Genomic DNA, 72,089 nt, shown 5'->3' with positions numbered 1-72,089 from the left:
TTAAAGTATAACATAATTATCATATTTATCATACTTAACTTTCATATTGTCATATTTGCCATGCTATAACTCAAATTACATTTATAATTACAATAGTTGTATATTATATTTGTAATATTTCTTTCTATGAATTATAATTATCATATTTATCGAACTGAGTTTTAATATTGACATATTTGTCATGCTATAACTCAAATTACTTTTATGACTACAATAGTTGTATATTGTATTTGTCATATTTCGTTCTATAAATTCTATTGCATTGCATTGATAAAATTACGTAATTATATCTTTTTTCTCATTTGTTTTTTCTTGTTTCAGAATGGGCTTGCCACACGTTCTCGCCCTGCCATACCCTGCCCAAGGCCATGTCATTCCCCTCATGGAGGTCTGCAACTGCTTGGTGGAACACGGCTTCAAAGTTACCTTCGTCAATACCGAGTTCGACCATAATCGTCTGCTCGCCGCGTTGTCCGCGGAGAGCACCATGGAGCATATCGCTCTGGTCTCTGTCCCTGACGGATTAGGGCCGGGGGAAGACCGGAACGATCTCGGGAGTCTCACGGAAGCATTAATGAACGTGATGCCGCGATGCTTGGAGGAACTAATCGAGAAGAGCAACGAAGCAGAGGATCCGATAACTTGCATGTTGGTGGATGATAGCATGGGATGGGCTCTCGAGGTTGGCCGGAAGAAGGGTCTCCGGTCAGCCGCGTTCTGGCCGGCCGCAGCCCAGATTCTGGCCACTTTTCTGAGCATTCCGGAGTTGATTTCGAGAGGCGTCATCGACGGCGATGGTAACTAATGATTCCAAACAGTTCTCATCCGGCAAAATTAACGGCGGTTTCTATTTTTACAGGCACACCAATCCCAGAACACGAGACGTTCCAGCTCGGTCCCGGCATGCCATTCATCAACGCGTCCCACTTGGTATGGAACCTACTTGGAGATGGCAGAACCAAACAGCTAATCTTCAACCACATCGTCAACAACAACAGGGCCATCGACGTCGCGGAGTTCATCATCTGCAACTCCTTCAAAGAGCTCGAAGAGCCAACCTTCCGTTACAATCCAAAGATTCTTCCCATCGGGCCGCTGGTAACCGGCCTCCGGCCGAACCGCGCCGTGGCGAATTTCTGGCCGGAGGACGCGGCCTGCTTGTCGTGGCTGGACGAGCAGCAGCCGGGTTCCGTCGTCTACGTGGCTTTCGGGAGCTTCACCATCTTCGACCGCCGCCAGTTCCAGGAGTTCGCGCTCGGGCTGGAGGCGACTGGCCGACCGTTCTTGTGGGTGGTCCGGCCCGACCTAACCGGTGACTCTGCCGATGCCTATCCGGATGGATTCAAAGAGCGTGTCGGAGACAGAGGGAGGGTTGTAGCTTGGGCACCTCAACAGAAGGTGCTGGCCCACCCTTCTGTGGCTTGCTTCGTGTCGCACTGCGGTTGGAACTCCACCATGGAAGGCGTCAGGAACGGGAAGCTCTTCCTCTGTTGGCCATATTTTGGGGACCAATTCCTGAACCAGAGCTACATTTGTGACGATTGGAAGGTGGGTCTGCGCATGACGCCTGACGAGAGTGGGATCGTTAAGCGGGAACAGGTGAAATCCAAGGTAGAAGAGTTGCTTTCGAACGAGGAGATGAGAGCAAGGGCATCGATGTTGAAGGAGAACGCTCAGCGTAACATTAACGAAGGAGGCGCTTCGTTCGAGAATCTGAAGACCTTTATGGATGCTTTCAAAGCATAGCGATTTAGTGATTCGAAGAACAAATAAAATGCTTGATTTCTTCTCCCAAATTTGATGTTTCTTATGGCTGATAGAAGTAATAAAAGCTACAAAACTCATGTGGTGGCCAAAGGTTAATGTTGACTTCAATAATATGTTTAGTCCTGTAACTAAAACTACGACGGCTAGATTATTATTATTTATAGTATTAACATTGACAGCTAGATGTTTGCTATCTAGGTATATGTTAAGAGGTTCTTTTATCCCTAAGATTATCTTGTCTCTATTTTACAAATGCAATAACAAATTTATAATATTTTTCTTATTATTTATATAATGACATTTTAAGAACTAGTAGTAAATTAATGAACTATCAATGTTATGGTCCGAGAACGTGGGTAGATTAATTCTCAAATAATTTGCCTAATAGGAATATGATAGTTGATGCTTTTTGGAATTTGAGTTAGAGGGATCGTCGGATGAGGTGGATGAAATATTGATCGAATCGTGATATCTCGAAGGGAGTATGGTGAGATGATTTTTATGTTGACCAAGTCATCAGAAGTCCTCTGGTCAATGCTATCTGCAGCCAGCGACCGGGTCGCTCCGGTCTCTGGTACTCCGGTGCTCGAGACAGATCCAACGAGTATATAAGTAATAGGCTAATATTAGAGTGGAGTGATGGGGAGGGCATGCCCCACAAAGGAACAAATCCTAGGTTGTTGATCAAACTAAAGAAGGCACTAACTTTGTTTTGCAGACTAAACTGAAATCCAGGTTGACCTAGGTTCGGTCGATCAAACTCATGGATTAGTCGACCGATCAAATAGATTTGGCAGAACAGATCAAATTTCACAAAAATGGTAGAACAGATGGATCAATCAACTGATAAATTTTATTCGTCGATCAAACCTAAAAAGGAAGACATAGATGATTAAATCAGATCTTCTAGGAAAAGGAAATTTAGAGGATCGGTTGATCGATTAGGGTGATTGATCGACTGATTAGGGTGATCAGTCAACCGATCAGGGTGATCAATCGACCGAACAATAAATGCTATTAATGGAGCGAAGATTGGATCTTGGCAAAGAAGGAAGGACACTTGATTAGTGGACTGATAGGGAGATCAGTTGACCGAAAGAATCAGTCGACTGAATGCTTTTTTGGTTGACTGAACACGGCTTATAAAAGAACACCTCGATCTCCGAGCCAGAAAGAACTTCGATGCAACTTCATTGATCCACTCTTTGCTCGTCATTTGTGCTACTGTTGCTCAACTACGCTTCGACCTTATGTGCAATCTACGACATGAAAAGTCTCTAACAATCTACATCTTATATTCTTTTGTCGGTATATTTATATTTTAGCTTGTATTAGTGTTATTATAAGAAGATAATAGTGTGTTACTATTGTTCTTCCTCATTGTAAGAATTACCTCTTTTCCGAAGATTTCGGAAAGAGAAATTTTAGTGGATTACCCAACAGTGCAATCAAAGATCGTGGGTTTTGGAGTAGGCGTTGACATAGGCTCTGAATCAAGTAAATAACTATGTCTCTTTTATATTCTATTTTATTATTTCCGTTACTTACTCTTGTTGGATCGAATGAGTGCGATAGGGGGGGGGGGGGGGGAATATCGCGCTTTTAAAACTTTTCTTTTACTCGTTTAAAACAAAGTCGTGCAGCGGAAAAAAATAAAGAACAGTTAGATTATTTGGTTCGAAGCCTAGGTCGACTCCTACTCCAAGGCCCGTGATCCTTGACCGCACTGATGGGCAATCCACTAAAACTCTTCTTTCCGAAAAGCTCAGAAAGAAGTAGTGTGTACAAATGAGATGAGTAAGATAGTAATAGCCAACTATCTTACTAGAATTAAGTACAAGACAAGCTAAATAAAATATACCGACACTAGATGTAGTACTGAGCTCGGTCGATATTTCTTGAGTGAAGCAGCAGCTTGCTTGGAGATGAGTAGTAGGCTTGTCACACGAATAGTAGCTTTGCACAGCAATGAACGCAGAACTGATCATCAACCTCGGATCTCAAGGTTCACTTTTATAAGAATCATCAACGTTTGTTCGACCGATCCCTAGGTTCGGTCGACCGAACCAACTCGCTTCCTTTCTGGCAGAGATCCGATGCTGATTCGATCTTCGACATTAAATGATCATTATAGGTTCGGTCGACTAATCCCTTTGTTCGGTCGACCGAACAGGCTCCTTCCCTGTTCGTCAAGATTTGCCGAGATTCACATTTACTGCATGTGCCTTTAATGTGTTGATCGTTCAGTCAACCGATCCTCTAGTTCGGTCGACCGATTAGTAAGCTTTCCTCCTTTTCTTCTTCTTGATTTAGACTATGCTGAGTCATCAAAGTTCGGTCGACCGATCCTCTGGTTCGGTCGGCCGATCATGTCGAACCTGCAACACAGAGTTAAACAGAGTATTCCTGCAACACAAAGGTTAGCACAGTAATATATAATGCATGAGTAATATTAGACAATAGAACTATCTTGATCTCAACTTGGAAACCTTCCTGGTTTCTTCAGTTGGATCAGCGACCTTAGGTTATTCCTTTAGGAACACGATCTCACTATCACTTCTCCAGTTGCATACCTTAACTTACCAGGAAAACATTGATCCTCCAGATCTTAGTTTGGACTTTTCCTGCTTAGTGTCTGATCGCATGATCCACTAAGATTTTTCCTGCAATACTACATTAGCCAACAATAATAATAGTAACACAGAATACTATGGTAAACACAAACCTAGATTTATCGAGATCCGCTGGTCGGGTCGACCGCGCGCAATCAACCAGAAACCATCCAATCAACCTTGCTTGGAGTTCACTACTCCAAGACTTCTCGTTACCTAAGGTTATCTCCCCCCTAGGATTTTCACCACTTGACTTCACTCACCAAGACTCAGTATTCGGCTACCCAAGGATCAGGTCCTCCAGACCTATCCACCTGGCTTCCACGATCTACCGAGATTTCCCTTGCCTAGCCTGCAACTAGGACTTTCCAAGACTCAGTATTCGACTACCCAGGGATCAGGTCCTCCAGACCTATCTACCTGGCTTCCATGATATACCGAGATTTCTCTTGCCTAGCCTACAACTAGGACTTTCCATGATCAAGCTCCATACTTAAACATATTTGTCAGACATTAAAATCTTGGAGGTTGATTGCATCAACAACTCTGATTCAATTTTATGCTAAAGAAATTTTTTTTAATGAGCGATATCCAACCCCTCAATCACTATTTTAATCCTTCAATTAATATCAGAGCCTAGTAGGGACTGACACATAGACCATATCCTAAATCATATGGGTATATGATAAGTGAAAGGAACAAGATGTACTAATAACTGTAATTGCTGAAGGGTTCAGAATCATTTTGAAATTAATTATGATTTTTTGTTAATAAGTAATCATGATGTACTACTAGGTGTCACTCGATCATGATCGATTTATAATTAATAGTTAATTATATATGACTAATAAAATAGGAAATTATTGGGTCATACACACTACGAGTATATCCGAGAAACTTAACACAAATTTGAGAATTAGAATAAAGGTTCATACTATGCACCATGACATACAACATTTATAATAAATCTATGACATAAATTTATTAGGATACTAAACATGATTTATGAGTCGCAACCTCACGACAGTTCTCTTTATAACCAAGACCACCAAGATGAATCCGAGACCACCCTTGTACTCATTGTACCGAGCCTCAACCTTGTTGTTCTAAACGTGATTTGCTTTCAACATTTAGAGCAAAAACAACATGAGTTGCTGTTCACAATTGTTTTCAGTGTTTCATCAGCAAAAATTATTGATTGGAGCAAAAGTAACGTCTAGCAGCAATCACAAGTTGCTAATCACATTTTGATTGCTAGACGTTAACTTGGTCCACGGATCAAGTTGTTGTTCCACGTCTCAATAAGCAACCGTTGCTTATTGGAGCAAAAAAACAACAGTCATTGTCCACGTTTACAGCAAAAACAAATGTCCAACGCTAACATAGTGCAAATCATAATAAACGCAGGTTCTACATCTATATTACATATAAAATAAAACTACAACGAAGTATACGTATACACAAATGGCTATGATATCACTGTAGAGATCTTATGCATAAAAAATACATAATGCAATGGAAAAGGATCTCTCTAGAGATCCTTACGAATACTGTATACTACATTCTTGCTAGTCTATCACATAAAATCATTACCTTTGTTGTGTGAACCAGTACTCCCGATAGCAACTTGGTTCGGATGCAGATCTCAGCATGATCAAGTGTTCACACCTTTACGGCATCCACATGAACACATTCTCCGGTTCATCTCAGGAACTCACGATTTGGAGAAGAAACAACCTCGGTTGTGCTAGCAACTACTCAAGGAAGTTTTGGCCAAGAGGAAGAAGAATCAAAATCATCTCAATGAAAATGAATTCCAAAAGCCTTTTGTACTCATCCAAGAAATACCAAAAGTTTTTGTCTCTTGGTATTCTTTTCATTAATGATGAATTAATCTCTATTCATATTCATTAATCTTAATGAGTTGAATTTAGTATATTGGATTAACCATTACTAATCTAATCTAAATTCATTTGAGTCTAACTCAATGTGTCTAATTTAGATTAGACTTAACCCTATAATCCATCTCCAAATCATTATATTCTATGTGTGTAACCCAATAGACTCTCGTAATATTGGCAATGTATTTAAAACCACTTTATATACATAAGTAATGAATGACATCTAACAATGCATCATTATTACAAAAGTGACGAGAATGTCGAGATCCAACCTAATCAGTTTGTGTCTATTATCTTGTATGACTCAGTCATTCTATCTTTGATATCTAGATTGATCAATGAGATATAGACCGTGCCATTATCTTATCAATCTTTATATTTCTTGATCCCTAAGTAGACACACTCAATCAAATAAGCTCAATATATCATATTGACTAATTTGAACATGGTTATGCATTCTTGTATCATACTTAATCAAGGGGCTCATAGATATCACTTCTGTCAAATAGAAGGGATATATTACATCTACATCACTCACATCCCTCTATATAACTTATTGCATATCTAATGATCGACTTTATAGTCCACATTGTTATAGGTGACATTTACCAATACCAAAGTACATAACTTTTTATGTAGGGAACTATAACGACTTTAGGTCTAAAGACTATTCATACCAATAGTCACTATCAGAATATTTATGATACTCATATAACGATCTATGTGTTAGGACCGAAAAGTAGCTAGAGGGGGGGGGGGTGAATAGCTCGTCTTGTTCGCTCGGTGCTCGTTCCTTCAAAGATGTGCAGCGGAAATACAAAGAAACAATCACACAACGCTAACACGGTTGGTTTACTTGGTATCCACCTCACAAGAGGTGACTAATCCAAGGATCCACACCAACACACACACCCTCCACTAGATAAACCTCTCCTTTATGGTAACTACCAAGGGCGGAGAAGTCCTACAAGACTCAATACAAGAAGAGAGGGAAGGGATACAAGAAATACAAGCTTACAAGCTTACAATGAGTACAAGAACCCTAACCCTAGTTTCTTCTTCTTGCTTTGATCCGCCTCTTGACTTGGAAGAGCCTCCAAGAACCTTCAAGAACTGGCGATCTCGAGCTTGAGAAAAGCTGTGGAGGAGCTGGTGAAGATCTGAGTTGAATTGGTGAAGAGATACCGAAGGAATCGCATGCCAACAGCTATAAACGACGCCAACGGTCGAATCCCAATCGATTGGATTGCTCCCAATCGATCGGGGAGGCTTTGGATCGATCCACGGATCGATCTAGGCGCTCTGCTGGAAACATGCCAGGATCGATCCACGGATCGATCCGGCGCTTATCGCGGACGGCGTCCCAATCGATCCAGCGATCGATTGGGACCTCGAATCGATCCACGGATCGATCGATCGATCCAGGACTCACGGATCGATCGGCTGATCGATCCAAATCGATCGGCTGGATCGATCGGCTGATCGATCCAGATCTGCTGGATCAATCCAGATCAATCCAACCTTGGTTTTGCCCAAAACCAAGTCCAAAGCCCCTAAACCAACATCTAGTCAACCATGACTTGTTGGTACATAAGACCTAGCATCCGGTCACCCTTGACCAGCTAGGACTCTCTCACCAAGTGTCCGGTCAATCCCTTTGACCCACTTGGACTTTCTCTTCTTGCCAAGTATCCGATCGGTCCCTCGACCTACTTGGACTTTTCTTTCTCGTGCCAAGTATCCGGTCAATCCCTTTGACCTACTTGGCTCTCACCAGATGTCCGATCAACCTTGACCCATCTGGATTTCTCTGCCTAGCTTCACTCACCGGGACTTTTCTACCTAGCTTCACTCACTAGGTCTTTCACCGGCTTCACTCACCAGGATTTTCCCCTAGCTTCACTCACTAGGACTTCCCAATTGTCTAGCTTCACTCACTAGGTCTTTCACCTGGCTTCACTCACCAGGATTTTCCTCCTGCCTAGCTTCACTCACTAGGACTTCTCAGTCAAGTATCCGGTCATCCTTGACCTACTTGACTCTTCTTCAATCAACCTTGCATTGTCAAACATCGAAACCCAAACCAAGACTCAAGCTTGGTCAACCAGGTCAACCTTGACCTGAGGGATGTTGCACCAACAATCTCCCCCTTTTTGATGTTTGACAATACCAACACTATCACTTACAATACCACATGTAAGTTAGGCTAATCTCATAGCCTAAACCTTCTTCATGCCACTAGGTAATGAATACATAAGTTAAGCCCTTCATTCTCCCCCTAAGAGGGCAAACTCCCTCTAGGTAATGAAAGCCTAACTTACTCCCATTCACAGGTCCTTTCATTCTCCCCCTATTGGCACACATCAACCCATCTTTGGGCACACATCAACCCATGCCCCAATTTTGGGTACACATCAACAAATCCATTTGTTGATGACTCTCCCCCTGAAGAGTTGCTCATCGTTGTTCACAACATCACTCGTTGTGATCAACACGATAATGAAGGTCCCATACCCTTCATTTATCCTTAACTTATCTCTCAATGTAGACAAATACCCAACCTTGAGCATTTTCTAACCACTTGAGTTCCCACTTGAAATAATGAGGATATCCACTCCCCATTTCAAGTTCAAAAGCTCATACATGAGCATTTTCTTTAAAGAAGGTTAACCACCTTCCAAGGTTCATGAAAAATAATTTTTCATGTCTTTAAAGAGTCCCTCCCCCTAAAGACATGGTGGTAACTTCTGTCATTGCACCAACAATGACTTGGAATCCCTAAACCTTTAGGAAACCCAAATTTAGAAGTTTTGAGGTTCAAATACTCAAAATTTGAAACAAACCTCAACCTAAACTTCAATGAAGCCTTCCTTAACCAATCCATCCTTGTTTTCCATGAAAACACCCTTTGTATGTATACAAATGTATTTTAAGGGTTTGGAATGGTTACCTAGACTCAAAGAGGTTCAAAGATGCTGCAATCGAGGCCTTCCGCCAAAATCGGCAACTTGGATCGATTAGAGTTGGGTTCCAATCGATTGAACTCGAATCGATCAACCGATCGATTCAGACTCCAATCGATCGATCGATCCAGCGAGCTTCTGCTCGTGGGAGACTTGCCTTGAATCGATCCACGGATCGATTCAGCACTCAATCGATCCATGGATCGATCGAGACTCGATAGTTGCTGAAATTCCATTTCGGTCAGAAACCCTAGAAAATTCTACAAAAATCCAAAAATCATGAAATTTCGTGTAGACATTATTTAGGGCATACTTAATCATGGAAAAATAGTTTTCTATGAAAATACATCATATTTTCAAAGATTGACACAAGCTTGAAAACTTGCTAAAACTTTAGCGCTTTCTTCAGGTTTGTGTCTAACTATTCAATGGTGATTACTATCAAAAGATAGCCTTCACCATGGTTTTCCAAAAGCATTGTTAAAAACATTTTCAAAACCAATATCCCATCATGTTCCTTGGGCATAATGCACATGATTTGTACATTAGCTTTCCCAATGATGGGAAAACACATAACTGTGTGTTTTGATGAACCTAAAAACTCAAAAGAATGCACTAAATCAACATCTTGAGCTTTGTTCATCATCCTAACATCTCACTTGTATCTAATGTGCAATAAAACACATACAAGTCACCTTATAGTCTTTGTGAGATGTAGATTTTCGTTTTGCCCTAATCTAGGGATCATGCATATCTATCTAGGCATTTTAGAGATATTAGACATCCACCTAGGATGTCACTTGTTAATAAGTGTTGTTAAATGCCATTTGTCCTTAATTACAAGGAATTAAACTAATGCATGATAATGTTATGGCATACATCAAAATAAAATAACTTTCAAAAGAAAGATTCCTATAACTACATGATGTATGAATGTCATGACATGGTATTTTTAGATTTTTCATAATAAAACATGAATGCAAAAATAGACATGATGTTATGGCATATGATGGGCAAACAATCATGGCAAGATTTAGCATAAATAAAATATACCTAGATTAACTATCTAAGTATCCTTAAAATCTTAGCTAAACTTACAACTTAAACCTAGATTGCCCTAAAGTGCTTCAAGAAAATGCCAAAACCTAAATTGGCATTTCTAATTCCCCTTAATTAATGTATGCCAATTGAAAATAAGCATATCCTCAAATGTTGGCATATTTCATTTTTCCACAAGAGTAGCACCTTTAAATTAAGGCCCGGATCGCCTTAAATTTCCTAAGAACATACCAAAATCCCAACTTGGTAGTTCTTATGAATTTCCCAATATGTGCCATTTAAGATTAAAATCAATTCTTCCACCATTAGGCACATTTTACTTTTTCAAGGAGTAAATAATAATTCCATTTCATTTTCAAAGGTTAACAAAACCTTGAAAATGCTCCTTGAGTGTCAATTTCCTCAAAGTTGGGTTAACTGCCCTTCTAATTGGAGTTGACACTCTCTAACCCATTTATGGGGTAGAGAAAATGCTCCTAGGAACCCAACACCTATTGGTGCTCCTTGGATGCTCTAGGTACTCACTAGGGATAACTTCCCTAGATACCTTCCTAGTGACCTTGTTGGGCTTCTTAGAAGCCTTGGTCACATTTTCTAGGTCAACTCTAGGGATAGCCTCCCTTGTGACCTTGTTAGTGACTTTCTTAGACTTCTTAGAAGTCTTAGTCACTTTGGTTGCAAAGATACTTCTAGGGATATCTTCCCTTGTATCTTTGACTTGACCTCTAGACTTAGGGTTTGTTCCATAGCTATATGGAACCCTATGATAACTAGGCACATCCTTTTTAGCTTTGGGTTTGTATCCCAAACCTCTATGGCCATTGGATGGCTTTTGTACCCCTAAACCTAGGTTATGCTCATTTTGCCCTTTTAGGATATTTTCCATCCTTTTTAGGGTCTTTTCCATTTTATCAAGTCTTGATCTCAAGACTTGATTTTCTATCATTAAATCCTTAGATTTTGATTTTTCATTACACCCATGAGCATTTTTGTTTTTGGGCTTGTATCTATTATCCTTAGTGTTCTTGCCCAAGTGTCCATCTACCTTCCTAACTTTAGGTTGGGTAGTTTTGGCATGTAGGGCCACATGCTTTTCCTTAAAGCCCTCATGCTTCCTATTCTTATGGTAAATCGCATTAAAATGATAAAAATTAGAACTATCATGCTTTTTACCATAATGTAAAGGAGTAGACTCAATAAATGTTACCTTCTTCTTTACCTTGGAGGCTCCCCCTTGACTAATGCCTCCTTGAGCCTTGACCATCTTCTTCCCCTTGAGGCATTGACTACGATAATGCCCTTTTTGTTGACACAAGAAGCACACAATGTGCTCTTTGCTCTTCTTTGTCCCGGGGGTGGTCTCCTTGGACTTCTCCTTGCCCTTTAATGTCACTTGGCCCTTCTTCTTGACCAATTTAGGGCATTTACTTTTGTAATGCCCTTTTTCCCTACATTCAAAGCATATAATATGATTTTTATTATCAATTGAAATATTTATACCTTTGCTTGTAGGGGTGGCATCTTCTCCTTTTGATCCGGAGGTAGAAGCTTCTCCTTCTTCTTGATCCGGCGTCGCCAAGGATTGCTCTCCCTCAATCCTAGAGGTGGAGGCTTCATCATCTTGAATATGAAACAAGGAGTATGCTCCCTCCTTGTTCCCTTCGGTGCATTCCCTCGAGGATGAAGCTTCTTGGATTTCCTCTTCTTCAGAGGTTGAGCATCTCTCAACCTCGGAGTCCTCCTCTTGGTCTTGCTCCAAAGAGTCACCCTCTCTGGATTCTTCTTTCTCTTGTACAGTGGAGGGGATCTCTTCATGAAGCTTGGCCAATTTGCTCCATAGTTCCTTTGCATCTTCAAAATCTCCAATTTTGCAAAGGATGGTGCTTGGCAATAAATTGACCAAGAGCTTGGTCACTTTGTCATTGGCCTCGCACCTTTGGGCTTGCTCTTGGCTCCACTTACTCCTCTTGAGAACTTTGCCCTTTGAATTTCTTGAAGCCTTGAAGCCTTCCATTAGAGCAAACCATTGCTCTATCTCCATCATAAGAAAATTTTCGATTCTTGATTTCCAAGAATCGAAACTCGTAGAAGTATATGGTGGAGCCACCCTTGTGTCAAATCCAAGTCCATCTTGGAATTGCATCTTGAAGTTGAGCTTGATAAAGTCTTGAACTTGAAGAATTTGCTCCAACTTCTTTACCCTCTAGCTTTTCTTGTTATGCTTGACCCTTTCGGCGATGATTCCGGTGAAGAGCGGCCTCGCTCTGATACCACTTGTTAGGACCGAAAAGTAGCTAGAGGGGGGGGGGGGTGAATAGCTCGTCTTGTTCGCTCGGTGCTCGTTCCTTCAAAGATGTGCAGCGGAAATACAAAGAAACAATCACACAACGCTAACACGGTTGGTTTACTTGGTATCCACCTCACAAGAGGTGACTAATCCAAGGATCCACACCAACACACACACCCTCCACTAGATAAACCTCTCCTTTATGGTAACTACCAAGGGCGGAGAAGCCCTACAAGACTCAATACAAGAAGAGAGGGAAGGGATACAAGAAATACAAGCTTACAAGCTTACAATGAGTACAAGAACCCTAACCCTAGTTTCTTCTTCTTGCTTTGATCCACCTCTTGACTTGGAAGAGCCTCCAAGAACCTTCAAGAACTGGCGATCTCGAGCTTGAGAAAAGCTGTGGAGGAGCTGGTGAAGATCTGAGTTGAATTGGTGAAGAGATACCGAAGGAATCGCACGCCAACAGCTATAAACGACGCCAACGGTCGAATCCCAATCGATTGGATTGCTCCCAATCGATCGGGGAGGCTTTGGATCGATCCACGGATCGATCCAGAGCGCCTCTGTGCTCTGGAAACATGCCTGGATCGATCCACGGATCGATCCAGCGCTTATCGCGCGAAGCAGCAGCGTCCCAATCGATCCACTGATCGATTGGGACCTCTGGATCGATCCACGGATCGATCCAGAGGGGTTCTGTTCGCGGGGACTCACCGGATCGATCGGCGGATCGATCCAGAGGGGTTCTGTTCGCGGGGACTCACCGGATCGATCGGCGGATCGATCCAAATCTTCTGGATCGATCCAGATCTGCTGGATCGATCCACGGATCGATCCAAACCTGCTGGATCAATCCACGGATCAATCCAAACCTGCTGGATCAATCCACGGATCAATCCAAACATGCTGGATCAATCCACGGATCAATCCAAACCTTGGTTTTTGCCCAAAACCAAGTCCAAAGCCCCCTAAACCAACATCTAGTCAACCATGACTTGTTGGTACATAAGACCTAGCATCCGGTCACCCTTGACCAGCTAGGACTCTCTCACCAAGTGTCTGGTCAATCCCTTTGACCCACTTGGACTTTTCTCTTCTTGCCAAGTATCCGATCAGTCCCTCTGACCTACTTGGACTTTTCTTTGTCGTGCTAAGTATCCGGTCAATCCCTTTGACCTACTTGGGCTCTTACCAGATGTCTGATCAACCTTGACCCATCTGGATTTCTCTTGCCTGGCTTCACTCACCAGGACTTTTCCAATTGCCTAGCTTCACTCACTAGGTCTTTCACCTGGCTTCACTCACCAGGATTTTCCTCCTGCCTAGCTTCACTCACTAGGACTTCCCAATTGCCTAGCTTCACTCACTAGGTCTTTCACCTGACTTCACTCACCAGGATTTTCCTCCTGCCTAGCTTCACTCACTAGGACCTCCCAGTCAAGTATCCGGTCATCCTTGACCTACTTGACTCTTCTTCAATCAACCTTGCATTGTCAAACATCGAAACCCAAACCAAGACTCAAGCTTGGTCAACCAGGTCAACCTTGACCTGAGGGATGTTGCACCAACACTATGAAACATTCTCATGGCGGGTCAATTCAGTACATATTCTCTAATATATATCAATGTACGTACCAACGTGATATCTTATATCCATAACTTATGGGATTAAGTCATCAATTAATCTATATGCTACTCTCAATGCATTAATATTGTCCTTGCATATTAATGCTTGATTAGGAATTATTAAAATAGTGTCTATATATATCTACAAGCTCTCACACTTCTCTTTCACTAGCTTTCAATATGTCATACAATTGTTGAACTTCTGGTGTTGATATTTCATTTATATTAGATTGATCAACTGTATTCATCATGAACCATTAATTATATTACATTATTTCATTTTTTATATCATTCCACCTATCTTATAAATAAGAAAGTTTAGTAGACATATAAATAAGGTGGTTAGTAGAAATAAAAGATAAGATAATTCTCTCCTTAATTCTTTACCTCTACTTATGAAAGTATACCAAAATCATCATATTTATCATACTTAATTTTCATATTGTCATATTTGCCATGCTATAACTCAAATTACTTTTATAATTACAATAGTTGTATATTATATTTGTAATATTTCTTTCTATGAATTATAATTATCATATTTATCGTACTTAATTTTAATATTGTCATATTTGTCATGCTATAACTCAAATTACTGTTATACTTTTATGATTACAATACTTGTATATTATATTTGTCCTATTTCGTTCTATAAATTCTATTGTATTGCATTGATAATATTAAGTAATTATCTTTTTTTCTCAATTTTTTTTTTCTTGTTCTCTTTGCTTCTCCCTCTCTACCTCTCTCTGTTGTTTCAGAATGGGCTTGCCACACGTTCTCGCCCTGCCATACCCTGCTCAAGGCCATGTCATTCCCCTCATGGAGGTCTGCAACTGCTTGGTGGATTACGGCTTCAAGGTCACCTTCGTCAATACCGAGTTCAACCACAAGCGTCTGCTTGCCGCGTTGTCCACGGAGAGCACCATGGAGCATATCGCTCTGGTCTCGGTGCCTGACGGATTAGGGCCGGAGGAAGACCGGAACGATCTTGGGAATCTCACGGAAGCATTAATGAACGTGATGCCGCGATGCTTGGAGGAAATAATCGAGAAGAGCAACGAAGCAGAGGATCCGATAACTTGCATGTTGGTGGATGATGGCATGAGATGGGCGCTCGAGCTTGGCCGGAAGAAGGGTCTCCGGTATGCCGCGTTCTGGCCGGCCGCAGCCCAGATGCTGGCCATTTTGCAGAGCTTTCCGGAGTTGGTTTCGAAAGGCGTCATCGACGGCGATGGTAACTAATGATTCCAAACACTTTTCATCCTGCAAAATTAACGGCGGTTTCTATTTTTACAGGCAACCTAATCTCAGAGACGTTCCAACTCGGTCCCGGCATGTCATTCATCAACGCGTCCCACTTGTTATGGAACCTACTTGGAGATGGCAGAACCAAAAAGCAAATCTTCAACCGCATGGTCAAAAACAGTGATAGCAGGGCTTTCGACGTCGTCCCGGAGTTCATCATTTGCAACTCCTTCAAAGAGCTCGAAGAGCCAACCTTCCGTTACAATCCAAAGATTCTTCCCATCGGGCCGCTGGTAACCGGCCTCCGGCCGAACCGCGCCGTGGGGAATTTCTGGCCGGAGGACGCGGCCTGCTTGTCGTGGCTGGACGAGCAGCAGCCGGGTTCCGTCGTCTACGTGGCTTTCGGGAGCTTCACCATCTTCGACCGCCGCCAGTTCCAGGAGTTCGCGCTCGGGCTGGAGGCGACTGGCCGACCGTTCTTGTGGGTGGTCCGGCCCGACCTAACCGGCGACTCTGCCGATGCTTATCCGGATGGATTCAAAGAGCGTGTCGGAGACAGAGGGAGGGTTGTGGCTTGGGCACCTCAACAGAAGGTGCTGGCCCACCCTTCTGTCGCTTGCTTCGTGTCTCACTGCGGTTGGAACTCCACCATGGAAGGCGTCAGGAACGGGAAGCTCTTCCTCTGTTGGCCATATTTTGCGGACCAATTCCTGAACCAGAACTACATTTGTGACGATTGGAAGGTGGGTCTGCGCATGACGCCTGACGAGAGTGGGATCGTTAAGCGGGAACAGGTGAAATCCAAGGTAGAAGAGTTGCTTTCAGACGAGGAGATGAGAGCAAGGGCATCGATGTTGAAAGAGAACGCTCAGCAAAACATTAACGATGGAGGCGCTTCGTTCGAGAATTTTAGGACGTTTATGGATGCTTTCAAAGCATAGGAATTTACTGATTCGAAGAACAAATAAAATGCTTGATATCTTCTCCCAAATTTGATGTTTTCTTATGGCTGATTGAAGTACTAAAAGCTAAAAAATTCATGTTAATGTTGACTTCAACAACATGTTTAGTCTTGCAATTAAAATTATGACGGCTAGATTATTATTATTTATAGTATTAACATTGACAGCTAGATGTTTTCAATATTTTTTTTATGAGATAACTATCTAATTAGCTATATGTTAAGAGGTTCTTTTATCCCTAAGACTATCTTGTCTCTATTTTACAAATGCAATAACAAATTTATAATATTTTTCTTATTTATATAATGACATTTTAAGAACTAGTAGTAAATTAAAGAACATCACTGTTATGGTCAAGAACGCGGGGTGGGTCAATTCTCAAATAATTGGGCTAATTGAAGCATGATAGTTCTGATATGTGACTATCATACTTATAACGACATGAGGATGAGTACAGATTCTATATTCAATTAGTTTACTGTCTTCATTCCAAAATATCATACAATTATTAATGTAACACTTAATCTTCTCTACAAGCAAACCTAAACTCCTCATCAATTTTCTCGTTGTAGAAACTATTAGTCATTGGATGATTAACATGGAGCAACTCTGATATCAATTGACAAATGTTATCATAACATTATTCTGAGAAATGATATTACCTTGATGTTCAATAAGCTTGCAGTAGTTGATAGTTAGGAATGATCATATGGAGTGTCTTCCCACACTTCACTATCACTTATCTTTAACATGTCATATAATTACTGAACTTCAGGTATTGGTATTTCATCTATATTAGAATAATCAACTGTATTCATCACATTGTGAACCATTGATTGCATTGCATTCTCATTAAATGATGATTTCCTAGAGTAGTTGTGTCAGATGAAGAAGCAACCGAAGTTCCAATCCGATGAGACAAATAAGGCTCTCTGTGATAGTACTAGTTATAGTAATTAGGAACAAATCCTTTCACATAGATGTACTTTCATAGTGTCCTCATAACGAAAAACTTCATTTCTACATTTGGAGTAATCACACGAACAATATAACTCGACACCATTTATACATTCCGAATGACTCTTTGTAAAGTTCACAAACTGTTCAACTCCAACAAAATATGTTAGTATTAGCCTTAGTACCAATTATGAGATGATTGTAAAGCGCTCATTTTGTATCATATTTCATTATTAATAAAGGTAAAGTTGGTTATTATATTTACTTCAATTCAATGCCGAATGAATAAGTATAATAATATCCTAGAGTAGGAGGTTCTAATCTACAACGTATCAATTGGTTGAATTGATAGTGCGATATTGTAGATATACATAGAACACTACACTTAACTATTCCTAGTCAAACATTAATATGCAAGGACAATATTAATGCATTGAGACTAGCATGTAGGTCAACGGATGACTTAATCTCACAAGTCATGGATATGAGATATTAGGTTGACACATGCGTATATATTAGAGAATATATACTGAATGACCCGCCATGAGAATGTTTTATGGATCGTTATATAAGTGTCATAAATATTCTCATGTGACTATTAGTATAAATAGTCCTTAGACCCGAAGTCACTGTGGTTCCCTACATAAGGAGTTGTATATATTAGTATCGACAAATGCCACCCGTAATTATAACAGGGTGAATCATAAAGTCGATCACTGGGTATGCAATAAGTTATGCAGAGGGATGTCAGTGATGTAGATGGGATCTATCCCTTCCATATAACGAAAGGGTTATCTATGGGACCCTTGATTAGTGGGACATAAGAATGCATGACCATGCTTAAATAAATCAATATGTGATATTGAGCTTATTTAATTGAGTGTGTCTACTTAGAGATCAAGAAATATAAAGATTGATAAGAGGATGACACAGTCTATGCCTCATTGATCAATCTAGATATCGATGATAGAAGGATTGAGTCATACAAGAAAATAGTCACGGAAAGGTTAAGTTGGATCTCGACATTCTCGTCACTTGGGTAGCAATGATGCCTTGCTAGATGTCACTCATTGTTTATGTATTTAAATGTTGATTTGGATACATTGCCAACGTTACGAGAACCTATTGGGTCATACACAAAGAACAAGTCAATAGAGATGGATTCATATGATGAATCATTGGATTAAGTCTAATTCAAATTGGACTCATTGAGTTACACTCAATTAAATCCAACTATTGGATTGAGTCCAATTCAAATTAGACTCATTGAGTCAATTGGATTGATGATTAATGAGTTGGACTCATTATATGATTTCATGAATTAATTGATGATTAATGAGTTGGACTCATTATATGATTTCATGAATTTGAATTCATGAAGAAAGAGGAGTGAACAATTTGAATTGCTCATGCATTGAATGCATTGGATGAAGAGTGAACAATTTGAATTGTTCACGCATTGCATGCATTGGATTCATTGGATGAAGAGTGAACCATTTGAATTGCTCATGCAAAGGATGCATTGGATTCGTTGGATGAAGATAAATATTAATGTCAATTAAGGCAATTGACATTAAGGCATGAGGCAATTTCATAAATCTATAAAAAAGGGTTTTTGGATTCATTTTCATGATGAATTTTTGGTGTTCTTGCTCTTCTTCCTCCTCCTCTCTTCCACTTGCCCAAAACTTCCAAGAAGGGTTGCTAGCACAACCTTTGGTTGTTTCATTCTCCACTTTGTGAGTTTGTGAGATAAACGAGGCTTGTTCGTGTGAATACCATAGAGGCACGACCACTTGATCGTGCTAAAATCCGCATCTAAAGAAACGTTGCTATCGGGATTGTGAAGGGCACGCAACAAAGGTATAACTTTCTCATGTAGAAAATTAGTACTTAGTATATGGTTTCCTTTTGCATGGATCTTCTGGAAAGGAACTAGATATTTTCCGCTGCGCTTGTGCGTGTTTAGCACCCTAGTTCTTTACAAAATATTCATCTTAGATAAATCTATTTTCTAATTTATTGTACATCCAATCTTTGCTCATGTACACTGGATTCTAATGAGTATAAAATTTACAACATTACGAACACAATATTGATTACTTAGTAATTATGCAATTAATACAAGAGCGGTACTACAACGTAATTCCATGTATAAGAGAGGTATGTAATACAAAATTTAGCATATTATTAAACATACATCCATCAATATAAGAGAGGTACTACACACATGATTCTATATATTAACTAAGCATGTCATGAATAAAAAAATAATAAGTATTCAAGAAGTTGCTCAATCAAAGCAATCAAACCAAGTTAAAATCCTACAACTTGCCAAACTAGGTTAAAATCTGAGAATCATATTTAGGCTTATATCCTAAACCTTACAACCAACTAGTTGGCCAAGGCCTTGTGGCCAAGGCTAACGTCGTGGCCATGACAGATCCGACCAACCAAGCTCACAGTGCACCAAGTTCCTGGCCATGAACTCAGGGCTAGCCAAGCTCACGATAGCAAGTTCAAGGCTGGCTAAAGCTCCACTACAACAAAAACATTAAAAGATAACGGTTAAAAATCGTTGTCGTAGGCCATTTAAAACCGTTGTAATTGGCAGTGTTGTTAAAAGTGGGGGGGGGGGGGCTACGACAACGGTTTTAAACCGTTGTCTTTGAATGAAAAGACAACGGTTTAAAACCGTTGTTGTTTAGAGCAATTTTACTGCAATTACAACCGTTTTTGGGGCTACGACAACAGTTTTTAACCGTTGTCTTTGAGGGTGATAGACAAAAATAACAGTTTTAAACCGTTGTCTTTTAAATTATTATCTTTTAATACCAATATATCAAATTTCAATTTAAATATATAATAAAGAATCATAATCAAGAAAGAATATTCCCCACATTAATATCATTCAAAATGTTAGTTATACAAGAATTACAATCACAAAAGAAGAAACATATCTCATGTTTAAATAAAATTTATCCCAATACAAATAAACAAATAAACTCCATTTACAACTAATGAACAATAGCTAAAATACTAGAAACTTGTGATGGTGGTTCATGCCATGTGATTACACTTAATTATTGTCAATCCAAGTCCCATCACAATCTTCAACTTGTAGGATTTCTTGATGGGCCTGAGCACAGACTAATCCAACATATTTTGTCACCTCGAGCTAGTCTTGAGACACAATAACCTGACAAACCAAATATAATCAAGATAGTAAGGATACATCAAGGCAACTATACATAGAGCAAGAAATGAAGATTGACAAAATTACTATTAATGGCAGAAAACCATTCATTTCGATACAAGAAAAATATTTCTTCTTTGGAGGGAATAGAGGAGCACCATTCATGCTTGAGGTGATCTCCATTCGCTCATCTCTTGCTAGAACAGTTAGTTGCCTGCAATAAAACACCATATCCGTTGAATTGGGTGGAATTAATGGCGTCAAAACAAAAATCATGAGTTTAGGCAGCACCTTTGGCCATGGCCATCACTATGTACGTCAAAACCAAGCAAACCATCTTCATCACTACTGCATGCCTGCAAATTACAATAAGGCAAACATAAGCTATTTCTTAAAGAATTTTGGTAGATGCGTTGAACATATCACAAATAATATATATGAATATGATATAATTTCAAACGAACTTTATTAGCATTGCTTTTAAATTGTTTTCTTTCGTCTCAATAGCACATCTACCACAGAGAGTTGAGATGGCCCCAGAATGCCAGTTGTTATTAGCCTAGAGACTCAGACTGATTCAGAATACAAATCAGCAACTAATTGTTGTAGCATAGTCAGAAGATATACCAGGAAACAAAGAAAGATGACATGAAACAATAGCTTGTCTTTATTTCTTTCAAAAAATTGTTCTCAAATCTGCATGCAAATCTACGTTAACTATTAAATTATGCATCAGGAAGCAATGTCTTATAGCATTTGATAATGAATGCAAAGTTGGATTAAGAATTATGCAAGAAACAGATAGAACTACTAAGGAGAGTTAGACTTGGGAGTACAATCTCATCTATTTGGAGGAGTTATTACTATCTGATAATAATATTTCTGGTCAAATACCAGAAAACATGGGTAATCTTCACAACTTAAGGTATTTTGATGCATCAATGAATAACTTGATGGGGCAAATACCATTGAGTTTGGGTGATCTATGCAACTTGGAAACTCTTGATTTGTCTTTGAATAATATTGGTGGAGAACTAACAAATCTACTTGATGGTTTGTCTAAATGTCCACAAGGATCTCAGTTATGGAACTTTAACATTCATGGCAATAAGTTAAGTGGGTCAATCCCTTTCAGTCTTGGGCAATTATCTCAACTGCAATTCTTGGATATCTCATGGAATTTATTACAGGGCAATATTCCAAGTTGTTTCTTGGATTTCATTTTCAATAATAGCTTTAGAGTGCAGCATCTGCATTTGCAAAGGGAGAAGTAACTCATCTTGCAACCCAGATAGAAACAATGCATGGACAAAATTAGTAGGATATTACTAATGCATGGACAAAATTAGTAGGATAAATACTTAAAATGTTTTTTCATTTACAATTTAATAAATTGAGAACTTTTACTAAAATTGTTCTAGCATTCAACTCACCTTGACAATTTGTGCACATTTAGTTGCTTCACCGAGACCAATCATGCTTTCTGCAGATATCTAATAATGAGAGGATTTAATCATTTAACATGATGGTACTGACGTAATTATTTTTCTTTCATTAATAATATCACAACTTACCATCTTGACATATGGGAAATCACTCTCTATACCAATTGTAGCTGTCATTGAAGTTTTGCCACTGACATAAAAGAATAAATAGCAGATTGAATCAGCAGAAAAGTCAGATTAATCAATTAGAAAGCTGGTTGTAAATTTACCTACCAGTTGGACCTTCCAGAAGGTATGTAACAAGTGAGCTCTAATTGTCTTTGATTTGCTCCACAAGAAGCAGGGCTCTCTCATGGATGTGTTTGTGCCTCTCACCACAATCGATAATCCCATTAAGCCTGAAAGCCATTTGCACATTAAAGATAATGCCACATTATGTAACATTAAGAAAATTCAGAGCACAAAAATCTGTAGGCCCTCCTGAACATCCCCAAGTAGAATTGCTTTCAAGGATGTGGAATCAACTTCAACCGAGACAATGTCAAACTTGAACATACCTTCCTCGTTCAAGATCATCCATTGATGCACCAAAAGTTGGTCCAACCTCATGAAGATCATTCAAAAAAAACATCCATAGTGACTTTTATGCTCTCCTCATCCAAGGGCTTGGTCAAATCATCGAAGCTTATCTGTCGATTCAAGGCATATGAGACAGCACTTCTAACAACACCTTCCAGTTTAGCGCCACTGTAATTTTTAGTTCGTGCAGCTGCAGTAAGTACATAAAAACATGTAAGGAAATATGCAGCTTAACAAGTCTGTCATTTAACCTCCAAATGATCTGAAAATGTATGCAACCAAAAATCAAACTGGAATACTTAGATGATGAACACAACAAGAACAAAAACTGCAATATCTGAGTATCCAAAACAAAAGAAAGCATGAAGAAAAGTTTGCCTCTAATTGAATATAAGTAACCCAATCAGAAGGCAACAACTACAAGAATAAAAGTTATTAAAAATTAAAACATCAATCAGCAACAAAATATAGCCTATGAAAGTCTCAAACTATTTGAACAATGAGATTTTAAAAACATTGGCAGGTTCTCTTATCCATTTGTAACAGTTTCACTCCTTCAGTAAGCAAAACACTCAAACTCTTCACAAGGATGTTGACATTCTCTAACAAATATCACATTTACGGCAACAACTGAACTCCAAAAGAAGAAAACAAAGAACAAAAAATATTCATCATTGTCCACCAAACAAGATTAAGTGTAAGACAACTCACCTTGAATTTGACAGTTCCCTTCCTCACAACAATGTTTTCGGTCTAAACCTCCAGATTTCACTTCTCCTTCCAGTAGAACTGGGAAGCAGTCTCTGACCAGAACCAGCTGGATCCTCTATCAATTTCTGTACATGTTTCGATACTGAAGATACATGATATTAATGTTGAGAAAAAAGGCAAAACAAGTTTATCCAAGAAACTAAACAACGTTCCATTTTAAAGTTTTCGCATTCTTCCGAATCGGGAAAAAAAGCACACAACTAGTTCTGTACAATAGCAAATATCACAATCTACAAGTTTCCACAAAAGAATAAAACTTACATAAACCTAAACAAAGCCAAAACTTACTTACAAAAACAACGGAATGCCCAACAAAGGAGGAACCTTCAAGCCTATAAAACGGAATTAGCCCAAGAAAGCTCGAACCGAAGAGTTCAAGTACAAGCAACACACACCTGTTCGGGAGAGGAGACGAGGGCCTGGCTGGAAAATTCTTGTGAGGGGAAGATGAGGTCATTCTCCTCATTCTAGGGACTCACCGAGGATGACGGCGTTAAGGTGTGAGATCCGACCAGCGCCCGAGGGGTGCAGGGACAAGGATTCCACGTGCCGGAGGCAGTTGGAGAACGCGATGCCCACCTTCAGAGATGCCGCCGCCTCACCTGTCGTCATCACACACCGATCACGACACCCTTCGGACGAGGAAGAAGACCAACGAGGAGGGAAGAGGTTTTGGCGAAGAGGGACCAAGCACAAGCAAGGAGACGAGTCACCGCTGAGATCTGAGACACCCTAAGCCCTTCACATCCTCTTCCAGGATGAAGAAGAGGAGAAAACAAAAGAAGCGTAGATTCATTCTGCCTTCCTCTTACAGGATGAAAAAGAGCTCGTCGGGGAAGTTGGGTGGATTTTGGTGGTAGCGAGGTGGGATCGAGAAGAGATCAAGAAAGAAAAATGTGAAGTAGATGAAGAGATCGTAGGTTGGATGGAAATGCTTAGGGATCGAGAAGGTAAAGGGGTGGAATCGGCGGCAAAAAATTTCGGGGAGAGGGAAAGAAAAACTCGGCGGTAAAAAATGACGAAGGGAAAAAAAATGGTGAGGGAAAAAATATGGTATTCAACAACACTTAATAGACAACGATTTTTAAAAACCGTTGTCATAACCCCCAAAAAAAGCGCACATAGACAACGGTTTTCAAAAACCGTTGTCGTAGCCTTTAAAAACCGTTGTCGTAGCCCCAAAAAAGCATAAATAGACAACGGTTTTTAAAAACCGTTGTTGTAGGTCAAAAAAAATTGCTAAAAGACAACAGTTTTTGTTAAAACCGTTGTTAAAAGGTAAAAAAACAACAGTTTGGTATAAAACCGTTGTCGTTTGAGTGTTGTTGAATGAGGATTTTCTTGTAGTGCTCGTAGCCATGAGCTTAAGGCTGACCAAGCTCATGGTCACGAGGTTGTGGCAGACCAAGCTCGCAGCCGTGAGCTTGTGGCTGCAAGCTTGGTTTGCCACGACCTCGCGTCCGACGAAGATCACTGTCATTAGGGTCAAAAACTAGAGGAGAGGAAAGGGAGAAGATTATATATACCTACATGGTCGTCGGAGGAGAGGATGCTAAAGATTGGAGGGCATGGTCCATGGAGATATTGCCGTAGACATTGAGAATCGTCGAAGCCGGAGAGATTGAAAATACGAGGACTTTAGGAGATCAGGGTCTAGCCCAAATTTTGATCCTGATAATAGCGACAAAAATTTATTTCTGTCGCTATTTAGAGATGGAATTTATTTCTGTTGCTATTTAGAGACGAAATTTATTTTCATTGCTATTTAGAGACGATATATTCCTTCGCAAATGTTTAACTATAGTAATGTTAATTAGTGATAGAATAAATTATCTGTCGCTATATGGAGATGGAATTTAAACTTCTTCTCTATTTAGAGATGGATTATTTTTCCATAGCTAATATTTAAATACAGTACTGATAATTGCAATAGATTAAATTATTACATTGCTATATAGAGATGGGATTTAAAATTTGTTTCTAAACTAGTGACAGATAATATATTTTGTCACTAATATTTGAATATAGTAATGATATTTAGCAACGGAATATATATTTGTCGCTATTTAGAGATAAAATTTAAATTATAGAGGATAATATGTTTTCATCACTATTTAGAGATGGAATTTAAATTCCGTCAATAATTAGACATAGATAATATGTTTTCGTCGGTATTAATTTCAGATTAAATTTGTTTTTTTATTATTAATGGTTGATGTAGAGATAGAAATATAGTTCTGTCTTTATTTTGAGACGGAACTTTAAGTCAATCTCAAATTAGAGATGGAATGTTAATTCCGTCTCTAATATTTTTGTCTCTAATTTCGTCTCTAGAGATTGTTTTTTTAGTGTTAGTAGAATCCAATGGGAACTTACATTGGGTGATGGGGGAGAGGAGGGAGAAGGAAGAAGATTAGATACATGGAGGGATGGAGAGGCTACTACAACATCCCTAATAGCAGGTGATCCTGTCTGAGAAGCTGGACAAGATGGAGATCCGGGAGAAAGAAACCCACCACTGATGAAGAATAATGCCTAGAGAATGCCGATCCGAGAAACCCAAAGCGGATCCAAGAAGAAGAAGCCCCCAAATATCCTCTCGAGGCAAGATGCAAATGGCGATGAGGAGATCCAATCGAAGAACACCGGCTTCGGAACTCCCAAGGCTCCCTGCGCACAGGAGACCAACCGACACTACCGTCAGTGACCTAAGATCGGGGTGGGAATCCCTGGCTAGGCCCTCCGACGCTCAAGTCAGTAATCTCCATTGATGTGGAAGAAGGAGGAAGAAGAATGAACAGTAGTTAAGCAATTAGGGTTATGAATGTGCGCAATGATGTGAACTTACCTAACCAACGGAGAGGATTCCCCTTTTTATACCACTTCATATAACCCCCGTAGTCATGAAGTGGACCATGGTTTGTTAGAGTTTGTTATGAGATGACGTAAGCTGTGTACTTGTGGTGAATGACTTTTTAAAGAATCTTCTTCGTACCCCAGATGTACCTTCTTTGTCGTCTAGCACCTGCAAAACGGTCTGAAAACACATTTCCCGCCAAAATATATAACACTGGTTATGCAATCATATACTGCAAACATATTTAGGAACTACTTTATTTGTAATATCACTTCTCTTTTATCCTACCAGCTTGTTTTCAAAGTGTTCCTATCCTTCCTATTCACCTCTCCTGTTTCTGCTACATCAGAGATAGCTTAATGTACTAATATTTCTTGTCTCAGTCAGAACTGAGTCTGGCTAGGTTTGACCAATTATTATTACCTCTCGTGAGGTTCCTAAGGAAGTGTTCGTCCAAGCTCCTTTATTTATTATTTTAACTAGCATTGGGCTATATTTTATCAAATATCTTTTCAAAATATTAGTCAACCTGGCTGATATTAACCTTCTTTCTTGGGGGCATGTCTCGATCGATACTAGTCTACTCGCTTTGGAAGTATATCCCGGCCGATACTAGTCTACTCGCTTGGAAGTATATCCCGACCGATATTGGTCTACTTCCTTTGAGATATATGCCACTTGATATGGGTCTTCCTCCTTGGAGGCATGTTTCGGTCGATATTGTCCTACCTCCTTTGAGGTATATCCTGACCGATATTAATCTTCCTTCTTGAGGAATATCTCGGTCGATACAAACCTATCTCCTTTTGAGGTATATCCCGGCCGATATTAGCCTACCTCCTTTGAGGTATATGCCAATTGATATGGGTCTTCCTCCTTGGAGGCATGTTTCGGTCGATACAAACCTATCTCCTTTTGAGGTATATCTCGGCCGATATTAGCCTACTTCCTTTGAGGTATATGCCAATTGATATGGGTCTTCCTCCTTGGAGGCATATTTCAGTCGATACAAACCTACCTCCTTTTGAGGTATATCCCGACCGATATTTATCCTACCTCCTTTGAGGTATATGCCAATTGATATGGGTCTTCCTCCTTGGAGGCATATTTTGGTCAATACAAACCTACCTCTTGAGGTATATCCCACCCGATATTAGCCTAGCTTCTCCGTTTGGTTATATCCTTTCCCCTTCTTATCGGGGACCCATGAAACCTAACCCATATCACTATCCTTCCCTTCAAGTCTAGTCAAAGGAGATGTAGACGACTGACTAGACACAAGTCTGATTTTGTCTCTTCCTACCCGTGATTCTGCCCCAGATATTGAAATGACCTCACAGATTTTGTGTACAACTATCTGATGAAGCTAAGTATAGTGATCCCGTGAACCTCAGTACAGTGATTCCTTGGGTCCTTTGATCCTTTAAATAGGGTTACAACCTTCTCTCCGTTCACCACCCATCTTAGTTCTTTTCCTTCCTTGTTAACTTTCACTGCTCTTTTCTGGCTGAGAGTATGGCTTCGGCTCCCCCTCTTTGGGGGCGACTCTTGATGGACAAGGCGAGATCTCTATATGAGTTTATTCAAGTTCTTGCTTCGGCTAACTCTAGGGTTCGAGGAACTGTCTTAAGAGATGGAGTTTTTTAAAGTTTAGAATTTTCATCCAAAGGTGCCAATGCTCTGAAGGCTCAAGAAACTTCAGAGAGATTTTCACTACTCATGGAGGGCCAACTAAATAGCCCATGGATGTCGTGAGAAGGGCACAACACATATTACCGACGGGCTAAGCTGGGTGGCTCTAGTTGCAGAACTCCAGGGCTTGGGGAGAGGCTCTCTCAACTACTTTTCCATCATGGTCTGAATAGATCTATCCCCTTCCCCTTTCCTTTGAATCTTTCTGCTCCACAATTCTCATCGTCCCGGGCAAAATATTGCCACTTCTGCGCCTTGACAAGCTCAGACGAGCTTTCTTTGCGCTAGGTAAAATGTTTCCACTTCTGCTCCATGGTAAGTTTGACTACAGTGGGGCTAAAACTTTCTAAGCATCTTAAGGGCTTATGTTTGTAATTTTTGTTATCTGTTTAAGGTTTAATATTCTGAGGGGAAATGTAATGTTATGTACTTGACCAGATTCTAAGTGTAAAAACAACCTTTTGTATTGAATTAAGTGATTCTATTGAATCCTTCTGATTTGTAAGAATAAATGTGATGTTGTGTTCATTACCCCTTCGTATATCTTATGTGTCATTTATCATGGTCGAGGCTATCTTGACCGTTGGAATACTTCTATATTATAGCTAATGTTATACCAACCAATATTAGCTTTGTAACACCCATGGAATACTTAGCAGGATTTTAGATATATTTTTATCATAATAAAAATAAATAGGCCTTATGTGTACATTTGCAAAAATGATAAAACAAAATAGAACCAAAAAGAGATGACCAAGGCTTGAACCTTGGATCTCTTATTAGATATATGTAGGTGTAAACCAATAGACCAAGAGAAGTTATTATTAAAGAGAGAAGTAACAATATAGTTAAGAGTAAGAGAAGAGTTTTTCATTGAGAAAGAGAAGTTAGAGTTGCCTTCTCCCTCTCAAAAGAAAAGAGGATTCTTGCTTCCTCTTTTCATTAAGGAGAAATAAAAGAAAGGAGAAGGAAAAGTACATTTTCCCTTCCTTCTCTCATGATGAATAAAAGGGAAATTAAAGAGGAAAACTCATTTTCTCCTCTTCCTCCTCCCTCCTTCCCCTCACCGTGACCAAGACCTCTCCTCACCTCTCCTTGCCGAAATCCAAAAAAAACAAAGGAGGACCCCTCTCTAGGAAGGCTCCACAAGCAAGATATTTCCCTTAAGTAAATCAAACAAGGAGGTAAGTATTCCCTCACCTGTGGTACAAGTCACTTACGGTATTTCGAAAGATTTGAACTCTTGAAATTTAAAAATAAAAAGAGAAGAAACCATGTTCATGAATCTTAGTAGGTTATGATATGAATTTAGTTAGAAAAAAAAATTATGTGTATGATATTTTAAGCTTGATCTTCTTATGAATATGTTTATTGACTTTTTTTTTCTTTATAAGGTTTGGCCATGATGAAATTGTAGGGTTCATGAAGCTTAAAACTTAATTTAACATGCTCATGGACTTATTTATGATGTGTTATGAAATTAACTAGAGATTCATGTTTATAGGTTGTCTAGAAGTTATTTTCTTGCTTGAGGAAGTTTCGACCATGATGAACTTGTAGGGTTCATGAAGCTTAAAACTTAATTTAACATGCTCATGGATTTATTTATGATGTGTTATGAAATTAGCTAGAGATTCATGTTTATATGTTGTTTAAAAGTTTAACTCTTGCTTGAGAAAGTTTCGGCCATAATGGAAATTTTAGGGTTCATGAAGCTCAAAACCTAAGCTAGTATGCTCATAGATCTCCATATGATATGTTATGAAATTAGTTAGAGATTTATGTTTACATGTTGCTTATAAGTTTACTCCTTAGCTTATGAAGTTTCGGCCATTTTAGAGTTTTAGGGTTTCATAAAGCTCCAAACCTAATTTAGCATGTTCATAGGCTTCCTTGTGATATGTTATCAAATTGGCTAGGTATTCATGTTCAAAGGTTGCTTAGAAGTCTACTTCTTGTTGTATGATGTTTCGGCCATGATAAATTTTTAGGGTTCAAGAAGCTCAAAAACCTAAGTTAGTATGCTCATACACTTTTTATGATATGTTATAAAATGTGCTAGAAACTCATGCTTATATGTTGCTTAGAAGTTCATTTCCTACTTGATGAAGTTTCGGCCATGATGAATTCTTAGGGTTCATGAAGCTCCAAACCCAATTTAGTATGCTCATAGACTTTTTTATGATATGATGGAATTAGCTAGGTGTTCATGTTACATGTTGCTTAGAAGTGTATATTCTTGACTTATGAAGTTTCGGCCATGATAAGGTTTTAGGGTTTCATAAAGCTCAAAACCTAATCTAGCATGCTCATTGGACTTCTTTATGATATGTTATCAAATTGGCTAAGTATTTATGTTCATATGTTGCTTAGAAGTTTACTTCTTGTTATATGATGTTTCGGCTATAATGAGGTTTTAGGGTTCATGAGACTCAAAACCTAATTTAGTATGTTCATAGACTTCTTATGATATGTTATGAAATTTGCTAAGTATTCATGTTGTATGTTGCTTAGAAGTTATCTTTTGTTATGAACTCTCGGCCATAACTATAACCTAGGATTCAAGAATGTTTAAACTTAAACTTAGCAAGCCATGAATTTTCCTTATGATATGACATGAAAGTAGTTTGCTGTTTTATGCTCATGTAGAACTTAATTCCATACTCTTAGAGGTTCGGCCACAACTAAGTTGAAAGGGCTAAGAAGCTTAGAACCTACTACCTATGCTCATGACATTCTTATTAGCTTATGACATGAATTTGATTTAAGGTTCACATGCTTATATGTAGTTGTAACCTAAAACTTAGCATGGAGACTTTCGGCCACCATATAAAACTAGGGTTAGAGACCCAATCATGACTTTGCTAGGTGTCTCACATACTAGAATATGAACTAGGAGATACTAGTAAATGTTTTCCATGTATGATTATGGTTGCCTATGATAATTTATGTACTTAATTAAGGATGCTCGTGAATTATGCATGATGATAACCCTTATGATATGTTTTATGTTAAGTATGCATGCTTTATGACAAGACCGGTAACATGTTTGATTATGTATGTTATGAATTATGCATGATATGATTCTTATGATGACTATGTACTCAAGCATGTATGATTTCAAATATGTTGCATGCTCATTATGTAAGCTTATGAACCAAGCATGATAATGGTTTTATATGATGGCCATGTGCCAAGAATGTATGCCTTATGATATGATAAGAAAATGGCAAAGAGTTGCTTCCCTTAAGTTGGGATTAAGAGCACTCTTCATGTTAAGACAAGAGCATGACATCTATGATGATATGATATGACAGTTATGATGATATGATATGCATGACATGTACTTTACTTTGTATGGCTTGTACCAAGGGTGGCTCCATAAGCGCCCCTAGACCGACGGACTATGAACGGGTCTAGGAAAAAGGGATGAGCTCCTTAGTACGCCCCTAGGCCGACGGACTATGAACGGGTCTAGATCCCTAGTAGGTTCGGGGCTAGCTACCCTGTCCTAGGGATTCCGCGCATTTATGTATGTATGTGGTACAAGCCGGGCCCTCATGATGATGATATTATGTTCAAGTATTAAAAGATATGTTTAAAGACATCTTGCACTCGACATGACATATGTTTTAAAAGGACATTTTGCATAATGCACCCATTCATATATGATATGTTTCTTCTATGTTTCATGTAATCTGATGATATGTTATGCTTCTCATGACTCTCCTCATATGATTCCTTTATTTATGATATGTTAGAAACATGGTTTATAAGGATATGTTATGATCAGAAATTTATGCTCACATTTCATATTGATAGATGATTATGTTTTCAATGATGATATGCTTATATGATTATGCTTGAGATATGGTTTTTGTGAGTAGGAAAGAATCTTACTGAGCTCATGTGCTCATAGCTTACTTCCTTGTACCACAGATAAAGGCAAGGGATGGATGACCTAAGGGAGCTGCAGGAGAGGCAAGGAGGTGTGTGTGGCAGTGGCTCGGCTGAGACAAATAAGACCTGCTATAATGTTATGTTATGTTTGACATGAACCATTGTATTTATGTTACATTCTAGTATAACTTTATGACATTTCCGCTGCTTTATGTTATAAGAAAGAAATTTTAAATATGCATGTATCCTGGAATAGTTAAGTAAGTAAGTAACCCCGTCCCTTTGAGTAGCAGGGAGGGTGGGCGTTACAAGCTTATCTATCATAAACAAAACTGTCTTAGTCGATGTTATATTTATCTATTGTAACTAATGTTATACTGACCAGTATTGTCTCGTTGATCATAAATAATGTTATTTAAACTGATATTATACTTGTCTAGCATAACCAAAGTTATGTCGGCCAGTATAAAATTATTTTGATCAATGCTAGTCTGCATTTTATGAGGATATTAATTTAAAATATGTTATTCGCCTAAATCGCTATCTTTAAATGTTTTTGTCCTTAGCCTGGGCTTAGTCAAAATTCAGTCCTTTTCACTTTATTATGTCCAGTTAATTACGTCTCCTTTCGAAACTTCCTGGTTGGTGATTGACTCTTCTTCAGGTAAGAGAATGTTAGAAGTGTACCACGAGGTGTTACCACCCCCAGCATGATCCGATCTGTCGCATCCAATATAAATGTTTCTTTATGATTATATGACACATACTTTCTCTTGCCGCCATGTCACATAAGCCTTTGACTTTTTCCTGTGATCCTCAGCGTCTGCTGAGATAAAAGCGTTTTGATCTGACGACAGTTGTGTGTTTTTCAAACCCTAAACCCTTCGTCTTCTTTTCAACTTTGTCCCTTCTTTTCTTTTCCTTAGCGTTCTTTTCTCGCTGCAGTCTTCGACCAAACCCCGTGCTCACCGTTTCTCGACGATCTTCTTTCTTATTTTCAGTAAGTAATCTGTTGTTTTACTAGCCTCTACTCTTGTCCATGGCTGAGGAAGCAATTGCTCCTTGGTACGCCCACATGTCTTCTTCTTTTGATAAAAATGCTAGGCTAACCATCCGTCGTCAGTATGAAATTCTCCGGGAGTATGGCATCATAATCCCAAAATCGGATGATCGTCCTCATCGTCCTCCTGCTAATTGCATGACTTTTTTCAAGGATCAGTTGATAGGAGGTTTAAGGTTTCCCATTCCTCCTTTCTTGATCGAAATAAGCCAGTATTTTGATATTCCTTTGCAACAATTTGCCCCTAACGCATTTCGTTATCTATGTGGTACTTACATGCTGTTTCGTTTGCTAGATATTCCTCCTACTCAAAATTTCTTCATGTTCTCTTATCCCAAGTGCTCGGAACCTGGTGTTTTCTTGTTTCAGTCACGGACTAAAATGGTTCTTTTTGAAGATATGCCTTCGTCTCTCAAAGCTTGGAAATCCCGTTTTTCCTTCATAAAGTTTCCTGGACCCATTCCTTGGTCTTATGCTTGGAAATCTTCCTTACCCTCTTTGCCCGATATCAGAGAGTTCCATCTCCATCCCTCTTTTCCTATTTATTGTGAAAAGTTGTTAAATCGTCGACTTTCTATTCCCAAGTGGCTGAGAGTCGATCTTCTATACCTGTTTGGCTTAAGCCCCGTCAAACCTGATACTCAAGTCCCTTTAGGTAACACCTTGTTTCTTTCTTCTTGCTTTTAACTAACTAAACTATTTTTCTTTTCTATGTAGTGGAGAGCTTTTATGACGCTTTGATTGATGAAGAACTACGTCTGGAAGAGGACGCAATTTGTGCCAAAGAAGCCGAACTTTTGGCTGCTATTATTCCTCCCCCTTCAATCGAAGAGCCGACTCCTTTAGCTGAGGTACCCAACTCTTTGGGGGTTCTTGAAGCTCTTGAGGCTCCTGAAGGTCTTTCTGCAGAGATCCTTGCTATTTCTTTACCCACTGTTACTTCACCAGTGGCTGCTTCTGCTTCCTCATCTACCCCTCTTTCCATCATTGAACTCACGTCTTATGGTAGCCCAAATAAATCAATAGCTGAACTTGCTACCGGCAAACGCCCGGGGCGCAAACTTACCAGGGTTCCTCCGTCCAAAAGGAGGCTTATCCTTCCGGGTAATGAACAGGTTTCAGAAGGTTTTGTTCCTACTGACCTTCCATCTGATGAACCTACGTTGGCCGAACTCTACCCTTCTCTTAGTTTTCCAGCCTCACCTTTCTTTAATGCCAGTGCTTCTGGCGATGTCTCTTTCACCTTTCCCCTATCTATTCCAACTTCTGGATCTTTACCCTCTTCACCTTCTTCTTATTTATTCTTTGCTCCTCCCTCTATCCCTACTTCCTCCTTCTTTGCTGGTTCTTCTACTATTCCTGTCCTCCCCATATTGCTAGGAGGTTCCTTTGCCGGCGATTGGGATAGAGTTCACCCCATTTTTGAAGAACTCAATACTCCTGAAGCAATTGATCGTTTCTCCTATAAGGAGAATCAGGTATGTTTACTAACGTCTACTCTTTATTTCTTAGCGGTTATCTCATGACCTTTTATTATATTTCTAGTGATGGATAGAAAACATGGGCTTATCTCGACTGATGCATAACTTATACAACGAGAACAAGAAACTAAGATTTGAGAATGATAAGATGAGACAACAAGTTACTGAGTTATCCTTGTTAGGACCTTCAGATAGCGGCTAGAGAGGGGGGGTGTGAATAGCCGACCTTAAATTATCGTTTCTTCCTACAATTTAGGTTAGCGCAGCGGAAATACAATGTAGAAATGAAAGTGGAGAAGATCAAACCTCAAACACGATGATGTAACGAGGTTCAGAGATGATACTCCTACTCCTCGGCGTGTCCGTAAGGTGGACGAAGCCTATCAATCCGTCGGTGGATGAGACCCCGGAAAACCGGCTAACAACAACTCCTTCTGGGTGGAGAAACCTCGCCACAAACTCTTTTGCAACAGCAATAAAGGAGTATAAGATAGAGCAAGAAAACAAGAAGAATATGAATGTAACAACACTTTGCTTGCCTTCTTGTCGACTGGAGTTCGATGAAGCAACAACTTCACGATGCCAGCAGCAACTGATCAGCAAACCAGCCGAGGGAAGCTCACACGAAGCTTCAGAAACACAGAGCTCAGCAAAGCTCAGATCGCAAGAGTGAGGAACAAGAACAACAGTTACTCTAGAGGCCCTCGACCTCGATATATATCCTGCACCTGCTGCACCTGTGAAGAAGACAAAGAGATCTAGCCGTTGTGCCATGGCGGCTGGCTGAATCGATCGGGCTCCAACCTGATCGGTGCAGGAAGACCGACGGCCTGCGTGGACCGATCAGGCTAATGATCGGTCCCCGGACCGATCAACCAACTCTCACGAGAGTTGGCTTAATCTGATCGGTGCGTGGACCGATCGGACTATAAATGGATCGATCCACGGACCGATCCCTCCTATCGCTCTCGAAGTCCATCGCTCGACGGTCGGTCTGACCGTCGATTAACCGAAACATTACATTTGGTTCGATTGGTCACGGACCGATCCGGACAATCGAGTATCCGGATCGGTCACGGACCGATCCAATGCCTTAAACTTCGGCCCTAAACCCTAAAGCCTTCTCGGTCTGAAGAGCGAGCTACAGAGCCCTCTCGACCTAGTCCGGAGAGCGAGCTCACAGGCCCTCTCCGACTTCCACGTTCGGTCGAGCGAGCTCGAGCCCTCTCGACTTAGTCCGGAGGCGAGCTACGAGCCCTCTCGACTTTATCCGGTCCAGAGCGAGCTCCGAGCCCTCTCGACCTAGTCAGGAGAATGAGCTACCGAGCCCTCTCCGGCTTCGTCGGTCCGAGCGAGCTCTGAGCCCTCTCGACCTAGTCCGGAGAACAGTGCCGATCCTCTCGACTTCCTCATCGGTCCAGAGCGGGCTCCGAGCCCTCTCTGACCTAGTTCGGAGAACGAGCTGCCGAGCTCTCTCCGACTTCGTCTGGTCCAGAGAACGAGCTCCTGAGCCCTCTCTGACCTGGTCCGGAGAACGAGCTGCCGAACCCTCTCCGACTTCCCATGCCAAGCTTCCATACTTTGGACTTTTCCCGTGCTAAGCTCCCTGCTTGGACTTTTCCGTGCCAAGTCTCCATACTTGGACTTTTCCCGTGCCAAGCTCCCTGCTTGGACTTTTCCGTGCCAAGTCTCCATACTTGGACTTTTCCGTGCCAAGCTCCCTGCTTGGACTTTTCCGTGCTAAGTCTCCATACTTGGACTTTTCCCGTGCCAAGTTCCCTGCTTGGACTTTTCCGTGCCAAGTCTCCATACTTGGACTTTACCCGAATCAGGTCAACTCAAGTCGGGTCAAGCAGGTCAACCTTGACCAAAGGTTGCACCCACAATCTCCCAAGTTTGTATTCTTGTCAAACATCAAGATACAACTTTTCTATTCTCGTCAAACATCAAAATACACCTCGAGTCAGGTTAACTTGAGTCGGGTCAACCAGGTCAACGTTGACCTAAGGTTGCATCAACAATCTCCCCCTTTTTGATGTTTGACAAAAACCATAATCAAGTTAGGTTAACCCGATAACCTAACTTAGGTTTTCCAATAGTTCTCCAATGTTCTTCCTTGAACATTCTCCCCAAACTCCAATGTTCTTCCTTGAACATTTTCTAAACATTCTCCCCCTTTTTGACACACATCAAAAAGCGTGAATCAAGGTTAAGAGTTTCTTCCTAATGAAAGCCCCATACCTTTCATTGAAACCCTTAATTTTCCCCTTGATACTAAATACAACAATCAACATAGTGACCATCCCATATCACTCATCTTAACGAGTAAAAACTCCCCCTAAAAGTCAACTCCTGCTTGACCAATAGGTAAAACTCCCCCTAAAGGTCAAGTCCCCATTGCACCAACAATGTCTTGGAGAGTTTCAATCCTTTAGAAATCTAAAATACCAACTTCCAGCTGAAGTTTCAGACAATCAGTTGAAAATCAACATTTTGGTACACTCAGCCCTTTACTGGATCAGTCACCAGACCGATCCACACTTCCCTGGATCGGTCCAGTGACCGATCCAGACCTCCCTGGACCGATCAGCATCCCCTCTAATCGGTCCATAAAGCTCTGATAGGAATTTCTGATTTTTCTCCCGAAATTCAGAAACCCCTAAAAATTCACAGAAAATTTCAAAAATTGTAAAATTTTGAGGATACATTCCTCATAACATATATTATCATGGAAAAATAGTTTTCTATGAAAATAACTTCCATTTTCAAATCTTGATACAAAGTTTGAAAAACTTTGAAATAGCTCAAGGTTAATCCATCTTTGTATCAACTTGCTCAATGATGAATGCTATCACTAGAAAAGCTTCATCAAGGTTTTTCAAATCAATTTTGAAATGATTTTAAACCATTCAATTTAGGACCACAATCTTAGGGCTAAATGTACATGACTTGTACACAAGCTTTCCCTATGATCCTCAATTTAGAATTAGGCTCATCTAGGTACAAGAGCTATGCACCTTGATCCTAACTCATAATCCTAATATCTCACACACATCTAAGGTGTATCAAACACATCCAAGTCAATTTTGATGTGAGATATGGGTTTAGGTCATCTTAAGCTAAGTTCTCATGCATTTTCTAGACAACAATTTGATTTCCATATCAAATTGAGTTTTTATCTTTAAATCAATTTAATTGATCATAAATGCAAGAGATGATGACATGACATAAAATAATATCATAAGTAAAAACATGTGCCAATGTCATGATGTGATGTCATAAAGTATGAAACTTAAATAAGGCATGACATATAACTAACCTAAGCATTATCATGACATTTCAAATGATAATAAAATAAATATGATGTCATGACATGGCATATGGCAAACAATATATGGCAAATAACATATAAAGGTATAGAAAATACCTAATTCTAGCTTTAGTTGCCATTTTTGATAATTTTGATCATTTTTCCATAAATTCTATATTCCTAAGTGTAATAGATCTAAAATCATATACTAAAGATTTTTAGATCACTATGTGCCAATTAGATTGACCCTAGAAAATTCCTCAAGTGTGGTTGGCACATCCTAATCACCTTAGGAATGAGTAAAATTTTAAATTTCATTTTCAAGGCTTGATTACACCTTGAAAATTCCTAAAATGCCACCTTTTGCCATGATTAGGTTAACTACCTATCCAATTAAGGTTGACACATCCTAACCCATCTAGCGTGATGGATTCACGCTCCTAGGAACCCAAAACCTATTTGAGCTCATTGGGTTCACTAAATATTCACTAGGGATGACTTCCCTAGCAACCCTCCTAATGACCCTCCTAGGCTTTAAAGCCTTGGTCATTTGGGACTCATCAAGATCAACTCTAGGGGTGACTCCCCTTGTGACCTTGGTGATGGTCTTCCTAGCCCTAGGTCTTGTTCCATAATCGAATGGAACATTATGGTAAGTGGGCTTGACCACTTGAGACTTAGGTTTGTGACTCAAACCTCTCATGTCCTTGGGCTTTTGCTTTTGACCCTTAGACCCTAGAGTTGACTTCTCCAAATTCTTAAGAGTCTTTTCTAAGGTGTCAAGTCTTGACCTCAAGACTTGATTTTCCTTCTCTAATACCTCAAGTTTTAATTTGTCATTTTTCTTTGAGGTATTCCTAGGCATATGTCTAGTTGTTTTGGGATTCCTATCTAGGTTTTCCTTAACCTTAGATGAGTTAATTCTAGGGTTGGCATTTCTAGTATTATCCTTATCTAGGCTAACATGTTTGGCACCTAAGGACATGTATCGGTTTCTATGGTTATCATGCTTATCATCACTGGCAATTGCAATAAAGCTACTAGCATGTTTCTTATTAGAATTGCAATAATGTGCCTAAAAGGGTACCTTAGGGTTTGCCTTAGCTCCCCCCATAGATGTGCTTGGTCTCTTGTCCTTGTGAGGTTGCCTCCCCCTTGGACATTGGCTCCTATAATGTCCCCTTTGCTTGCATTGGAAGCACACCACGTGCTCCTTGCCCTTGCGTATCGGGACTCCGGCTTCCTTGACCTTTGGCGCCGGTGGAGTCTTCCTAATCCTCTTTGGACATTTACTCTTGTAATGCCCATATTCCCTACACTCAAAGCACATTATATGTAATTTATTTGAAATTAAGTTGCTTGAGTTACCTAGGGTTGAGGATGGATATACGCTCTCTTCTTCATCCCTTCCGGAGGTAGAGGTTTCTTCTTGCACCAATCTTGATGAAGAACTCTCATCCCCTTCTTCCTTAGATGTTGAGTAGCCCTCAACTTCTAATTCCATACCTCCATGATGTGAGCTACTTGGCTCACTTGACTCCTCTTCATGACTTAAATTGGAGCTCTCCTCATGGAACTTAGCCAAGTTGTTCCACAACTCCTTGCCATCGTTGTATCCACCTATCTTACACAAGATATCATTAGGTAATGAAAATTCAAGGATTTTCGTTACCTCGTCGTTGATTGTGGATTGGTGGATTTGTTCCTTCGTCCACTTCTTCTTCTCGAGAGGTTCTCCTTTTTTATCCACCGGAGGAATAAAACCTACTTGTACACAATTCCAATTTACTAGGTTAGTCATAAGAAAATACTTCATTCTTACCTTCCAATACGCGAAGTCGTCGCGATCGTAGAAGGGTGGAATCATGATGTCTTCTCCAAGTCGATCCATTCTCTAGCTTGTGCTCCCCCGGGTGTTAATCCGTCGAAGAGCAACCTTGCTCTGATACCACTTGTTAGGACCTTCGGATAGCGGCTAGAGAGGGGGGGGTGTGAATAGCCGACCTCAAATTATCGTTTCTTCCTACAATTTAGGTTAGCGCAGCGGAAATACAATGTAGAAACGAAAGTGGAGAAGATCAAACCTCAATCATGATGATGTAACGAGGTTCGGAGATGATACTCCTACTCCTCGGCGTGTCCGTAAGGTGGACGAAGCCTATCAATCCGTCGGTGGATGAGACCCCGGAAAACCGGCTAACAACAACTCCTTCTGGGTGGAGAAACCTCGCCACAAACTCTTTTGCAACAGCAATAAAGGAGTACAAGATAGAGCAAGAAAACAAGAAGAATATGAATGTAACAACACTTTGCTTGCCTTCTTGTCGACTGGAGTTCGATGAAGCAACAACTTCACAATGCCAGTAGCAACTGATCAGAAAACCAGCTGAGGGAAGCTCACACGAAGCTTCAGAAACACAGAGCTCAGCAAAGCTTAGATCGCAAGAGTGAGGAACAAGAACAACAGTTACTGTAGAGGCCCTCGACCTCGATATATATCCTGCACCTGCTGCACCTGTGAAGAAGACAAAGAGCAACACAGAAATCTAGCCATTGTGTCGCAACGGCTAGGCATGGACCGATCAGGCTCCAACCTGATCGATGCAGGAGACTCTGATCGATGCAGGACCGATCAGGCCCTCGATCGGTCCCGGGCCGATCAACCAACTCTCACGAGAGTTGGCTTGTCTGATCGGTGCGTGGACCGATCGGACTATAAATGAATCGGTCCACGGACCGATCCCTCCTATCGCTCTCTGAAGTCCCGCTTCGATCGGTCTGAGCCGATCGGTTAACCGAAACATTACATTTGGTTCGATCGGTCACCGATCCGATAATCAGTATCCTGGATCGGTCACGGACCGATCAATATAAACTTCCGGCCCTAAACCCTAAAGCCTTCCGGTCTGAAGAGCGAGCTCACCGAGCCCTCTCGACCTAGTCCGGAGAGCAGTGCGAGCCCTCTCCGACTTCCACGTTCGGTCGAGCGAGCTCACCGAGCCCTCTCGACTTAGTGGGAGGCGAGCTACCGAGCCCTCTCCGACTTCATCCGGTCCAGAGAACGAGCTCCCGAGCCTTCTCTGACCTAGTCTGGAGAATGAGCTACCGATCCCTCTTCGACTTTGTCCGGTCCAGAGAACGAGCTATCGAGCCCTCTCTGACCTAGTCCGGAGAACGAGCTGCCAAGCCGTCTCCGACTTCCTCATCTGGTCCAGAGAACAAGCTCCCGAGCCCTCTCTGACCTAGTTCGGAGAGCAGTGCGAGCCCTCTCCGATGCGGTCGAGCGAGCTCCAGAGCCCTCTCGACTGGTCCGGAGAGCAGTGCGAGCCCTCTCCGACTTCCCATGCCATGCTTCCATACTTTGGACTTTTCTCGTGCCAAGCTCCCTGCTTGGACTTTTCCATGCCAAGTCTCCATACTTGGACTTTTCCCGTGCCAAGCTCCCTGCTTGGACTTTTCCGTGTCAAGTCTCCATACTTGGACTTTTCCGTGCCAAGCTCCCTGCTTGGACTTTTCCGTGCCAAGTCTCCATACTTGGACTTTTCCCGTGCCAAGCTCCCTTCTTGGACTTTTTCGTGCCAAGTCTCCGTACTTGGACTTTACCCGAATCAGGTCAACTCAAGTCGGGTCAACCAGGTCAACCTTGACCAAAGGTTGCACCCACAATCTCCCAAGTTTGTATTCTTGTCAAACATCAAGATACAACTTTTCTATTCTCGTCAAACATCAAAATACACCTCGAGTCAGGTCAACTCGAGTCGGGTCAACCAAGTCAACCTTGACCTAAGGTTGCATCAACAATCCTCTGCCGAATTTTTCACTGCTTCCAAGAAACAACTTGTAGCTCAGATTGAAAGTCTTCAAACAAAATTCAAATCGGCTACAGATCTTAACCAAGAATTATCTTCTAAAATTGGCGAACTAAAGGCTGATTATGAAGCAGAGTTGGCTGAAAAACTCAAAGTCCTGCAGCTGAAGGAAGATGAAATAACTTCCTTGAACACCTCCCTTAATCCAGTTAAAACCGAGGTTTCTGTCAAAGAGAATGAACTAAAGACTTCCCAAACGGCTCCGGTGGTTTACAAGACTAACGAAGATACTCGCTACAAGGAACGGGCCACCGCAATGATTGAATCTCCTGAATTTAATAGGCCGATTGTGAAGTCCATCTTATCAACCTTTACTACGGGAGCTAAAGAGGCGATTCAACAATTGTGAGAGGAAAGCTACTTATCTCGCGATCCTCCTAATTTCCTAAATCGTCGCAAACTCATTGAGGACAAGCCTCCTGATCTATACCCTCAGCTGACCTTAGTATGACTTAAATTCAAATCTTTGTAAAAGGGGACCAAAACTTTGTGGTGACAATCTAACAAACTCATGTGAAGTTGATTATCCCTTTTTCATTGTTAGTTTTACTCTTCCTTATGACAGTCATCTGTCTTGTTTAAATATATTAAATGTGGCTTGGCTGGTCATCATAAAATCTCATCCAACAGATTATTATGTTTAGACTGTTTCATCATGACCGGACGGTATATATCAATGCTGACAAATACCGTCCGATACTTTATAGATTAATTATGTTTCGTCCGATCTGGCACAATTTTATTGTGACGTTCCCAATATCGGTCGATTCGTTTTAATTGATTGATTTACGCTCATATCTTCGTATGCCATCTTATATATAAGTCTTATATGGTTTTATCATAGTGTATGTTACTTAACTTATTGTGATAAGCTTTTGGTCGACATATTTGGGTGGTCTTTGTCTCGGCCGATTTATTAGAACCGCTCGATTCATATCTATGGACCTCATCCGGTAGCCTCTAACCACGTCATGTCTGTTAACTAATACCTTGCGCTCAACTTTTGCCTTATTTTATTACAACAATAACTTGAACTTATAATCATTGGACTAATTTTTCTTTATATCTGTCAAGCTTTCTCAAGAATTGTTTCTAGGGAAACTTTATGCATTTTTCGAGGAAGATTACTTAACTTTACCTCTCTCTCTTGATTGTATCCTTTAATATTATCACCCGTTTATGGTGATTGGAATCCCGAGTACTTTTTCTTTTCTTGTTTTCTTCTGTTATCTCTGTTTGGGGGTTTTAGCACAGGGCCGAAAGAAAAACAAGGGTTTTACGAAGTTTTCTTCCGCTTTCCCCCATCTCTCTTCATCTTCCTTGATTCCTCTTCCTTCTACTGTCTCTCTATGGCAACTTCCCCTCCTGCATGGTTTCTCTCGTGCACTTCTGACCTTATAGATACAGAAGAAGTGGATTTAAAGGCGACCTATGGTTTTCCTTCTTATATAGCTCGTCCCGCTCCTCAAGATAGTCCACATCTTCCTCCTTTAGGGTGTATATCTATCTTTCGAGATCAAGTCCTACAAGGTTTTCGATTTCCTCTCCACTCTTTTTTCTGTGATGTTAGTCTCTATTTTAATATTCCCCTCAATCAGTTTGTTCCTCAATCCTTTTCTATCCTTATGGGTTTTGTCGGGGTATCTAAACTGTTAGATTTTCCCTTGTCTCCTCGTCTTTTTCATCACTTCTTTGTTCCTCGTCGAGTAGATGTTAGTGTTTTCAAATTCCAATCTTGTCCCAAGGCCATTTTGTTCAACCGAATTCCTCCTAAGGGGGAATGGTATCACAAATTTTTCTATATACGTCTCCCTTCTCCTTCTCCATTTCCCTTTCAATGGATATATGACCTACCTCTGCTTCCTAGCACCCATAATCTTCTTAACGATCCCTCTGTTGCTTTTGCCTTACCTAAACTGAGAGGAGCAAAATTCAGCTTGCCGCATCTAATTGTGGAGGGTTTGATGTTTCCTTTCGGGATAAGCGATATTGACACCCCTTTGGATGGATCTTTTGGTATGTATAAACATTTCATTCCGTATTTACTGATTAGTATATCTCTTTTATAATGGTGTTTAATTCCTGTGTTTTAGCTGATGTTCTTCTTCTCGCCTTTATGTACAAGAATCCTGCTATGACTAAGTCCTTTGTCAATAATCTTGGAGAAGAATGGTTGCGAGCTCGCCGGGCTAATCCTAATTCCTCCACCCTGGGTTTGCTATCTGAAGAAGAACAATGAGCAGAGGCTGTTGCGGCCATGGAAGAGGAAGAAGAAGAGCCTTTCATTGCCTTAGTCAAAAAGCCAAAGCTTACTGAGGATGCTCCTTTTAGCGATTTCTTTGGTACTTTTGTGCAAGCTCCTCTTGTCCTGACACCCATTTCTCTTGAGAGAGGTAAGGCACCAATAACTCCTACCCACATTATCTCTAATCCTTCTCTTAGGATGATGAGACCTGGTCTACTCATCCCCTCTTCTTGTGCTATTATTTCAGCTCCTTCTGCTTCTGCTTCTGCTTCTGCTTCTGAGATGGCCATTATTCCTTCTGTATCTTCTACACCTCTTGCATTGGCCTTGCCTCCTTTGGCTTCTAGGCCCTGGGCAAAACGGACACCTTGCCGGAGATCTTCTCCAAGCGCCAGTCCCTCAGCTATTAGTGTTTCCATAACTGAATCAGCCTCTCCTGCATTGCCACCCTCTATTCCATCTAGTTCTTCCTCTACTTCTCTTGTTTCTACTATTTCTTTTCCTTCCATTGCATCTTCTTCTTCTCTACCTCCTTCTTCCTCCATTCCCCGACCTTTATTTAAACAGATTGTGGGTCTACCCTCTCAATTGGGACAATCCTCTGATCCACCTAGCTATGGTTCTTTGCAACTACAAGGCCTATTGGCCGAATCTTGGCTACAAGGTCAAGAACAACTAAGAGGCCTTAGTCTTCCACATTGAGCCGACCGCCATAGTCGTCAGGCAGTAGCTGTAAGTATTTCTGGTCATATGTATCCTTATCTTTAACTATATCATCATTTTTTGTTTAGTTCCTTGCCTCAAGTCTGCATATCGACCAGCTACTTATGGCTAAGGACCAGGAGAACAATAAGCTAAAATCTCAACTAGAGACATTGAAGGCTACTTTACCTTCTCATAATAACGACCTGGCTCAATTACAAGAGAAAGTGATTTTGCAAGATCGACAATTAGGGGCATTGAGACAGGAATTAGAGGAGTCACAACAATTATTGAAAGACAAAGAGCTTGCAAGGAGAACTCTGGAATTATAGGTGGATCGACTACATTCTGGTCTCCGACTGGAGATTACTTTAAAGGAGAAAACTCTCTTAGATGCTTCTCATAAAAGTCTTATTTTAGAGAAAGTAGAGAAGCTTCATAATGCCTGTCTTTCTGATCAAGCTCAAGACCTAGCCTCTCATGATTTCACTATCCTACAGGAACAAGAGCAAAGGAAAGCTCAAGATGTTGAATTGTCATTGCTCCAGAAGGAATTAGAATAGCTTAAATCAGAAAATGATGCTTTAAAAGATCAAAACACAAAACTGCAAGCTGATTTTCAAAGCTATAAGGAGCAAGAGAAGAGTCGATGGGAAGAGTGGCGTCTGGCATATTTAAAGTCTTCGGCGTTTGCCCAAGAATTTGTCCGTAGGATAGTGGGTGCTTTAAATCATTCGGTATCAGGAGTTCTTCGACAGTTAAGAGAGGGTGGTTATCTACCCAAGGAACCTCCCCCTTCTTTCATAAGTCGTCGCCAGCTTAACGAAGAGCTTCCCGCAGATTTAAAAGGTCCTTTTAATTAATCATGTCTATGTATCTAAAAAGATTGTCCATAAAAGACTTGTAATGGGAAAAACTGGTAATGAAAAGAAGTGTAACCAAAATTTGGTAATTAGATGATTGCGATGTATAGGAAATTTTTGATACTTACCTATTTCTCTATTGTGTTGGTTTGAGAATACCTCTTTTGAAATGCTTCCGAGCACTAAGTATAAGTTTTATTCGAGAATTCCTTGCTCATCTCTTGAAGTTAAACCTTGTCTTGATGAATCCTTCTGCAGATAACATCTAATGTGCTTCATATTTCAAAAGAATGAATAATCCCGAGTGCTTTTAGATAAGGAACTGTATAAAACTCCTGAGTTCCGAGATGAGTATAATACTCCGGGCAATTTTTAAATATAGATTTCCATATGAATGGGCCTCCAGATAGAAAATGTGCCATATGCATAGAATTCCCCTTGAACCCATGCCAATATAATCCCGGTTGAGTAGGCTTTGAAGTCTTCAGTGTTGGTGCAACCTTATGTCAAGGTTGACCTGGTTGACCTGACTCGAGTTGACCTGACTCGAGTTGTGTTTTGATGTTTGACGAGAAGAGAAGTTCTATTCTTGATGTTTGACAAGAATAGGTGTTTGGGAGATTGTAGGTGCAACCTTAGGTCAAGGTTGACCTGGTTGACTTGATTCGGGAAAAGTCCAAGCAGGGAGCTTGGCACGCGAAAAGTCCAACTATGGAGACTTGGCACTGGAAAAGTCCAAGTACAGAAACTTGGCACGGGGAAAAGTCCAAGCAGGTAGCTTGGCATGCGGAAAGTCCAAACAGGGAGTTTGGCACGGGGAAAAGTCCTGGTGAGTGAAGCCAGGAAGTCGGAGAAGTCCTGGTGAGTGAAGCCGAGCGGAGAGAATGGTGAGTGAAGCGGTGAAAATCCTAGTGAGTGAAGCTAGGTGAAAGTGGAAGTCCGGTGAGTGAAGCCACCAGGTTGGAAGTCTGGTGAGTGAAGCCAGATTGTAATGGTGAGTGAAGCCGGTGAAAACCTAGTGAGTGAAGCTAGGTGAAAGTCCCGGTGAGTGAAGCCGGGCAGGAAAATCCGGATGGATCAAGGGTGATCGGACATCGGTGTTGAGAAGGTCAAGTAGGTCAAGGGTGACCGGATACTTGACACAAGAGGAAAGTCTAAGTGGGTCAAAGGATTGACCGGACATTTGGTAGGAGTCTTAGCAGGTCAAGGGTGGCCGGATGCTAAGCATGATGTACCAACAGGTCAAGGTTGACCGGATGTTGGTTCGGGAGACTTGGGACTTGGTTTGGGCAAAACCAAGCTCGATCGGTCACCAAACCGATCCATGATATGTTTGTTGATCGGTCTGGCGACCGATCGGATAACAAACGAAAACGCATCGATTACGTGAGCTTCGGTCGGTGCGGGGACCGATCGGCATGGAGCTGATTGGTTTGCAAGACCGATCGGGCGATATCTGATCGATCGGCCGATCGGTGACGATCTTGAGTGCGAGAACCGCACTCAATAAGCCCCGATCGGTCGGACCGATCAGGCCATCTGATTGGTCCCCGACCGATCGAGCACGATCGATAGCTAGCGGAGTTGGGAAAGCGCGATCGATCAGCACACTCGATCGGTATGTGGACGATCGGGCACTAGCGTTGACGCAATGGCTATATTCCTTCGTGTTTTCTTCGCAGGTATAAAAGAAGCTACAGGGTCTCGTTGCTGCCACAGCTTCCTCCTTAGAACTTCTGTTCTTGTGCTCTAGAGCTTCTGCTCTTACCTGCTATCAGAGCTTTGCTGAGCTCCTCGCAGCTGAAGCTTTGCGTGAGCTTCTCGACTGGATTCTCGTCAGCTGCTGCTGGTGTGAAGCTGCTGCTTCATCACTCCAGTCAACAAGAAAGGCAAGCAAGTGTTTCATATTGTTTTTTGCTTTCTTGTATTTGTTGTACTCCTATCTTGCTTGTGCAAGAAACATTGTGACGAGGTTTCTCCACCCAGAAGGAGTATATTGTATTAGCCGGTTCTCCGGGGACTCATCCACCGACGGATTGGTAGGCTTCGTCCACCTTACGGACACGCCGAGGAGTAGGAGTTCATCTCCGAACCTCGTTACATCCATCGAGTTTGAGGTTTGATCTTCTCACCGTTTCCTTTCTACTGTTTTATTTCCGCTGCTAACTCGATTTGTAGAAAGAAAGCGAATTTGGGGTCGGCTATTCACACCCCCCTCTCTAGCCTCCGTACGAAGGATCCTAACAAGTGGTATCAGAGCGAGGTTGCTCTTCGTCGGATTAACACCCGGGGGAGCACAAGCTAGAGAATGAATCGACTTGGAGAAGACATCACGATTCCACCCTTCTACGAGTGCTGCGACTTCGCGTATTGGAAGGTAAGAATGAAGTATTTTCTTATGACTAACCTAGAAAATTGGAAGTGTGTACAAGTAGGTTTTATTCCTCCGGTGGATAGAAAGGGAGAACTTCTCAAGAAAAAGAAGTGGACGAAAGAACAAATCCACCAATCCACAATCAACGACGAGGTAACGAAAATCCTTGAATTTTCATTACCTAGTGATATCTTGTGTAAGATAGGAGGATACAACAATGCCAAGGAGTTGTGGAACAACTTGGCAAAGTTCCATGAGGGGAACTCCACTTCAAGCCATGAAGAGGAGTCAAGTGAGCCAAGTAGATCACATCATGGAGGAGAGGAATTAGAAGTTGAGGGCTACTCAACATCTAAGGAAGAAGAGGAGGAGAGTTCTTCTTCAAGAATGGAGCAAGAGGAAGAAGCTTCTACCTCCGGAAGGGATGAAGAAGAGAGCATTCATCCATCCTCAACCCTAGGTAACTCAAGCAATTTAAGTTCAAATAAATTGCATATAATGTGCTTTGAGTGTAGGGAATTTGGGCACTACAAGAGCAAATGTCCAAAGAGGATTAGAAAGACTCCACCGGCGCCAAAGGTCAAGGAAGCCGGAGTCCCGACACGCAAGGGCAAGGAACACGTGGTGTGCTTCCAATGCAAGCGAAGGGGACATTATCGGAGTCAATGTCCGAGGGGGAGGCAATCTCACAAGGACAAGAGACCGAGCATGTCGATAGGGGGAGCTAAGGCAAACCCTAAGGTAACATTTAAGGAACATTCTTGCAATAATAATAAGACTCATGCTAGTAGTTTTATTGCAATTGTCAAGAATGATAAGCATGATAATCTTAGGAATCGATATATGTGCTTAGGTGCCAAGCATGTTAGTCTAGGTAAGGACAATGCTAGAAATGACAACACTAGGATTAACTCATCTAAGGTTAAGGAGAACCTAGGTAGAAATCCCAAATCATCTAGACATATGCCTAGAAATACCTCAAGGAATAATGACAAATTAAAACTTGAGGTATTAGAGAAGGAGAATCAAGTCTTGAGGTCAAGACTTGATACTTTGGAAAAGGCTCTTAAGAACTTGGAGAAGTCATCTCTAGGGTTTAAGGGTCAAAAACCAATGTCCAAGGACAAGAAAGGTTTGGGTCACAAACCTAAGTCCCAAGTGGTCAAGCCCACTTATCATAATGTTCCATTCGATTATGGAACAAAATCTAGGGCTAGGAAGACCACCACCAAGGTCACAAGGGGAGTCACCCTTAGAGTTGATCTTGATGAGTCCCAAATGACCAAGGCTTTAAAGCCTAAGAGGGTCATTAGGAGGGTTGCTAGGGAAGTTATCCCTAGTGAATATTTAGTGAACCCAATGAGCTCAAATAGGTATTGGATACCTAGGAGCATCTTCTCTACCCCATAGATGGGTTAGAGAGTTTCAACTCCGATTAGAAGGGTAGTTAACCCAACTTTGAGGAAATTGACACTCAAGGAGCATTTTCAAGATTTTTGGGAACCTTTGAAAATGAAATGGAACAATCATTAATATTTACTCCTTGGAAGAGTAAAATGTGCCATCATGGAAAATGATGATGTTAATTTCAATTGGCACAATTTGGGAAAATCTAGAGAACTCTTGAGGAAAAATGAAACATGCCAAGATTTGAGGATAAATTTGATCTTTAAGTGGCATGAATGAATCTAGAGTTCAAGAAGTGTCAAAATTAGGATTTTGGCATATTAGGGCAATCAAGGGTTAAAGCTTAAGTATTAGCTAAGGCTAAGGATACTTAGATAGGTAATCTAGGTATGTCTTATTCATGCTAAATCTTGCCATGATTGTTTGCCCTCACATGTCATGACATCATATTTAAGTTTATCTTTTGAAATGTCATGATAATGCTTAGGTTAGTTTTATGTCATGTTTATTTAAGTTTCAAACTTTATGCCATGACATCATGACATTGGCACATGCTTCTATTTATGATATTATTTCTTGCCATGTCATCATCTCTTGCATTAATGATCAATTTAAATTGATTTAAGGATAGAAACACAATTTGATATTGAGATCAAATTGGTGTTTAGAAAATGCATGAGAACTTAGCCTAAGATGACCTAAACCCATATCTCACATCAAAATTGACTTGGATGCGTTTTATACACTTTAGATGTGTGTGAGATATTAGGATCATGAGTTAGGATCAAGGTGCATAGTTCTTGTACCTAGATGAGACTAATTCAAGAAATTGAGGATCATAGGGAAAGCCTATGTACAAGTCATGTACATTTAGCCCTAAGATTGTGGTCCTAAATTAAAGGGTTAAAAATCATTTCAAAATTGATTTGAAGAACCTTGATGAAGCCATTCTAGTGATAGCATTCATCATTGAACATTGTGATACAAAGTTTACTTAACTTTGAACTATTTCAAAGTCTTTTGAACTTTGTATCAAGATTGAAAAATGGAAGTTATTTTCATAGAAAACTATTTTTCCTTGACAGTATATGGTATGAGGAATGTATCCTCAAAATTTCACAATTTTTCGAATTTTCTAGAATTTGTTGTGAGTTTCTAAATTTCGGGAGAGAAGAAATCAGAAACCGCCTGATCTGAACTTGGATCGGTCACTGGACCGATCCAGGGAAGGCTGGATCAGTCTGAGGACCGATCCAGGGGTTTTTGATCGGTCTTAGGACCGATCAGTGCGTGCCCGTTTCTGAATTTCGACTGTGGTCTGAAATTTCAGCTGTGGGAGTTGAGTTTCGGGTTTCTAAAGATTTGAAACTCTCCAAGACATTGTTGGTGCAATGGTCAAGGGGGAGTTGACCTTTAGGGGGAGTCTTAACTAATTGTCAAGGGGGAGTTGACTTTTAGGGGGAGTTTTTAAGACTTTTGAGGATCGGTGATATGGGATTGTCACTAAGTTGAGTGTTGAGTTTAGTATCAAGGGGGAAATTAAGGGTTTCAATGAAAGGTATGGGACTTTCATTAGGAAGAAACTCTTGACCTTGATTCCCTGGTGGAGATGCGGGGTAGGTTTTGATGTTTTTGAAACTCTTGATCTTTTTGATGTGTGTCAAAAAGGGGGAGAGATGTCCCAAGGGGGAGAGTTCAGAAACTATTGATCTTTTTGATGTGTGTCAAAAAGGGGGAGAGATGTCCCAAGGGGGAGAGTGTAGGTTTTGGAAGAATGTTCAAGGAAGAACATTGGAAAACCTAAGTTAGGTTATCGGGTTAACCTAACTTGATTTTGGATTTTGTCAAACATCAAAAAGGGGGAGATTGTTGGTGCAACCTTAGGTCAAGGTTGACCTGGTTGACCTGACTCGAGTTGACCTGACTCGAGTTGTATTTTGATGTTTGACGAGAAGAGAAGTTCTATTCTTAATGTTTGACAAGAATAGGTGTTTGGGAGATTGTAGGTGCAACCTTAGGTCAAGGTTGACCTGGTTGACCTGATTCGGGAAAAGTCCAAGCAGGGAGCTTGGCACGCGAAAAGTCCAAGTATGGAAACTTGGCACTGGAAAAGTCCAAGTACGGAAACTTGGCACGGGGAAAAGTCAGCGGTGGCAAAGTTCAAGTTCAAGCTTGGCAGTTGGAAAAGTCACGGTGAGTGAAGCCGAGGCGGTCGGAGAAGTCCCGTGAGTGAAGCCAGGCGGTCGAGAAATCACGGTAAGTGAAGCGGTGAAAATCCTAGTGAGTGAAGCTAGGTGAAAGTGGAAGTCTGGTGAGTGAAGCTGGGCATTGGGAAAGTCCGGTGAGTGAAGCCAGGCAGTTTGGAAGTCCCGGTGAGTGAAGCCGGCAGATGGAAACCCGGTGAGTGAAGCTAGGTGAAAGTCACGGTGAGTGAAGCCGGGCAAGGGAAAATCCAGATGGATCAAGGGTGATCGGACATCCGGTTGTGAGAAGGTCAAGTAGGTCAAGGGTGACCGGATACTTGACAAAAAGAAAGTCAAGTGGGTCAAAGGTTTGACCGGACACTTAGGGAGTCTTAGCAGGTCAAGGGTGACCGGATGCTAAGCATGATGTACCAACATGTCAAGGTTGACGGATGTTGGTTTGGGAGACTTGGGACTTGGTTTGGGCAAAACCAAGCTCGGATCGGTCACCGGACCGATCGGTGATACGCTGTGTATTTGATCGGTCTGCGACCGATCGGATAACAAGCGAAAACGCGCGCCGATTACGGTGAGCTTCGATCGGTCCGGGACCGATCGGCATGGGCTGATCGATGCAAGACCGATTGGCGATATCTGATCGATGCGGCCGATCGGTGACGATCTTGAGTGCGAGAACCGCACTCAATAAGCCACGATCGGTCGGCGGACCGATCAGGCACTACTGTTTGGTCCCCGACCGATCGAGCACGATCAGTAGCTAGCGGAGTTCGGAGAAAGCGCGATCGATCGTGGACGATCGAGCACACTCTGATCGGTGCGTGGACCGATCGGGGCACTAGCGTTGACGCAGCGGCTATATTCCTCGTGTTTTTCTTCGCGGTATAAAAGAAGCTACGGGGCCTCGTTCTTGTCACGACTTCCTCCTTAGAACTTCATTCTTGTGCTCTAGAGCTTCGCTCTTACACTATCGAGCTTTCTTGAGCTCCTCGCAGCTGAAGCTTCGCGTGAGCTTCTCGACTGGATTCTCGTCAGCTGCTGCTAGTGTGAAGCTGCTGCTTCATCACTCCAGTCAACAAGAAAGGCAAGCAAGTGTTTCATATTATTTTTTGCTTTCTTGTATCTGTTGTACTCCTATCTTGCTTGTGCAAGAAACATTGTGGCGAGGTTTCTCCACCCAGAAGGAGTATATTGTATTAGCCAGTTCTCCGGGGACTCATCCATCGACGGATTGGTAGGCTTCGTCCACCTTACGGACACGCCGAGGAGTAGGAGTTCATCTCCGAACCTCGTTACATCCATCGAGTTTGAGGTTTGATCTTCTCACCGTTTCCTTTCTACTGTTTTATTTCCGTTGCTAACTCGATTTGTAGAAAGAAAGCGAATTTGGGGTCGGCTATTCACACCCCCCTCTCTAGCCTCCGTACGAAGGATCCTAACATTCAGTTCCTCCCATGGAGACCTGTCCGAGTTACTTCATGAGATTTCCCGATCTACTATTGTTCTGTGATGGTTTAAAGTCTCCGGTTCCTCCCATGAAGACCCATCCAAGTTACTTCATGAGATTTCTCGATCGACTATGTTCTGTGATGGTTTAAAGTCTCCGGTTCCTCCCATGAAGACTTGTCCGAGTTACTTCATGAGATTTCCCGATCGACTGTGTTCTGTGATGGTTTAAAGTCTCCGGTTCCTCTCATGAAAACCCGTCCGAGTTACTTCATGAAATTTCCCGATCGACTATGTTCTGTGATGGTTTAAAGTCTCCGGTTCCTCCCATGAAGACCCGTCCGAGCTACTTCATGAGATTTCCCGATCGACTATATTCTGTGATGGTTTAAAGTCTCTGGTTCCTCCCATGAAGACTCGTCTGAGTTACTTCATGAGATTTCTCGATCGACTATGTTCTGTGATGATTTAAAGTCTCCGGTTCCTCCCATGAAGACTCGTCCGAGTTACTTCATGAGATTTCCCGATCGACTATGTTCTGTGATGGTTTAAAGTCTCCGGTTCCTCCCATGAAGACCCGTCCTAGTTACTTCATGAAATTTCCCGATCGACTATGTTCCGTGATGGTTTAAAATCTCCGGTTCCTCCCATGAAGACCCGTCCGAGTTACTTCATGAGATTTCCCGATCGACTATGTTCTGTGATGGTTTAAAGTCTCCGGTTCCTCCAATGAAGACCCGTCCGAGTTACTTCATGAGATTTCCCGATCGACTATGTTCTATGATGGTTTAAAGTCTCCAGTTCCTCCCATGAAGATCCGTCTGAATTACTTCATGAAATTTCCCGATCTACTATGTTCTGTGATGATTTAAAGTCTCCGGTTCCTCCCATGAAGACCCGTCCGAGTTACTTCATGAAATTTCCTGATCGACTATGTTCAGTGATGGTTTAAAGTCTCCGGTTCCTCCCATGAAGACCCGTCCGAGTTACTTCATGAAATTTCCCGATCGACTATGTTCTGTGATTGTTTAAAGTCTCCGGTTCCTCCCATGAAGACCCGTCTGAATTACTTCATGAGATTTCCCGATCGACTATGTTCTGTGATGGTTTAAAGTCTCTGGTTCCTCCCATGAAGACCCGTCCGAGTTACTTCATGAGATTTCCCGATCGACTATATTATTATACCAATTTATGTTGTTTGTACTGACCTTTTTCTGGATTTTTCTTAGGGGAGCTGAATAGATCTTTAAGATTTCCCACTGTTGATTGCTCGAAAAGAGATTATAAAGGTTTTGCCAATACTTATCAATCTGTATGCATCACATTTATTTTTGTGGCGATATTTGCTTTGTATTGCATTTATTGAAAGAAATGTAGTACATGAACTATAAGGATACTTGTCTTCTTTTCATCGGGAACTTACTTCAGATAATTATGATTTGTTCCTTCTGACATATTCTTAAGTAGCATGGTCTTGTTAAGTCCGGTAAGGTTGTAAATGATTGGCACTCCAGGGACGTTCCAGAATTCTTCCTTCAGTATCTTAGAGATAATATGAGCCTGATGCGAGCTTTTTCACCACTTTGTAGGGTCCTCCCCATTGTGGTGCCAACTTACTGACATCCCCGACAGGTTTGATACGCTTCCATACTAAATCTCCTACTTGAAAAAATCTGGGGATGATCCTTTTGTTGTAATTTTGTCTCATTCGTTGTCGGTATGATACTAGATAAGCAACAACTTTATCTCTAATTTCCTCTATCAAATCCAGCTTCATGAGTCGACGACCCTCATTGTCTGCATCATATAATTGTCTTCTATCAGATTCTATTCCCACCTCAATGGGAACTATTGCTTCTCCCCCATAGACTAATTGAAAGGGCGTGATTCCTGTAGCTTCTCGAGGTGTAGTACGGTATGCCCAAAGAACGTTTGGTAATTCATCTACCCAGCTTCCTCCGACATGATCCAGCTTGGTTTTTAAACCCCTTATAATTTCTCTATTGGTTACTTCCGCTTGCCCATTACTTTGCAGATAAGCCATAGAGGTAAAAGCTTGAGTAATACCATAACTTTTGCAGCAAGCTAAAATTCTATCTCCTTGAAATTGCCTTCCATTATCAGAGACTAATTTATGAGGAATGCCAAATCTGCATATGATATTTTTCCATAAAAATTTAATAACTGCATCTTCAGTAATCCGGGCAAGTGGTTCTGCTTCTACCCATTTGGAAAAATAATCCACTGCTACCAATAAAAACCTTCTTTGTGCAACCGCCATAGGAAATGAGCCTACTATATCCATGCCCCATTGATCGAAGGGACATGAGACTATAGAGGTTTTCAACAACTGTGTGAGATGATGTGAAATATTTTGATGTTTTTGGCAAGACATACAAGTTCTTTCCAACTTGTTGGCATCTTCGTATAAAGTAGGCCAGAAATACCCTGCTAATAAGATTTTACGGGCCAAGGATCTCTCTCCTATATGACTACCACATGAACCTTGATGCACTTCCTGTAGAATAAATTGTATATCTTCTGTGCCGATACACTTGAGCAAAGGTCTAAAAAAAGCTCTTTTATATAATTGTTCTCCTACCATAGTGTACTGAGTAGCTCTCTTCTTAAATACCCTTGCTTGTTCTGTATTACTCGGAAGAGTACCTTGCTGTAGATACAATATGATTTGAGCTCTCCAGTCACCTTGAATTTCTATGTCAGCTTGTCTTTCGATACAAGATATTATCAGAGTTTGTTCTACTGGCCGATCTAGACTCCATGGCACTATAGCAGAGGCCAGCTTGACCAATTCATCTGCTACCTGATTCTCAGCTCGAGGAATTTTTTATATATTTACTTATTGAAACTGGGACTTCAACTTATCGAATGCCTCAGCATATAGCTTGAGCCTGTCATTATTAATTTCAAAATTACCTGATAGTTGTTGGGATGCTAATTGAGAATCAGAATAAATGAGTACTCGAGCTGCCCCTATATGCCGAGCGGCTTGCAATCCAGTTATCAAAGCTTCATATTCTGCTTCATTGTTAGTAGCTCTGTAATTCAATCTGATAGAGAGTTGAAGTCTATCTTCTCTTGGAGATATAAGAAGAATACCAATTCCACTGCCCTGTCTAGTTGAGGAGCCATCTACAAAAACTTTCCAGATGCTTTCTTCCTCAGGGCCTTGGACTTTTATAATGAAATCTGCTAGAGCTTGTGCCTTGATGGCTGAGCAGGGTTGATATTGTATGTCATATTCACCAAGTTCAGTGGTCCATTTGATCAGTCGACCTGATGCCTCTGGGTTGAGTAACACCCGTCCGAGAGTACTGTTGGTTAATATAATAATTTCATGTGCTAAGAAATATGGGCGCAACCTCCGAGCGGTCAATACTAGTGCATAAGCCAATTTCTCTAGTGTAGTATATCTACACTCAGCTCCTTTTAATAAATGACTAGAAAAATATACAGTTGTTGTTCTTTTCCTTCTTGTCTGACTAATACAGAGCCTACGACGTTTTCATTAGCCGACAAATAGACCCAAAGAGTTTCTCCTACTATAGGCTTAGCTAATATAGGGAGAGTAGACAAATAATCTTTTAACTCTTGGAAAGCCTTATCACATTCCTCATTCCACTAAAATTTATTGGCCTTTCTGAGTATTTTAAAGAAATGGAAGCTACGATCGACCGACCTAGAAATGAACCTAGACGAGGCTGTAATCCGACCGGTCAGTCTTTGAGCTTCTCTCATGTTACGCGGCGGCTCCATGTTCTGAAGTGCCTTGACTTTTCTCGGGTTGGCTTCTATCCCCCGTTCGGACACCATATATCCTAGGAATTTTCCCCCTTTCGCTCCGAATAAACATTTGTTCGGATTTAACTTGAGCCCATATTGTCTTAATGTCTTGCAGGTCTCCTCTACATCTCTGCACAGATCAACAGCTTGAAGTGATTTAATTAAGATATCATCAACATATACTTCCATATTTCTTCCTATCTGCTTCTGGAAAACCTTATTCATAAGCCCTGCATTTTTTATGTTGGGTTTTTCGGACCGCGAAAACCGCTTTTTTCGCGTCACGGAAACCCCGAAGCCCCAAGCCACCGGATCCGTGCGAAGTAGAAATAAAACAAAAATACGAGTACGAGTTTCTAATCTAGATCTACACTAGATTTACAAAGAGGAAACCCTTTATACCTTCGATGCGTGCCCTTTTCGTATCCCGCTCGTCCAAGGAGATGCCGGATCTCAAGTTGTCAAAGTAGACAACTCTCTAGAAGTATCCACACGAACTAATTAGGTGGAGAAGACCAAACAATAGGTGTGCTAGCACCTAGATGATGTTCGGCCAAGAGAGAAGGAGAGGGAGAGAAGAAAATGGAGCAAGGAAGAAGATGAAGGAATGAATGAGAATTACTCACAAAATGAAACTTATTCATCCATTGATGTGGCCGGCCACATTAAGAGATGTAGTAACCTCCATGGAATGCCAAGAGTCACAACTCTTGGTAACTCCCATGAGGTGGCATCCCACTTAAGCAACCATGATGATGTGGAGCATCATCATTGGCCCACTCAATGCCAACTCACCAATGAGGTGGCATAAAGTCAAGTCAAACTTGACTCTTCATCTTCCTCTCAAGTCAAGTCAAACTTGACTTAATCTCTCTCATGGTTGATCTAATCCAACCATTTAATTCAAGCTAATTTAATATAATGAGTCTAATTCATTTAATTAAATTGATTCAATGAGTCATAATCTAAATTAGACTCATTGAACACATGAATCAACTTGAGTCCAACTCAATTAGCCCAATTAGGATTACTCTTAATCCAATTTGATTCATCAAATGAATCTAACCCTCTTGGTTCATCATATGAACCTAATCTCCATTTAATTGTCCTTAGTGTGTGACCCTATAGGTTCTTGTAAGGTTGGAAATGCCCCTAAACCCATTTAGGAGCATAAGTTATGAGCGGTATCTAGCAACACATCATTACTACCCAAGTTACAAGAATGTTGAGATCCAACATCACCTTGTGACTACTAATTGTGACTCCTCATAATATATGACAAGTGTCCTTCTATCCAAGACATCTAGATTGATCAATGTGAGGCATAGACCATGTCATCCTCTAATCAATCTAAATCTTGAACTCCAAGTAGACTCACTAAATCAAATGAGCTCAATATCTCATATTGACTCATTTGGGCATGACCATGCACTTCGTGGTCTCACTCTAGCAAGAATATCGATGTCGCTCCCATCATATAGGAGGGATAGATCCCATCTACATCACTCACATCCCTCTGCATAATTCGTTACATACCCAGTAATCGCCTTTATAGTCCACCCAGTTACGGGTGACGTTTGACGAAACCAAAGTACATAACTCCTTATGTAGGGAACCATGGTGACTTCAGGTCTAAGGACTAGTAGTCATACTAATAGCCACATGAGAAAGTATATGACACTCATATAACGATCCATGATACTTTCTCATGGCGGGTCATTCAGTATACATTCTCCAATGCATACCCATGTGTCAACTTGATATCTCTATATCCATGACTTGTGAGATTAAGTCATCGAGTTGACCTACATGCTAGTCTTATTGCATTAACATTGTCCCTGAATATTAATACTCGACTAGGAATGATTAAGAGTAGTGTTCCCTATATCATCTCACTATCGGTTCAACTAACCGATTGATATAGGTGAGAACCTTCTACTCAAGGACGCTATTATACTTAGTTTATTTGGCACTAATACAAGTAAAATAACCAAAAACAAATACCTTTATTTATATAAGAATATGATACAACAAGTCCATAATACAATCATCTAATGATTGACTCACTAACATTTTAATCCGAAGGGCATAACATTATAACAATAAGTACCTTCAGATGTTATGAAACTGACCTTTTCTTGATCCTCTTTAGCTAAGGGAACCTGATGATAGCCCTGATAAGCGTCTAGCATAGAAATGTACTCACATCCAGCAGTGAAGTCTACCAGTTGATCGATTCTGGGTAATGGATAATAATATTTTGGGCAAACCTTGTTGAGATCTCGGAAATCAATGCACACTCGCCATTTGTTTCCTGGCTTAGAGACTAACACTACATTAGCTAACCAGCTAGGAAATTGTACTTCCCTGATGTAACCAGCCTCCATAAGTTTAGTTATCTCTTCTTTGATGATTTGGTTCTGTTCCGCACTAAAATTCCTCTTTCTTTGCATGACCGGGCGGGCATCTGGGAAGACATGTATGGAATGCTCCATGACTGTAGGGGAAACGCCCGAGACTTATTTAGGCGTCCAGGCAAATACATCATTATTCTTCTTTAGACATTGTATCAATTCAGCTTTTAGACTGGGATCAAGGTCAGCTGCAATATACGTAGTAGCTTCAGGCTGACCGGTTTGGATCTGAACTTCTTCCTTTTCTTCATAAACCAGAACAGGCTGCTTCTCTTGAATGACATTAACTTCCATTCTTTGAATCTTTCGGGCAGTGTTAGCTTCAGCCCGAACTATCTCTACATAACATTTTCGGGCTATCTTCTGATCACCTCGCACCTCCCCAACTTGATCATCAACGGGAAATTTAATTTTTTTGACAAAAAGTAGAAACGACTGCCCTAAACTCGTTCAAGGCAGGCCGACCCAGTATCACATTATAAGAGGATGGGGCATCTACCACTATGAAATAAGATCTTCTTGTTCTCATCAGAGGCTCCTCTCCTAGAGATATGACCAACTTTATTTGTCCCAACGGTTGCACTTCATTACCCGTGAATCCATATAGGGGAGTGACCATCTGTTGAAGTTCACTCGGGTCAATCTGTAGTTGATCGAAAGCCTTCTTAAATATAATATTGACAGAACTGCCCGTGTCTATGAAGGTACGAGAAATAGCGTAGTTGGCTATCATTTCTTTAATGATCAGGGCATCATCATGGGGTATTTCTACCCCCTCGAGATCTCTAGGTCCAAAACTGATTTTGGGACCGGCTGCTTGCTCCATGCTACATCCTACAGCATGAATTTCTAGTCTTCGGGCATGTGCTTTCCTAGCCCTATTAGAATCCCCATTAGTGGGCCCGCCTGCAATCATATTAATATTTCCCCGAACTGCATTACTCCTGTTTTCTTCTTGTCGAGTTGTCATGGCTTCAGAAGGAGCTTTTTCTGATACTTGACTTGTACCGACCGGGATGGGCAATGCATCCTGCCGAGGCTCGACCGGATGATATTCCAACTTGAGCGGACTTTGCTGTCTAGGGTACTGCTGCCGATAATAATTTTGCCTCTGATAATGCTCCCTATTAGCTCGTTTATTTCTTAAAAAAAATAGTTTTCAGTATGATGACTGCTAGTTTTATGATAAGTGCACCATCTCCTTGGTGCCTCTGGCTGTATCTCCACATGTTGTACAACCTGTGGGCAATATTCTAGTTGACAGTGAGGTGAATGAGTTGCTATAGGCCCTCTTGGTGGAGGAACAAGGGCTGGAGCTTTCTCCTTAACCTGGATAGGAGAAGAGGTAACACCCTCCTTCCTTCGAGCGGCTTGAGCTTCTTCCACATTAATGAATTTGGTAGCACGCTCAATCAAGGAATCAAAATTAACATGAGGATTTCTCACTAAATCTTTAAAGAAATCATTATTATTTAAACCCTGAGAGAAAGCGCTTACTAATATTTCAGTGGTAGCATTAGGTACATCAATAGCTACTTGATTGAACCTTTTGATGTAAGCTCGGTTGGACTCTTTGGATGCTTGCTTAATTGAAAATAGACTCCAAGGATTCTTATAATACCTCTTGTTGCTGGAAAAATGGTGTAGAAAAACTTTCTTGAAGTCTTTGAATTTTCGAATAGACTTCTCTGGTAGTCTTTTAAACCAGTGTTGTGCGGCTCCTCTGAGGGTAGTAAGAAACATCCGACATTTCACCCCATCAGAAAATTATTGCAATAATGCTACATTCTCAAATTTCAATAGATGATCTTCTGGATCTGTTGTTCCAGTGTACTCGCTGATTTGAAGATTTTGATACCGCTTAGGAAGCGGATCATCCAATACACTCTGAGAGAATGGAGAGATGACTTTTTTTGGCGAGCTATCACTAGTTATCATTTTGATCTTACGCTTTTCTCTATCAGGTACTTCGCCAGAGGATTCCTGAAACACGGGCCTTCGACCCCCCTGCTCCATGGGAGTGCGAAGAAAGGCTCGTGGACATCTTGTCGGAGAAACAACGACTGGGGGAAAATACGCATGTTCCTCCTCTTCCGGCTCTTTTCCTTTCCGATGCTCAGTAGTTGAAATCGCTGGATTATGAGCTGTTGGTAGAGTAGCCCTAGTGTGAGCCTGAAGTTGTTGTTGTTGTTGTTGTTGTAAGGCTTTATGTACGTGAGAATTGATGAGGAAATCCAGATCCTCATGACTAATAGTGAGTAGGCTTGATTTTCCGGCCTCTTCCATCTTGTAGTCTCAGATTCAGGTGAAATTTCCCACAGACGGCGCCAAATTTGATCCTGTCTGAGAAGCTGGACAAGACGGAGATCCAGGAGAAAGAAACCCACCGCTGATGAAGAATAATGCCTAGAGAATGCCGATCCGAGAAACCCAAAGTGGATCCAAGAAGATGAAGCCCCCAAATATCCTCTCGAGGCAAGATGCAAATGGTGATGAGGAGATCCAATAGAAGAATACCGCCTTCGGACCTCCCAAGGCTCCCTGCGCATAGGAGACCAACCGACACTACCGTCAGTGACCTAAGACCGGGGTGGGAATCCCTGGCTAGGCCCTCCGACGCTCAAGTTAGTAATCGCCATTGATGTGGAAGAAGGAGGAAGAAGAATGAACAGTAGTTAAGCAATTAGGGTTATGAATGTGCGCAATGATGTGAACTTACCTAGCCAACGGAGAGGATTCCCCTTTTTATACCACTTCATATTGTTAGGATGTATACTAAAAGCCTAGCTTTTGGTATAAACATTTATCTAGAAATAAGAATCACATTGGTCAAATGTCTACATTTATGATAAATGTAATTGTTCAATTAATTTATATTGTAGATAACATGGTGTGTGGTGTCACACACAGAAGATCATGTTATCGGTTCCTTATAAATTATAAACAGTAGCTCACGACCAAGATGGAAAGGAGCAAACCATTGGAAGGTTGTAGTGTAATTAGGTATTAGTATCTTAACTATATAATTACACTAGTACACATAGAGTGTATTGAGTAGGACCATTTGAGGTCGTTTCTTTTATACTGATTTTATAAAGGAACAAAGACCTCAGTTATTATGGAAGTGTGTGCACTTAATCCCAATATAATAACAAGCACATATATTTGATATTTATTTCTTTAATTTATCAATGGGTGAGATTTAGTTCGATAAATCAATAAGCCCGATAAGTTGGGAAATGATATCACTTATAGTGTGTGTTGTTGATTATAGAAGGAAACTGTGTCCTAGTGATCTAGGTTGAGAATGTCCCCAAGAGGAGCTCATAAGGATTGTCATGTTAAACCCTGCAGGTGGACTTAGTCCGACATGACGATGAAGTTGAGTGGTACTACTCTTGGAGCTAGATATTAATTAAGTGAGTTGTCAGTAACTTACTTAATTAGTGGACATTTGTTATCTTAAACACAGGGAGACTAACACACTCATAATAAGAAGGAGCCCAAAATGTAATTTGGGATTGGTGCGGTAGTTCAATAATAGTTCTCTAGTGGAATGAATTATTATTGATAAAATTAAGTTGTGTGTTCGGGGTGAACACGAGATGCTTAATTTTATCGGGAGACCAAAACCAATTCCTCCTCTCGGTCCTTATCGTAGCCTCTTATTTATAGAGTACTATACCCACCTATACCCACCTTCATACCCATGATAAGGGGGCCGGCCAAGATAGCTTGTGGTTCAAGCTAGGGCTGGCCAAGCCTTGATTCATGGGTGGCCGACCCTAGCTTGAACCCAAGCTTAGGTGGCTGGCCCCCATTAAATTAAAAAGAATTTTAATTTTTAATTTTTATTATGTGGAAGATATAATTTATTAAAGAGAATTAAAATTAAAATATCTCTCTTAAAAAGGATCTACAAAAGATTAAAGAAAGAGATTAGATCTCTTTCCTTATTTGTAGATTGGAAAGATATTTTATTTTTTCTCTTTGAAAATTATTCACATGTTGAAAAATTAAAATTATAGAAATTTCTTTTTATCAACCATGAAGGGATTTTAAAGGGAAATTTTATTTTTTAAAATTTCCAAAGACAAATAAGGAAGTTTTAATTATTGATTTAAAATTATCTTATTTGCTCTATATGAGGTGGTCGGCCACATACAATTAATTAGGAAATTTTATTTAATTTTTCTTAATTAATTATTGTCAAGGAAAGTTAAGGAAATTTTATTATAAATAAATTTCCTTATTTGCCAAAGCCAAGGAATATAAAAAAAGGGGTTGGGGTGCCTTCATGGGTAACAACTTCTATTATTTTCTCCCTCTTTTCCTTGGTGTTGTGGTCGGCCATCCTCCCTTCCTCTCTTCCTCTTTGTGGTGGCCGAAACCTATCTCTTGCTTGGAGCTTTTGTTGTGGCCGGATACTACTTGGAGAAGAAGAAGAAGAAGGAGAGAAAGCTTGCATCCCTTGGAGCTTGGTTGGTGTTATTCTTCATCCTTGGTGAAGCTTTTGTTTTGGCCGAACCTAGCAAGGAGGAGAAGAAGGTGCTTAGGTGATTTCTCATCTTGGAAGATCGTTGCCCACACAACGTCCGAGGTTAGAAGAGGAATACGGTAGAAGATCAAGAGGTCTTTCTAAAAGGTATAACTAGTAATTTTTCCATTCCGCATCATACTAGTTATTTTTGGAAATAATACCAAATACAAGAGGCTTACGATTCTAGTATTTCGAATTTATTTTCGATGTAGTGTTCTTATGTTTTCTTCTTTTCCTTGTGATTTGATTGTTCCTTTCGGTTAACCTAAAGTTATTTTAGGAAATTAAATATTAGCTTTCCTTAAAAGGTTTTGTCTAGTTGGTGGTGGTTGTTCCCATATCCAAGAAGGTCATGTGCCTCGCCACGTCAGTACTGGGAACCAATTATGGAAATTAATATTTAATGGAATTAATAACTTAGGTGATTTGGATCGAACGTGTTAAGTTCCGCAGGAGATCCAAGTCTAAACCTAAAAGAACAAATATATTAAGTTTTGGATCAAACGTGTTAAGTTCCGCAGGCGATCCAAAATTTAATTTAAAAGAACACATGGTAGCTAGGAAAAGGTTCAGACCTTTGTACAAAATTTTTGTACAGTGGAACCTCTAGGTTTTCCGAGTAGCAACCAACACATATAACCCCCGTAGTCATGAAGTGGACCCCGGTTTGTTAGAGTTTGTTATAAGATGATGTAAGTTGTGTACTTGTGGTGAATGACTTTTTAAGGAATCTTCTTCATACCCCAGATGTACCTTCTTTGTCGTCTAGCACCTGCAAAACGGTCTGAAAACACATTTCCCGCCAAAATATATAACACTGGTTATGCAATCATATACTGCAAACATATTTAGGAACTACTTTATTTGTAATATCACTTCTCTTCTATCCTACCATCTTGTTTTCAAAGTGTTCCTATCCTTCCTATTCGCCTCTCCTGTTTCTGCTACATCAGAGATAGCTTAATGTACTAATATTTCTTGTCTCAGTCGGAACTGGGTCTGGCTAGGTTTGACCAATTATTATTACCTCTCGTGAGGTTCCTGAGGAAGTGTTCGTCCGAGCTCCTTTATTTATTATTTTAACTATCATTGGGCTACATTTTATCAAATATCTTTTCAAAATATTAGTCAACCTGGCTGATATTAACCTTCCTTCTTGGGGGCATGTCTCGATTGGTACTAGTCTACTCGCTTTGGAAGTATATCCCGGCCGATACTAGTCTACTCGCTTGGAAGTATATCCCGGTCGATACTGGTCTACTTTCTTTGAGATATATGCCACTTGATATGGGTCTTCCTCCTTGGAGGCATGTTTCGGTCGATATTGTCCTACCTCCTTTGAGGTATATCCCGGCCGATATTGACCTTCCTTCTTGAGGCATATCTCGGTCGATACAAACCTATCTCCTTTTGAGATATATCCCGGCCTATATTAGCCTACCTCCTTTGAGGTATATGCCAATTGATATGGGTCTTCCTCCTTGGAGGCATGTTTCGGTCGATACAAACCTATCTCCTTTTGAGGTATATCTCGGCCGATATTAGCCTACTTCCTTTGAGGTATATGCCAATTGATATGGGTCTTCCTCCTTGGAGGCATATTTCAGTCGATACAAACCTACCTCCTTTTGAGGTATATCCGGGCCGATATTTATCCTACCTCCTTTGAGGTATATGCCAATTGATATGGGTCTTCCTCCTTGGAGGCATATTTCGGTCGATACAAACCTACCTTCTTTTGAGGTATATCCCGCCCGATATTAGCCTACCTTCTCTGTTTGGTTATATCCTTTCCCCTTCTTATCGGGGACCCATGAAACCTAACCCATATCAGCAGGCATTAGCATTGTTGGAACCCCAAGGTTGTTTTGATGTGATCAACAAGTTAAGTTAGATCCTGTGATATTTAAATCTTGTGTCTAAGTGTGTAAGAGCTTAGGAGCATAGGAAGTCGAGCAAAAGACTCGGCTAGCGAGAAGGATGGCACGGGAGAGAGCCAACGGGCTTGGTGCGTCTGAGGGACGAGGTACTGCAGAAGAGTACACGGGCGAACGAGAAGGAGGCATGTGACATTTCCGAGGGACGAGAAGCCGAAGCGGAAGGTTGCTTGAGAAGGCCGAAAGTTGAGTTCGGGTGAGCCCTATTCCTGATGGTCGAGATCATCCAAATGAGTGAAGACAGAGCGAAAAAGCCGAACCGAGGTGAACGGAGCCAGAGCAGAAGACCTGGGCTAAAAAAGACAACGCTGTTAGCTTTTCCCACCCAGGGCACCCAGACTGGGGGCGCCCGGAACAGTCCGGACACCTGAAACCCTGTTTTTATCCACAATCGTGTGGTTTTTGACTGTTCTATTGGGGATAACTTTTTATCCCACTCTAGGCACTTGAAACCCTTACAGGCGCCCCGATCAAGGCTATAAATACAACCTTGGTCAATAATCATCTCTTTATTTGAGGGGAAGAAGGCAATTCCAACTTTTCCTTCTAAGTGGAAGAGAACCTTTTCTTACTCTTAATTATATTGTCCCTTCCCTTTCTAATAATAGCTCTTCTTGGTCTATTGGTTACACTATTCATGCTTCTAACTAGAGGTTCAAGGTACAAGCCTTGGTCTTGCCTCTTTTTAATTCCATTTTATTTTATTTTTACTAATATTCACATAAGGCCTATATTTTTTAACCATGGTACTATATGAAATTGCTAGAAACCCTATGGGTGTTACAAGAAGGCCTTGAAAGCAATATGGGACGAGTCTTCTTCTGAGGAATCCGACAACGAAGAACTCGAGCATACGAATTTTCTCGTGTTGGCAGCCCGGGACTACACCAACAAATCCGGAAGCGAGGATGAATCGGAAGCCAAGTCCGAGAGAAGCCACGGATCCGCATCCATTTCCGAAGGGCCATACCCCTCTGTAAGTAAAAATCGTTTATATAACTTAATTAATTATTTAATGAATAAAGTAGCTAAGTCCAAAATTCGAATCAAGTCGTTTCTGAAGGAGGTAACACTCCTTAAAGAAACGACTAATAACGAATCCTTGACTTATCCAGTTCAGACTTGAATCTCAACTCAAGTTCAAAAACTTGAGGAAGAAAATTCCAACCTGAAAAGTCAAGTCAAGGATTTGAAGACAACCTTAGAATGATTTTCCTTGGGGTCCAAGAATCTTGACTTGATTCTTGGAACACAAAGGACAATCTACAATCGAACTAGACTAGGATACAAATTGAAAAAGAAGTATAAATCTTATTTATCTCTCATACAAAGAACAAATAGAAAAATGGTCCAAGCATGGGTTGTCAAGTCCAACCTGATCAATCAAGTTGGACTTGGACAATATTGGGTTCCTAAGGATCAAATACATGACCTCGATAGACCATATCGAGGCTATGATCTAGGGGGAGCTAGAAGAAAAATGATTAAAATAAAACTAAATTTAAATTAAATTAAAATTAAATTCAAAATTCAATTAAAAATTAAATTCAAAATTCAAAATTCAATTAAAAATTCTCAATTAAAATTGAAAATTCTCAATTAAATTCAAAATTCAATTAAAAATTCAAAATTAAAATTCAAAATTCAAAATTAAATTAAAAATTTAAAATTCAATCAGAATTCGAAATTAAAATTTAACATTATAAATTCAATTAAAAATAGAAGGAGGATCCATAATAGCTGGCACCCACAACTAAACTACCCGACTGGGTAACCAAACTTAATCTACCCGAAATGGGTAAACAAGAGTAGACTACCCGATAGGGTAATTAAGGTTAGATAAAATAGGCTAGGTTTAACTTGACCCACAATACTGGTGAAATTTTTTGATGATAGTACGTTAGGGAAGCTTGAGCATCGCATGTCTAGGAAGATATGGCTTCGACCTGGTGCATTTGGCCAAATGGAACTGACCGAAGCTACCCTTAAATGGATCATAACTAGTTAGACCAAGGTTTAGTATTAAGTTCAATGGGTAGGTCTATTTGGAAAAACCTCGAAGGCATGGTTACTTTAATGAGTTCCTTGTGACTCACCATAGCCCAGAAGTTTATCCAAAGAATGCTTACTTGTTGAACCCAAAGCTAAACCTGAATCTAACACAAAGTTAAACATAATCCTAAAATTGAACCTCAATTCATCTCACAAAAATTATAGGAGTCCCTGATTGAAAATTTAGATCGGGTGAGATGACTAAGGAATTGAAATTCAAAATTAAATTCATAATTAATTCAAATTCAAATTCATAATTAATATTATATTTTCAAATAAAACTTAATTTCAATTAACTTAAAATATTTTTTTAAATAATTAACTTAAAATATTTTTTTAAAATAATTAACTTAAAATATTTTTCAAAATTCAATTAACTTAAATTTTTTTCTTAATTAACTCAAAACCCTTAAGATTAATGTTTTAATTATTCAAACCATCTAACAATCCCCCATAGGATTAACTGATAGTTAACATAGATTAGGTAAAATTGAAAATTAAGGGAGTTTACCTTAATTAAGCTATTTTTTTATCACAGAGGAAAAATCCAATTCAACTACTTTATGTGTAGGAATTAGATCAATGGATACTGGACAATGGATGCTCCAGATATATGACTGGAGATAAATTGAAATTTACTAAGCTCAAACTAAAGAACCTAGGATCGGTTGCGTTCTGTAACGACAGTAAACTTAAGGTAATTGGAAAAGGTAATATCGAACTTAACTCTGATTTTATTATTCAAAAAGTTTTATTAGTTGAAAATCTCAATTTTAATTTATTAAGTATAAGCCAATTATGCGATACTGGTTACTCAGTTAATTTTACCAAGTCTGAATGTATAGTTAAACATATTGAAAATCCAAAAATCATACTTAAGGGCACTAGGAAAGATAATGTCTACACCATTTATCTACCAACATCCTAAATAAAGTGTTTTCTAACACAACAAGAGGAAACTGAGTTGTGACACAGAAGATTAGGTAACACTCACACTAGACTCATTTCAAAAATGAGTCAAAATGGACTAGTTAAAGGGTTGCCCAAATTAAAAATTATTGAAAACTCAATCTGTAATGCATGTCAACAAGGAAAACAAACCAAGTCAACCCACAAGTCAACCAATTTAGTTAGAACCACTTGTCTACTTGAGCTCCTTCACCTAGACCTATTTGATTCACATAGAGCCAAGTCACTAAGCAAGAACCAGTATTGCTTAGTTATAATCGATGACTACTCCAAGTTCACCTGGGTAAAATTTCTAAAGATAAAAGATGAAACCTTTGAAGTCTTCTGTAATTTTTGTAAACTAATAGAAAATGAAAAAGACACTCAAATAAAAAGAATCAGAAGCGACCATGGAGGAGAATTTGAGAATCACAACTTTACTGAATTTTGTGAAATAAATGGGTACAAACATGAATACTCCTGCCCTAGGACCCCTCAACAAAATGGTTTAGTAGAACGTAAAAACAGAACCCTACAAGAAGCTGCTAGGACCATGTTGAACGAATATAGACTATCTAATCAATTCTGTGTTGAAGCAGTTAATATAGTCTGTTACATTCAAAATAGGATTTTAATTAACATATTTCAAAATAAAACACCCTATGAAATTTATTATAATAAAATTCCCAACTTAAACTATTTAAAAGTGTTTGGGTGTAAAGTCTTTATTTTGAACACTAAAGACTACTTAGGGAAATTTACATCAAAAACAACCCCGGGAATATTTTTAGGGTATTCAACAACCAGTAGAGCATATAGAGTGTATAACAAAAATACCCTAAAAGTAGAAGAAACAATAAATATAATATTTGATGAAGAGAATAAATTACCCAACACAATAAATGAAAATGAAAATACAGAAAATGCTAACCCAATAAACAGAGAAGATGATGACATTTAACCTGAACCTATTGAATCTGAAGAACAAATTACCAATTCAAATGGTATACGACCAACAAGAATAAGCACAAATCACCCATCTGACCAAATTTTGGGTGACCCAACTTTAGGAGTCAGAACTAGGTCATCCTATAGAAACTAGAGTCAAATAGCCCTGATTTCAAAAATCAAACCCAAAACCATAGAAGAAGCCCTACCAGACCCAGATTGGACTCTAGCAATGCAAGAAGAATTGGCCCAATTTGAAAGAAATCAGGTCTGGTAATTAGTGCCTAAACCCATTAATAAATCCGTAATTGACACTAAATGAGTTTTTAGAAACAAATTAAATGATCAAGGTGAAATAGTTAGAAACAAAGCTAGGTTAGTAGCTAAAGGATTTAGTCAAGTAGAAGAGTTAGACTATGATGAGACCTATGCCCCTGTAGCAAGACTTGAATCCATTAGGATGTTGCTGGCCTATGCAGCACACAAGGGATTCAAGCTATTTCAAATGGACGTAAAATCCGCATTTTTAAACGGATTTATTAAATAAGAAGTGTATATAGGTCAACCCCCAGGATTTGAGGACTTAGAACAACCAAATTATGTCTTTAGATTAAAAAAGGCCTATACGGACTAAAACAAGCACCTAGGGCTTGGTATGAACGTTTGTCCAATTATCTAATATCAAAAGGATTTAACCAAGGTCAAATAGACCCAACCCTTTTCGTAAAAACCTTAGAAAATGACATTTTTATAGCCCAAATTTATGTCGACGATATTAATTTCGGTTCCACAAACTCTAAATTTCTAAAAGAATTCACCAAACTAATGGAAAATAAATTCGAAATGAGTCTGGTAGGAGAACTTAATTTCTTCTTAGGTTTACAGATTAAGCTAACTAAAGATGGAATTTATATTTATCAAACTAAATATGCTAAGGAATTAGTTAGAAAATTTGGCATGGAGAACTCAAAAATAATTAATACACCAATGGCTATAAATGCCAAAATTGACTCAGACTTAGAAGGTAAATCAGTAGATTTGAAATATTATCGAAGTGCGATAGAAAGCCTACTGTACCTAACTACGAGTTGGCCAGACATTATTTTCGCAGTAGGTATGTGTGCACGATACCAATCTTGTGCAAAAGAGTCTCACTTAACTCCTGTCAAAAGAATCCTTAGGTATGTTAAGGGAACCCTAAATGTAGGACTATGGTACCCTAGATCTGGCACCCTTGACCTAACCGGCTACTCTGACTCAGACTATGCCGGATGCAAGCTAGATAGAAAAAGCACAAGTGGTAGCTGTCAATTTCTAGGACAATGCCTAGTAAATTGGTCAAGTAGAAAGCAACACTGTGTTGCTTTATCTATCACTGAAGCTGAATATATAGCCTTAGGTGAATATACATCTCAGTTGCTATGGATGATGCATACCCTTAAAGACTATCAACTGGAGTATCATAAAACAAAAATCTCAATTGATAATATAAGCTCAATAAATTTAACAAAAAACTCAATTCATCACTCAAGGACTAAACATATAGAAGTAAAGCACAATTTTGTAAGGGATCACATAGCTAAGGGTGATATTGAACTCAACTATGTTGAGTCAAAATCAAACCTAACTGACATCTTCACAAAGCCCTTACCTGAACTTGAGTTCAGCTCGCTTAGAAGACAAATAGGAATGTGTTGGGTAGAATAGGTGTTGATTCTCAAATTCATGGTCTTACTTCAAAACTCTTATTTAATCATCCTGTTCCTTTTAAAAATTCTAGGAAAATATTGGTTTTAAAATTCCAGCTTTTACTAGATTTTCAAAATGTGAATTTAGCCTAGGCTCATGTAACGACCTGGCCCTCTTGGCCCATTTGGCGGCCCATTTGGCGACTTCTCATGTCGTCGACCGTCGGCCCTTATGTCGTCGGCCCATTTGGCGACCTCTCATGTCGTCGACCGACGACCCTTGGCCATGCCGTTACTCACTAGGACTTTCCACCCCTGGCAGTGGATTTTTGCCTCCCCCAGGATTCGAACTCTAAACCTCCAGGCTTAAGTATTAGAGTTTATGAATCCTGGTAACCAAGTGAGATGATCTCACTTGGTTACCAGGATTCATAAACTCTAATACTTAAGCCTGGAGGTTTAGAGTTCGAATCCTGGGGGAGGCAAAAATCCACTGCCAGGGGTGGAATGTAAAGCTCGAAAAATTCCCGAATTTATTTTAGAATTTTTCTATGATTTTTCTGGAATTTTTAGATATTTTTCCGGAATTTTCCGAGTAGCGTAAGTAGCAAAAATAATTAATTAAGCAAAACGGTCTAAGCGGGAATCGAACCCGGGACCTCTCGGGTCCGCTAAACCATTAGTTAGCTTTAGAAACCGGTGAACCAGCCGGGCCATATTGAGAGAAAAGAGAACCGATTTTAGTTATATTAGAGTTGGTTCAATTGAACCACTTAATATAAATAGGAGAATTAGGTTGGTTTGGGTTATTTTTAGATTTGTGGTTCGGCAATCCTTCTCCCCGACACCCATCCACGCCGCCCCTCTCCTCTCTTCCTCATTCTCTCGGCGCCAATTCAAGAAGAGCCTAGGGATCTTCTCCAAAGGTCCCAAGTTCACCATCCGGCAACGATTTCAACACAAGGAAGATTC

At 40.4% G+C, this 72,089-nt stretch overlaps 3 protein-coding genes across 3 annotated transcripts in view; 2 read left to right on the top strand and 1 right to left on the bottom strand.

Moving 5' to 3' along the window:
* The window catches only part of LOC121972205 (UDP-glycosyltransferase 83A1-like), a 5,795-nt gene extending 4,013 nt beyond the window's left edge, over positions 1-1,782 (top strand). Inside the window, exons 2-3 of the mRNA XM_042523900.1 lie at positions 322-797; positions 860-1,782. Coding sequence (XP_042379834.1) covers positions 322-797; positions 860-1,746 — 1,363 coding nt within the window. The 3' untranslated portion in view covers positions 1,747-1,782. The remainder of the gene's footprint in view (positions 1-321; positions 798-859) is intronic.
* A 13,201-nt stretch (positions 1,783-14,983) lies between these two features.
* On the top strand, positions 14,984-16,410 carry LOC121973094 (UDP-glycosyltransferase 83A1-like). The gene is made up of 2 exons (XM_042524681.1): positions 14,984-15,458; positions 15,521-16,410. Exons 1-2 carry the CDS (start codon positions 14,984-14,986, stop codon positions 16,408-16,410), a joined length of 1,365 nt encoding a protein of 454 aa, XP_042380615.1.
* A 4,156-nt stretch (positions 16,411-20,566) lies between these two features.
* LOC121972204 (3-oxoacyl-[acyl-carrier-protein] synthase III, chloroplastic-like) lies at positions 20,567-22,609 on the bottom strand. The gene is made up of 7 exons (XM_042523899.1): positions 22,587-22,609; positions 22,398-22,427; positions 22,159-22,219; positions 22,018-22,077; positions 20,876-20,940; positions 20,672-20,798; positions 20,567-20,587 (listed from the first exon to the last, which is right to left on the bottom strand). Exons 1-7 carry the CDS (start codon positions 22,607-22,609, stop codon positions 20,567-20,569), a joined length of 387 nt encoding a protein of 128 aa, XP_042379833.1.
* Positions 22,610-72,089: the final 49,480 nt, after the last annotated feature.

The sequence above is a fragment of the Zingiber officinale genome, chromosome 4A, assembly GCF_018446385.1.
Source record: "Zingiber officinale cultivar Zhangliang chromosome 4A, Zo_v1.1, whole genome shotgun sequence".
NCBI classification, from domain to species: Eukaryota; Viridiplantae; Streptophyta; class Magnoliopsida; order Zingiberales; family Zingiberaceae; genus Zingiber; species Zingiber officinale.
This window is presented reverse-complemented; position numbering and strand designations above follow the sequence as displayed.

Excerpts from the sequence above, each read along its gene's own strand:
- LOC121973094 (XM_042524681.1), top strand. The coding sequence starts at position 14,984 with ATGGGCTTGCCACACGTTCTCGCCCTGCCATACCCTGCTCAAGGCCAT. Across the intron at positions 15,459-15,520 it reads AGGCGTCATCGACGGCGATG|GCAACCTAATCTCAGAGACG; the intron begins GTAACTAATGAT and ends CTATTTTTACAG.
- LOC121972204 (XM_042523899.1), bottom strand. The coding sequence starts at position 22,609 with ATGGATGATCTTGAACGAGGAAG. Across the intron at positions 22,220-22,397 it reads ATTATCGATTGTGGTGAGAG|TGGCAAAACTTCAATGACAG; the intron begins GCACAAACACAT and ends CTTTTATGTCAG. Across the intron at positions 20,588-20,671 it reads ATGGTTTTCTGCCATTAATA|GTTATTGTGTCTCAAGACTA; the intron begins GTAATTTTGTCA and ends TTGGTTTGTCAG.